The following is a 72,089-nucleotide window of genomic DNA, read 5'->3' as shown; positions in this document are numbered from 1 at the left end:
AAACTGATGAAAAATGCAAGATGTTAGAATTAGAAATTAAAGAAAGAGTGGCTATGTACGAAATTGAAAAAAAAAATGAAAATAAAAACAATTAAATATACTAAATTACATTTGTATTTATTTATGACTAGCTGACCCGGCAGCCGTTGTCCTGCCTGAAATTATGTGTTTTGAAATGAAAAGAAAGTTGAATTTATATTGTATTGAAAATCATTTATTTTCGATTTTTCCAAATTTTTTTAATGTAACGAAGCTTGGTAAAGTATATTTTTTGGTTTCTGTTTCGGTGCGTAAATGTACAGAGAAGATGGTTTTCCAACCCGTTAGCAAATTTAAGCCACACACTTCTAGCGACTATCCTTGTGTCCTATTGATTCTCATCTCAAATGCAATTTTCACTGGAAACGGAATGGGTTGGAACTGATATGGAAAATTGTAGAACTCTTTGAAAACTGAAAAGGTTTGAACTGAAATGGCAAATCGTTGGAGCTCAGAGGAATTCGTAGAGTCAAGCATTCTGCCTCATTCTATAAGATAGCTACGTTACAATCAGTCGGGTTGCATTACACAGTTTCGGTGCTTGAAGATTGCGAAACATAATAACGACAGATCCAACTTTGAGACGCATATAATGCGGTGTCATACCAAGCCTCTCCAAAGCACTTAGAAATTCCACTTGATAATTCGCGGCTTCGTCTCATTGTCAAAACGATCGATCGATTTGTATGAGCGCAAGTCTCCCGGAATTTGACTTTGAATCTTCCAGTTTAAGTCAACAACATCGGTATTTTTGGCAGCTAAAATTGTGCGTGCACTCAAGAAATCGTAGTTACGATAATTTGGCCAATGTCCGAATATTCTTTATGAGTTCATCTTTCATGAATTGATAAACAGCAGATGGAATTGATATTAAACCACCGGAAGTATCAACCAGAATTGACACATTTCCAATTCTTAGCGAATACGATGTAAAATGTCTTCGACAATGTAATTTTTGTTCGTATACCATAATTGAAGCGGATTTGAAAGTAGATATGTCGAAATGATCTTCCCGAAAAGTGTGCGAACTTCATTTGCACCGCATCGTACATATTTTGCTGGCTTGCTTCTAAAAAAATTGTACAAACCGTGCAATGACTCAAATGAAGTTAAAATGCGTACATTATCCAATAGGAGCCGAGGGTCGTTTTTCCGGTGGATTGTGTAAATTCATCAAAATGCATTACTTGAGAACACACCTGGATGTCAATCTACAGGTTGGCCTTCCTTTCTGCGTAATTTGATGCTGGCGGTGTTTCCACTGGCTGCACTATATTCTCTGGGTTGAAGTACACTCTTTGGCCATTCTCCAAATTAAGTGCGAGACGCACAACAGTCGGAAAACGTTCATGAATTGCAAAAGTAAATATCCTACAAAGCGCTTTATTGCAGTTCGACCGTATCGTTCAAGACCAATAACCGCCATGTTGCATCCTTTGGTGACTTACTTGCAAACATATTTGATCGATTTCACCAAACTACAATATCAAACATTGATATGAGATTTGAATGTAAATTAGACAACAGTGGCGAATATAGTACGATCCATATGTTGTCAACTTCGATATTCACTACTCTAAGTTGTATGGTCGTCTGATGAGCTACGACGGTAGAGTGGATATCCATCATTTCCAGTTTGCGATTCCGAAAGTAAAGCAAAACAACGTGATGATCGCTTGCTGATTGACCCCGATCTATAATTCCACACGTATGTAATCGCATCCTGGGAGTACTCGTTCATGTGCCTTGGCGTTGATGGCAAAAAGAACACGGACCGATATTAGCGGGACCTCTTCGCGGCTTCGTAACAAATTTCAATCTGTAATTGATCACTTCGTTTGAAACACACATAAAGTTTTCACTGAATAATTTTCAAATTTTTTTTTAAATAGCCGGAATAAAAGAGCAAGCGACCGAAATTGAACGATTCAAATAATTTACAATCAAAATATTGAAAAACAAAAGAAAAAACAATTGTATGAAAAAAGTAAATTCTTGGAAATTTCCAATTTTTCGACTTTTTCTTATGAAAAGTTTTTTTTTTATTTCTGAACCTTTCCAGATCCACAGCGAACAACTTCTGAAAATTTCATGAAGATTGGTTTCGGCGTTCTCGAGCCTTACTAAAAAACAAACATTCATTTTTACTTACATATGTATATTAATACAAAATAAAACGTTTGTATGGGAAAAAGAAAAGGACTGTTTTTAGGCGTTTTCCGGCAACTTTCGTAATCTTTTTTTACATAAGAACCTTCTCCTAATAATTACAACTACAACAAAAAAAGAATTAGTGAAATCGGTCCAGCAATTCACGTGTGATGATGTGACAACGGAAAACGGGTTTCATTTTTACATATATAGATTATTTATGGCAGTTTTACTTTTTCTTTAGGTTTCGTAAGTATGAACTTATATAAATAGTTATATCAAAAATAGAGTTGGTATACCCAATACCACTATGTATAACATACATATATTACTAATTAACGTTTTATTGATCACCAAACATTATTGTGTACAAAGATTTGCGCTTGGCTTCTGCCTCAGTTATTCGCCGGAATTTTTCATGTGAAGGAAATTCATCTGATTCTTCGTCGCTATCGACAACTATATTGTCTACGTATTCAATATCGATAGAAGTAGCTCGGAAGATGTTCTGCAATATACAGCAAACAATAAATCAGTTGGAACATAGAATATGGGTTTTTTTCGTACTGAATACGTATTCTTAATTTTTTGAGGCTGCCAAGGCGTTCTTTTGAAATCCCAAAGCAATGTTCAATCCTCACGTAATATCTGCTATGACGCAAGTTGAAAGCTTCACGCTTTGAATAGTCCATTTGTTGTGAATTTGATCGAAATGGCGTGATAAGAGTGGTCAGCAATGGATAAGCAGAATCTCCTGCTAACCATTGAGAAGAAGAAAAAAGTGAGCCATCTTGAGTGGAGGGAGCACTAGTATGAAACATGCGAGCATCGTGTACACTACCAAAGGGTCCCGCTACTACATGCCGAATCCTTAACTGTTAATCGCATACAAGTTGTGCCTTTATGGAATAGATTCGGCTTTTTGAAAAATAAGCTGAATGGTTAACAACTGGTGCTTCTGCAAGTTTCAATTCAGTACCATCAATATACCCCATGCAATGTGGCAGCACATTTTATGTTGTTTTAACGATATCTTGTCTTTCATTGGTATCAGGCCAAGTGTAAGTGTAAGTGTAGTGTCTTTGTAATCTTGTACAGCGTTTCACCATCTCTTACACCAAACAGTGTAGCTACTTTTCGAATCGCCGCTCTTTCACCCGATGAACCCAAACGATCTAAGGTTCTAGATAACTGTAGTTCTCAAAATTGCCTAATGGATGTGCACTGTCTTTGATCAAGGACAATAGCAACGTAAATTTACCCGAAGCATTTGTTGGTAACGTCCTTCGTCTAAATAGTCAAGAACATTAGTCCTCCATTCCAAACACTTAGGCACATTTTGATAATTTCCGCAATGCTTCGATAAGATAATTGTAAGACTTCCATCCAATTCATCCATAGTTGTCCAACAGCTATCATCGTCTAAAAATTTAAAATTTTTGATTTTTTAAAGCTTAAGGGGGTATTCTCATGTAATCACTTCGAAAAATCGATTTTTTTTATATTTTGACAGCAAAACCTATTGAAAACATGCTGTGAAAAATTCAGACCGAAATTCATAGTATTTGATAAGTTACAGCTCATAGTCGCCGACGTGTCGTAAGCGACTGTCTACTAGGCGCCATGACAAGTCTGCAGCTGCTCCGTTTCAAAACACATTTTTCTCGAATCATCATTTTCTGAAACTGTCATAGTCCTAAAAAAAAAAGTATTCAACCGATTGCTTTAAAATATACATACATATGTTCTTCTATTCATTTATAGTTATCGTCCCTACCAGAATTATTTATTTTCGAAAATATTTTCATATTTATTTTTGTTTAAATGAGTTAAGCATCCACCCACTTTACCCGAAAAAACTGACGCACACTAATAAGACAGCTTAATTCACCACAGCTGATGACTCTATATCACACCACAATTGTGAACATCACCCAGCAGGCGGCCACCACACTAATAATACATACCACTCAACACAGCTCACCACACTTCTACATCAATCAACCCACTCAACAAAACGGATGGGAAAAAGGATAGCGGACACAATTCGTCATCTACTATTCGTGCTATACAAGTCGCCCATCCACAAACGCTTCATATTTTCCACTCCACACTGCGCCGCGGAGTTCCAACTTTGGCTTCGATCGTCATTGTTCCACTCGCGCCGATAACACATCCTACTTCGATTCGACGCGGTATATTATTAAGCCAAACATTGTACCGGAAACAAAGTATAATTTTAAATAAATTGTAATAAATTGTATTTCAAATACACAACTATTTTTTGATTTTAAACACTCGCGCGAGTGTAAGTGCATAACATCAGTGGTTTGTATTCCCCAATAAATTGGGTCGTTATTTGTTCATGGTCCTTCGAGCCATTCCGAATGGCACTATTGGTCTCAGCCAAAGAAAAAAAAAAAAATTTTAAAATCGTGATAACAAACTTTTAAAGAGACGATACAAACCACAAACTAAAATAAAACAAGAACTAGTGCAGTGGCGAACAAAAAAAAAAACAAAACAAAGTGTAAACCAGTGCAGTGTTTTCATGTAAATATACATATACATATATACCTCAGGTGGATAAAAGAGAAGGTGAAGTGACAAAAACAAAAACAAATTACATCGAAAAACAAAATTTTTTTTTTTTTAACAAAAAAAACAAGATTTTCGTGACTTTTTTATGAAGTTCGAAATTTTTTTTACTTGGTAGGGACGGTAGCCGCAGAACTACTGAATAATAATCCATTCGATTTTTTCATTTCAGACAACATGAACAGCCGTTATCACCATGACCAGTGAACTCATTTTTTTTGTTGGGGACTACTTTGATTAAAAAAAAAATATACTAAAAGTGTAAAAAATGAAAAAAAAAAATTTTTGTACATTTCAAAATACAAATAATATTAAAAAATTAAAATGATTGAATTTTATTGTCGCATACAAAAATGTTTCCTAAAAAGTGGTAAAATATATGCGTTCACATGAGAGTACCCCCTTAAAAATGTGAAATAAACAATTACCATCCAGATGTAGTAATATGTATATTAAAAGCAGCTTCTTCAATTATAAAATTAACAAGTTTTTGTTTCTCAGAAGTTTGTGGCATGTTTAAAAAATAAATTCGTTAATCTTTCGCAATTTATTTTGTTTTTTTATTTGTTCAATCACAATACTCTTTAAAAGCGTCATTCACAAAAGTTTTGCATTATAGTCATTCACAATAAATTGACCGAATCAGTCGTTCATATATCACTAGATTCAGCAATGGGTGCTTTCGTGCCCTTGTATATTTCGGTAAAGGATTTTTGCAATCTGCAAAAAATCATGTTTTTCACACGGGCAATTGTACGTAGCATGCTCTCGAGTCCAGTTTGTTTGTGCTCGCTAAAGATGGGTTAACAAAAAATATTGTTCACGCTATAGCATTAAAAGATTGATGTTGTTTGTTAGTGGTACTGTCATAATTAATATGTGATATGCAAATTTAAGAAATAAACTATAAAACTTAAAAATAATATTGTTTGGCGTTTGTTATTTTATATTCCCTTATCGTTTATAGCGATCCATGCCTATGTCACGCATAGGTATACCACACACTTACCCACTTATAATAAGTAAGTTAATTTTTGTCTACACTAGAATTTATCTAGAAACTATAAATAATTTATAAGTCAAAAAAACGTTTGCCGTGTCAGCTAGGGTATATATAAAATAGTTTTTCTACAAATGCCTCATAATTTATTATATGCATTGATAAACTATCCAGATTTGCGTTAATGCTATCGATTGACTCGTGGCAAATAGTTTATAAACTATAAAACCGGGCATTTTGCAGTTGGTCTTCACAGGGATCAAAACTATTTTTTGTGACAATGAAACATCATTTAAATTTAATTACAAAAATATCTTTTCACAGTTGAAAACAATAGGGGTATTTGCAAAAATTTTATTTAGACTTCTGGCCGTTTCAGCTTTGAAACGGGATTATTCCCACTCATATTATATACAATAGCTTAACTTTATTGAATACTTACATTTAAATCAGATATACTACGATTGTGACTCCCTATACTGAATTGAACCTTGACACCCGCTCTGCTAAGCCTATTCCCACGTAGCATGTTGAAATTGATAATATGCACTTATACCGTATTGATAAACGCCTTCAAAGAATAATTGTGGGTCGAAAAGACACTTACCAAACCAAAACATCTTGTAGCGGCCACATCGGCCTTTGACGGAATGACCAAAACATTATCAATTCTTATAGTACTGATCAGTGTCTGGCAACCAAAAAAAAAAACAGCTAGTGGATCTTGAGGCGTTGAAGACAACTCTTTCTTTAGTTGTGTTTTTTATCTGTCTTACTACTGCATGGTGTGGCAAGTAAAATGAATAGAATTTGCCGTTGATGCTTTTTTCGCATGGGCTTACTTCCTCCATGTGATCTAAATGGAGGTATTCTTCTAACACCCCATCATATTCCGGTATACTGATCTTCAGGGGTTGTGATTGAATTGAGGGCGAGTTCTTCTATCTCCCAAAATTTCCTCAACTTGAGTTGTCACCGCTGTAACTGGTTCTGTAACTAGTTCACTTAGGATCCAACCGAAAATAGTCTTTTGTGTCAGTAGTGTGTTTGAAATTTTCTCAATATCTTCGAATATTATCTGGGGTATGAGATCGCTGCCTAATAGAAGATCTATTTGAGCGGGGTGTCGCAGTTGGGATCTGCTAACTTATGGTGTGAAACCTTTTCCCAATGCTTGCTGTTTATATTGATTGCTTGGAAGCATATTTGTTAGTTGCGTTAAGACTATAGCTTCTGCTTGTATTCCTATATCACCATTTGGGGGGGAAATAGGGTAATGGGGCAGATTTTATTAGAGTTTTGAATTACTCTTCCGCCCATTCCCGTATTTTTAAAGTTGGCTTGTTTTGTTGGTAGTTTTAGCCTATTTTGTGCCCTAGACGCTATGACAGATCGTTGTGATCCTTGGTGAGTTTTGAAAATATTCGATGGAGACGACTGCTGTGGGTAGTAGTATCCTACTTTGAATCTCGCTGTGTAGCCTTTGAGTTTTTAATGCCTTTGAGCAGCATGGTGATTTTTGGCAATTTTGTGGATTTGACACTTTGGGATTTGTTATTGCAACTAAATCCGTGGATCTTTTGATATTTGCGTTGTTTATTTATATGAAGCATAGAATAGTGTCGTTTATGAAAATAGAATCAGTTAAATTTGCTTCCGCACTCTTTATGTATATGCGCATATGACAAACAGTCTTTTTGTTTTTACGAAATTGTTGCGGTCGATAATGTTCAATTTTTTGAATCTCTGGCAAGATTTGAGCTTATGCCCTCGAGACGAGAGCGATTGCGTTTTGAAAAAGTTTCCATACAAATTGTTGTTGCTTTAGCTTGGGGCCTTTGGAAGCTTCTATTGAGATTGTGCTGAATATCTTTTGGTTTAGTTATTTATTTATCTACCCTTTCTGCGATTTCGTACAGGGTAGTAAAAAATTCTTTCATTTGTTGCCACGTGGGAAATATTTTTCTTGATGAGAGCGATTGCTACCACAATAAAAACGACTTTTCTGGTAATGCTGCGGAGCTTATATTTACCAGAATTGGATTGAAGTTTTGGTTTCCTTTAGGCAAGTTCATTAAAATCAGTATTTGCTTATCGACCAATATTCGTTCATTTTTGTATCTTGATTTCAGAGCTTCCCAAGCCATATTGAAATTATCGTCATTTAATACTAACTGTTTTACTATGACGCCTGGTTGACCTTTTGTTTCGTATAGAAGGCGATACAATGGTTTGGGCATTTGATACATAATTTTGGGAGGTTTCGGTAAAAGGCTGTGAATATGTCCCGAAAGTACGGCCATTGTTCATGACCCCATGAAAAATTTCCGTGTCACATGCGGGCACTTTGAGGTGAATGCCTGAACTTGAATACAATTGCATTAATTAATTAATTGGAGGATGGAGTCATGTGTAGAAGTTCACGCAGGTGAGGAAAGTTCTCTGATCGCCATTCACTTGGGAGTGGCCAGATACGATTCTTTTACACATGGCTCAAGCAGCTCACAACTTCCGGTTTTTGACCAAGTATCTTCTGGGTAGCCTAGGAACATCCGTTCGAAGGCGAACTAAAGTGAGAAGGCGAAACATCAGCTCCGCAGGATTGTGCGCTGGGTTTGGGACCCGCCACGTAAATGATGGAATGAAAGGAAGCAACAAGCCTCGGATGAGAGACCCTCCTTTTGATGACGACCATGGAAAACGAAATAAGGACTACGATTTGAGGGCATGCACCTGGAAAGTCCGGACACTTAATTGGGAAGGTGCCGCTGCCCAGCTGGTTGATTTCCTCGTAAAAACAAAGGCTGACATCACCGCCGTCCTAGAAATGCGATGGACGGGTCAAGGACTGGGGCGAGTAGGTCCTTGTGGCATTTAAAACAGTGGCCAAATAAAAGACTAATTCTGTGTAGGATTCGTGGAGAGAGGCTCAGACGCCGAGTACTGTCATTCACCCCGGTATATGAACGTCAAGCTACAATCCACATCAAAGCGAAAGGAGAAAGGAAAGAGAAGGACGATATGACCAAAGATGCCTTATATGAGAGCTTGGAGCACACCTATGAGCGTTGCACCCGCCACGATGTCGTGCTTGGCGACTTTAATGCTAAGGTGGGCAAAGAAGGTATCTTTGGTCCAACAGTCGGAAAATTTAGCCTCCACGAGGAAACATCTCCAATCGGGTTGAGGCTGATCGACTTCGCCGGGGCTCGAAATATGGTTACTTGTAGTACTAGATTTCAGCATAAGAAAATACATCAAGCTAACAGGCTGTCTCCGGATCGAAAATCCTCCAACCTGATCGATCATGTTGTGATAGACGGAAGACACGTCTCCAGTGTTCTAGACGTGCGTGCGCTCCGAGGTCCTAACATCGATTTGGACCACTATCTTGTTGCAGCCAAGATTCGCACCCGCCTCTGTGCAGCAAACAACGCACGTCAACAAACACAAGGAAGGTTCGACGTCGAGAAGCTGCAATCACAACAGACAGCCGAACGATTTTCTACTTGGCTTGCACTCCTGCTCTCTGAGAGCACTCGTCAACAACTCGGTATAAGAGAACTGTTGGACGGCATTTCAAACTCCTTACGTACAGCTGCAACCGAAACCATTGGTTTTCGGAAACTGCAAAAGAACAGCTGGTATGACGAGGAGTGCCGTGTCGCAGCGGAGAGAAAACAGGCTGCCCACTTCGCAACGTTACGATCGACCACTACACGTGCGGTGTGATAGATACCAAGTTTTGAAGAGGGAAGCGAGACGCATTTGCAGACAGAAAAAGAAAGAGGCCGAAATGCGTGAGTACGAAGAGCTCGATAAGCTGGCCGACAGAGGTAATGCTCGAAAATTCTTCGAAAAACTGCGGCGGCTTACAGAAGGTTTCAAGACCGGAGCATACTCTTGTAGAACACCCAAAGGTGATCCAGTGACCGATGCCCAGAACATACTTAAATTATGGAGGGAACACTTCTCCAGCCTGCTGAATGACAGTGAACGCACAACGCCAGGAGAAGGCGAACCCGATTCCCCAATCGATGACGATGGAGCAGACGTTCCATTACCCGACCATGAAGAAGTTCGAATAGCAATTGCCCGCCTGAAGAACAACAAAGCGGCAGGGGCCGACGGATTGCCGGCCGAGCTATTCAAACATGGCGGCGATGAACTGATAAGGAGCCTGCATCAGCTTCTTTGCAAAATATGGTCGGACGAGAGCATGCCCAACGATTGGAAATTAAGTGTGCTCTGCCCAATCCATAAATAAGGATACCCCACAATCTGCGCCAACTACCGTCGGATTAGCCTCCTCAACATCGCATATAAGGTTCTATCGAGCGTATTGTGTGAAAGATTAAAGCCCACCGTCAACAAGCTGATTGGACCTTATCAGTGGGGCTTTAGACCTGGAAAATCAACAACCGACTAGATATTCACCATGCGCCAAATTGTGGAAAAGACCCGTGAAAGGAGAATCGACACACACCACCTCTTCGTCGATTTCAAAGCTGCTTTCGGCAGCACGAAAAGGAGCTGGCTTTATGCCGCGATGTCTGAATTTGGTATCCCCGCAAAACTAATACGGCTGTGTAAACTGATGATGAGCAACACGAAAAGCTGCGTCAGAATAGGGAAGAACCTCTCCGAGCCGTTCGATACCAAACGAAGTTTCAGACAAGGCGATTCCCTATCGTGCGACTTTTTCAACCTGCTTCTGGAGAAAATAGTTCGAGCTGCAGAACTAAATAGAGAAGGTACCATCTTCTATAAGAGTGTACAACTCCTGGCGTATGCCGATGATATTGATATCATCGGCCTCAACGCCCGCCCCGTTAGTTCTGCTTTCTCCAGGCTGGACAAGGAGACAAAAGAAATGGGTCTGGCAGTGAACGAGGGCAAGACGAAATATCTCCTGTCATCAAACAAACAGTCGTCGCACTCGCGACTTGGCACTCACGTCACTGTTGACAGTTATAACTTTGAAGTTGTAGGTAATTTCGTCCATTTAGGAACCAGTATTAACACCACCGACAATGTCAGCCTGAACATCCAACGCAGGATTGCTCTTTCCAATGGGTGCAACTTCGGACTGAGTAGGCAATTGAAAAGTAAAGTCCTCTCTCGACAAACAAAAACTAAACTCTATAAGTCGCTCATAATTCCCGTCCTGCTATAAGGTGCAGAGGCTTTGACGATGACAGCAACCGATGAGTCGACGTTACGAGTTTTCGAGAGAAAAATTCTGCGAAAGATTTATGGTCCTTTGTGCACGGCGGCCACGGCGAACATCGCATTCGATGGAACGATGAGCTCTATGAGATATACGACGACATTGACATAGTTCAGCGAATTAAAAGACAGCGGCTCCGCTGACTAGGCCATGTTGTCCGGATGGACGAAAACACTCCAGCTCTGAAGGTATTCGACGCAGCACCCGCCGCGGGAAGCAGAGGAAGGGGAAGACCTCCACTCCGTTGGAAGGACCAAGTGGAGAAGGACCTGGCTACGCTTGGAATATCCAATTGGCGCCTCGTAGCAAAAAGAAGAAACGACTGGCGCGCTGTTGTTAACTCGGCTATAATCGCGTAAGCGGTGTCTACGCCAATTAAGAAGAAGAAGAATTTATTTCATTGATCAGTAATCATTGCTTGTGTTTCTTCAAACTGGTCTAAGCAGTTTTCATATTTTGAACAAATTCTACTATTGCGTCATAAGAAGCTTGGAGACGTATCCAAAAATTGTCAAGATTTAATTTTTTGATTTTTAATGCCGATTAAATTTACTGTATATAATCTCTTGTTATTGTTTTTTAACACTTGCTTTGAGCGTGTTGCTTCTGCAGGTGTACATGGACTTTTTTCGTCCGAAATCATTTTTGAAACTTCTAGTAGTTGTGATGATTTATATTCTTTAGAATATGCCTTCATTTAGAAAAGATAAATTAATGAAATAATTTCTCTTAGAGTAAATGGATTCACTTTAAACGAAATTCCTGATTGCAAAGCGAAGTCTCTCGTAAATAAGAAAATTGTAAAACGTTGTTTTGTTTTATTTTGTTTATCGGATGAAATTAAATAGCGCGTTTCGTTTTAATTAATCCCAAAAATAGTTTATTACCGGATTTATTTATTTAATTATAAAATATGCAATGTTTACTTTATTAATTTGTTTTGTGTTTGTATGTATATCTTATAGGGTATACGTATAGACCAGTGGTTCCCAAACTTATTTTTTTTATACTGCCCACATTGAGAATAAATATTTTTTAGCGCCCCCATTTTTTCAACTATTTACAAACCACTATAACTTCAAATTAAATTAATTAATTATTGTGACCTATATATGTATATTAACGGAGAATTCTAAACGAAACTATTACTATAACCCGCAACTTGAAACCTGAGTGCAGTAGGTAACATACAACGGCGCTTAAGTCTCAGGGTAACTCTTACGGGCTCCACCTGCCATTAAGAATTTGATGATTTGAAGATGATTGAAACTCAACTTTATAGTATTAAAACAAAGAATCTTTTATTAACAATAAAACTAAAATAATCGATCCTTATGTAAAAACTAACGTGAAGGATGAATCTGATGGTGTTTAATAAGTTTGTTAATATCAGGATCTAATTTACTCAAGAACAGCCGCACGTCGCCGCGTTCGGTAACAAGCAAACGATTTGTCTTTTTAGTAAGCAGTGTTGTCACAGCACTAAATCCACGTGCCCACAAATATGACGATGGGAATGCTATCAAGAATCCTTGAACGATTGACCACAAGCCGGAGTACAATTGCGGGATCGGTTTTTGTAGCCAAAATTCTTGGTAACCATTTTTATACTCTCGCAACAATGTTGCTAAGGAGAGTATTATAGTTTTGTTCACATAACGGTTGTTTGTAAGTCCTAAAACTAAAAGAGTCAGATATAGGGTTATATATACCAAAGTGATCAGGGTGACGAGTAGAGTCGAAATCCGGATGTCTGTCTGTCCGTCCGTCCGTCTGCCCGTCCGTGCAAGCTGTAACTTGAGTAAAAATTGAGATATCATGATGAAACTTGGTACACGTATTCCTTGGCTCCATAAGAAGGTTAAGTTCGAAGATGGGCAAAATCGGCCCACTGCCACGCCCACAAAATGGCGGAAACCGAAAACTTATAAAGTGTCATAACTAAGCCATAAATAAAGATATTAAAGTGAAATTTGGCACAAAGGATCGCGTTAGGGAGGGGCATATTTGGACGCAGTTTTTTTGGAAAAGTGGGCGTGGCCCCGCCCCCTACTAAGTTTTTGGTACATATCTCAGAAACTACTATAGCTATGTCAACCAAACTCTACAGAGTCGTTTTCTTCAGGCATTTCTATATACAGTTCAAAAATGGAAGAAATCGGATAATAACCACGCCCACCTCCCATACAAAGGTTATGTTGAAAATCACTAAAAGTCCGTTAACCGACTAACAAAAAACGTCAGAAACACCAAATTTTACGGAAAAAATGGCTGAAGGAAGCTGCACCCAGGCTTTGTTTAAAAATTGAAAATGGGCGTAGCGTCGTCCACTTATGGACCAAAAACCATATCTCAGGAACTACTCTACCGATTTCAATGAAATTCAGTATATAATATTTTCTTAACACCCTGATGACATGTACGAAATATAGGTGAAATCGGTTCACAACCACGCCTTCTTCCAATATAACGCTATTTCGAATTCCATCTGATGCCTTCTCTGTATAATATATGTATACATTAGGAACCAATGATGATAGCGGAATAAAATTTTACAAAAATACGGTATTTTAAAAGTATATAAATAACGTATAATGAAATCTCGATTATCACTTTATCATGCGAGAGTATAAAATGTTCGGTGACACCCGAACTTAGCCCTTCCTTACTTGTTGAACTTGATTTTTATTTCCTCGTTTGCTGTCAATTCCATAAGTTCTTCTTCCAGCTGAGGTGACATTGCTGTGTTGACATTTGAAAACAGATGCAACACCCAGTCTGATATTTCCAAGTTCAAAATGTCCTGGTATCGTTCGCTGAAGTCAATGCGGAGGTTTCCCAAATGTTGGCACTAGGCAAACAATTCGTCGTTACTGCATGATACTGATAAATTCGAAAAATTGTGAAACTCAAATAAATCTGCCCAGATTATTTTTGTGTAGAAGCAGTTTGGCTGCGAAAGCAGCAACGACGTTTTTTGTTTTAATTAAATTTAGTTTATCGCCTTGCAGTTGGAGATTCATGTCGTTGAACAATTTATACAGGTCTGTCATGTAAGCTATATCATTCTTTGATGTTATGAGCTTGTCTTGAAATTCTGTATCTTTAGTTTCCAAGAACTCTATAACAGAGTCAAACAGGTTGTAGAATCGAGTCAGACAATTGCCTCTTGATAGCCAACGAACTTCAGTATGAAACAACAAACGATTGAAATCCTCGTCATTAGTAACACAAATCTGATGAAATAATCTATCATTCAAAGAGCTGTTGCGGATTTTATTGACTGCTTTGATGACATATTGCAGTGATTGAAATAGTTTCTCACTTAAGTTTCTAGCAACTTAATGTTGTGTATGAATAACGCAATGTACACCAAGGACATCTGGAATTTTATTTTTTAACTACGCTATGTAGCCTTTATGGCACCCTGTCATAGCCGGAGCGGCATTCGTAGCAACTGAAATAATATTTTTCAAAGGAATTTTTTTCTCATCGCAAAACTTTTCCAATATATTGAATATGGTTTCGACTTTTGTATCGGTCTCTAAATTTCTATCAAATAATAGTTCTTCACATATTTTCTCATCTTTAATAAAACTAACGTAAGACAACAACAATGCTTCATTATTTGGTAAAGTAGACTCATCCAGCTGATCGTACAATGATTCTTCAATGTTTTCAGCCATTTCATCAATTCGTCTTTGCAGAGAATTATTACTCAAAGGAATTTTTCGGATAATATCTGCGGCCGGTTTATGAAGCACGGTAGTTATTACTTCATTTATTGCTGGCAATATTAACCCTTCTTCGATGTTATGTGGTTTGCCTTTTTGAGCAATTAACAAAGAGATATTGTACGAAGCTCGAAGTCCGTCGTCATCTTGCTTAGCAGCCGCCGAAAATAGTTTTGCTACACTTGGCTGAGTATGCTTTTTCTCTAGGTCTTGAAAATATGCTACATTCTTGTCTCTCTTTTCTGGATGCATTTTATTCAAATGATCTTGCAGTCTTGAAGGCTTCATTGCTTCATTCGAAAATGTTTTTAGACATAGAAGACACAAAGGCGACGATGGGTTTGTGGGATTTTCAATGAATCCGAATTTAATATATTCCGCACTGTATTGCCGTCTCTTCTGTTTTACTTCCGACATTGTTTTGCTTTGAGAAATACGTTCAACTTCGCGAGTAGTGTTAAGGAGGCGTAAGTAATGCTTATCTATTGCGCGCAAAACCACAAAGGAATATAAAATAAATATTACATTGTTTATATAGGAATGCTTGAGCACAATTATTATATAGTAGTCCAAACATATGAATTCTTATTTTTCCTAGAAATACATTTGTAAAAAAGGATCTTTCTCCTTTTCTTATTATCTTATTTTTCCCAGAAATACATTTGTAAAAAAAAGGATTTTTATCCTTTTTTATTTTCCCCAGAAATACATTTTAAAGAAAGGATAAAGATCCTTTTTTTATTTTCCACATAAGATATTTAAGGAGTTCAAAAGCTCAAAACGTGCGTTACATCAGCTACCTACCCGACGTCATTTCGCAAGTGATAAAATAAATTATTCAAGAGCTCAAAGCATTCGCTACATCAGCTCGAACCTTCCTACCCTACACCTTTGCGCAAATGATTATATTATGATAGCAAATGCCCACATACAGATTTGGCAATGGCAATAGCAAGACGTTTGACAGTTAGTATTCTATAAATTCTATCCTGTCGAGATGCCCCGTTATGAAACGGAGCGACCGATTGACATGACTTTCATTTTTTCTATATTCAATAAAATAGGACAGATACATATATGAACTACGCGGAGAGAAATATAGAACCCAGTTTGAGCAATCTTTTAATTCATATTAGTTGATGTTCACAAGTTGTTATTGAAAGTCGAGAGTTCATGTAGTCGTTGTCTAAGAGGCCTTCTAGCTAAATAAAATTACAAATCACCCCCCAGGCCTCTACACAACGCCCCCATTTTCTTTCTGGGTCTCTTACCGCCTCCCTTGACACCTGCAGCGCCCACAAAGGGGCGTTATCGCCCACTTTGGGAAAGGCTGCTATAGACGAATCCATTTGTATGTACTTGTACTTATTGCAAATGAGTGCTCGCATAATACATATGTATCTACCTTCAGCATCTACTGTGCTGCAAATACAAACATACGTGGATATCATCAGATAGCAACATCATCTCATTAGCGTGCGAATCACTATTTCAAGTGATCAAAGCACTAAATTCGTAGAGGTTGCCCCTAAAGAAACTTAAATCAAATTATAAAAACAGAAAAAAGAAAGACTTATTAGGCACAGATTTCCACTAATTTGAAAAGGTCAGTATAACAAAAACCCCACCGATTCAATGGAATGCGATAACAGATCAATTCTCATATACAATTGAGTCAATATCTGCAATGTCCGCCATAACTAAACCCCAAATACTTTTCTCGGCTGAAATGAGCAAGTAAACCCTGTGCGTTTAACAAAATGGTTTCAATTTGCTAACAACTTACATACTATTTTGGAAATTAGAATTCTTCGATGGGTAAATTTCGCCCCTAATCAAAATGTAGAAAAACATGGCTTCTGTGATACTTCTGAAATAGCCTATTCAGCAACAATTTACGTACAGAGTGCGATTACACAATTACCTTACATCTTTTAGTAGCAAAATCCAAAGAGGCTGCAAACCACGTGACCTCATCAACACTACACTTTGGGGGAATGGTACGTGGCTCACAAAAACTTCAGATGAGTACGATATACTACTCCGATTTTCATCATTCCCGAGAGCACTAAGAGTAATTGCTTACATGTTTAACACGTTCCACCCGCCGCATTTTATCTATGTTTCTATACATTGTGTGCACAAGTTTGTCAAGTTGTTCGTATAACGGCACTTTTCTAATTATTTTGTTTTAGAAAGAGCTATAGAAAATACATTTTATTTCTAAATGTTGAAAACGCCTACAACAAATATAAATTTATAATTCCCCAATCCATTTTTTTTCCACGGTCCACGCCGCCAGATAAGCGCAGTGCCAGTGGACCACCGCCGGGTAGAAGGTGTTAAATTTACCTAAAGGCTTAAAGAAAAAACGAAAAGAATATCATATGATCCTTACGCACAACCAACGCATTCCGACTTGCCACATGCCAAAGTCAGTTTTATCATATGCCTAAACTTGCTATTTCAAACAAGAGAAATCAGAGTAGCTCGAGGGATGAGACCTCTCGAAGCTCTCTTCTCGTCTTAAATCCCGTTTCACTTATTTATTTCTAATATATCTCCATCAGTTTACACTGCATGGTGAGCATCGGTTGATGCAAAAAATATTCCGACAAGAATTGTATATACCGCGACTAAAGTCACAAATCAAAAAGACAATTCTTATGTGTAAACTATGTACTAAGTACAAACACAAAATACGTACGCAGATCATAGCAGTTTACCACCTGAATGCTGCAATTATGTTCTACCCTTTACCATTAGTGGGGTTGATTTTGCTGGACCTTCCCAGATGCACCACTATACGAATAAGGAGCAGTGCTTCTGCTAAGGACAGTGTAAATTAAAAGTACCCTGTACAAGGAGTAGCAAGATTACAGAAACTGAAGAATATTACCATACCTTCGAATTTGAGGTTCTTGCTATTATCGCTGCCTTATATCAATGACTAGTGTACCTACTAAATTTCCATTTTTCTTTTCAAACCTATTGTATGGATAATAGTGTTTTTCTTCTTCGTATAACAACAGGGGTTTCACGAGGCAATGCTCAAGTTGTTAGCGAAGCTTTGTTCAGATAAGCTGAGCAGCTAGTATAAGTTTGTAATGGAAGTTCAAGTTACACTCAATAATACATCTTTTAGGAGTACTAAAGTATCGCCTTTAAAACTATTGACTAATCGATAAGCGGATCAGTGAAATACTTGAGCTAAGCTAACTCGTAGACAATGAGGCTATTGAGGAGTTCAAAATGACAGACACTCATTTAAGAAAGCGCATGAGGTATCATGACATTCCATGAAGAAATATACGTAGCTTTAACTCGCAACCATTGACTATTTCGGACGTACCATGACACATGTCATATTCAAATTTAAGGGATCGTTTTAATGTGAAATTTTCGAGAAATCGATCTTTTTTTTGCATTATTGGATAGTATACCATTCACTGTAATAAACATTTTCTCAAATTTTGAAATCGAAATTCAAGTTATTACGGTCGCTACAGCGTTTCTTGTGGAAAGAGAATAGAGTGGGAAACGTAGCGACTCCAACCTCAACGTCAAACGCATCTTTTTCAGAATGGTGTTTTTCAAAACGGTTTCCACTCTCAAAAGAAGAGTTTTGAAGATATCTAGTCATTCGTTATTGCGCTATGGAAGCTTTTATTTTTTTTTGAAAACTTCCTATCTTTTTCTATGAAAACGTACGGGTCATAAAAATCGGTCGATAGATTCTTTGTTTGGTTATTCATAGGTCACAGAAAACTGGTGCAATGGTCATCACTTGCTTTACATTACAAACAGAATTTTCTTTCTCATAATTTTTTTGCAACATTTATGTATGTAATGTAATATATTCACATTATCTTTTTGGTAAAAAGCTTATATATGGTTTATATATATTTTATATTGTTATACTTTGTATAATTCACAATACAAAATACATCAATTTACTAATTTCTGATATTCACACAATTTATACATACATATGTAATCTTATTTAACAATATTTTTTAAAGTAATTAATTTAGAACTATTAGTATTGAGTAATTTAAATATTGCATACAAATTCGGCTTTGGCTGATTGGTCAAGTTTCATCCATTTATCGAGTAAAGCCGCCCAGAACGTTCTCGGTCTATTAAGTCAAAATCACAACTTTTAAATCGTGCACACCACTCTTAGCTTGCAAGCTCAGGCATGTTCACCATAAACTTCCACCAAAATAGATGATTTTCGACCATATATTATCCAACTTTTGAAACATTCAAAATAACGGTGAAAAGCTGATATGAGAAAATTAACTTGTTGAACATACATATGTATAGTTCTATTTAAGATGCTCCCTGCCAACCATGAGCGGGTAAAACACCAGATAATTACCGGGTAACATGGTGGTAAACGTGGTGGTAAACATATAGAATGTTTCTTAAGCCTGGCAGATATTTTACCTACTCACGTACGTATACAAATGATCAGACATCTTTGTTGCGCTCATTCAGCAGTGTCATATAAAAAAGTATATCTGTCCTGCTCTAATATCCCCAATCGAAGGCTGATTCAGGGTTGCGTTTTCTCTTTTTAAATAGCTGATGCAGGGTTGCATTTTTTAATTCCTACTTTTAAAATTTAAAAGAAAACTTTTTAATTTTTAAAATTTTTATTTTATTTTATTTTTTACATTTTTACATAAAATTTATTATAATTTGTATATAAATAAAAATGTGTTTAATTTAAAAAAATAATTAATATCTGAAAATATATTAATTAAAGAAAGGAATTATTACAACCTGAAAATAAAAGAGTGTAAAAATATTATAAAACACAAATACCTGAAAATAAAATAAAGATTATTAACACCTGAAAATAAATAATAATTACATTGAATTTGTAATATCTAAAAGAAAAAGAAAGATTAATTGTATAAAATGATAATAATATCTGTAAAAAAGATTAATATTATTTGAAAGAATAAAACATATTAAATACAAATAGGATTTACTCTGAAAGCAAAGATTAATTTAATAAAAATAGTGATAAAATCTGAAAAGAAAGAATAATTAAATAAAAATCATAATAATATCTGAAATAAAAGAATAATATTATCTGATTATTTAAAATATAAAGCAAACATTTCTTTTCATATATTATTTTGGATTGTGCAGGCCGCCTTAAACGCATAAAATACATATGTACATATACGTATGTATGTAGGTATTTATTTTTGCGTATTATATTGGACTGCGCAGTCCAATTTCAAAGTACACACACTTTTTTCACATACTTACTTAACAATTGATATTTGCCGCTTCTGATGATATAGCTGCTGCTGCTAATTTCAACTTCCAATGCTACAAAAATAAATGAAGTAATTAGTTTCAAAATATTGTTAAAAAATTATATAAAATTCATTTACTTACCTTCTTGTCGTACGAGCCTCCTTTACGATGGTACGATCACGAACGACATGCGGCTTTTAATCGTGTTTTTATTACCCTTTTTGGGATTTTCTATTGTCACTATTGACAATAATGTTTTCTCCTTCTCACTCATTCAAATAAATCAAGAGATGAAAGAAACTTTTTTTCATCGCATTTAGGTAAACAAAAAATAACCCGAAAATGTGCGTTGGTGTTAGTGTATAGAGAAAAAATGTGTAGTTGTATTGGAATATTTGTCTCAAGCGGGTAGCCGTGGTTGGCAGGGCTTTTATGCGATTATTAACTAATCGTAAATAGTTATGTATATTCAATTATATTAAACATTAATATACACATACATTTTCAATACGCATACCCACAAAAGTCTCTAGGACATGATAATATTACCACAAAAATGCTAACTGAATTACCAAATATTGATGTAGAAGTGTTCTCTTTGCTCTTCAATGCCATTCTGGCTCTCGGATACTCAGTGGCGTAGCTGCAACGGCCAAGGATGTTCTGCCGCCTCCCTTTATCTACCTACCTACAAGTTTCAAAATTCTCACAATACGGTTTACGAGGTAAATTTACAAGACATCTTATTAAAAGCCATAGAAAAAACCCATTTTCGCCCTAAATCTTGTACACTTTTGACACAATTTGCAGGAATTTTTGCCCGAATTGGAGTTTTTAAATACCATTTTTGAAAATTCGGAGAAATAAAAGTAATTGTTACATTCAAAGCATAGAGTAACTGTGAGAGTGACACGTCGCTAGACAAAGCTAGAAAAGTGCATCTTTAAGTTCTATCACTATTTTTAAGAAAGATATAAGCCAAAAGATATAAGACAAATTCAAAGACTGAAGAGTATTCGAGTAAAAAATAATATTTTTCATTGTTATTCAGATTATTACATTGTGAGTGTACAACTCTTTATCTTTTATAATAAATTTTGTAAAAAAAATTGTTGAAGTAATTTTATGAATATTAAAAAACAGGGAAGGTCGTTTTGCCGCTCCAAGACGTTGCGCCCGGGCCGACAGCAGATATTCAAACGGCTAATAATGTATTGACTTCTACTTTGGTAGATGACACAGCTTTAGTGAGACGTAACAAATGCCACATTATAGCATCAAAAATATTAGCGGAGCACTTGAGTTCTGTCGAAGAAAACTCCAAACTTAGCATAGATAACAAAGTGCTTTTATATAATACGGTCATAAAGCCGATTTGGATGTATGGCATTCAACTGTGGCGTACGACCTGTGCAACTAGTACGCAAATTTCTTCACCAACTTGCCACCGCTTTCAATACAACTATGTCGTTTGATTAAGGAAATGTCTAATGATCGTTTGGCACACAACTGTGGTTAATTTTGATTTGAAGTATATAAAGTCTAGCACCCTCAGTGTTGAGAAATTCTCCCGCGACTTTAATGAATATGAATAATTTTTTAACAAATAGATACATACATATGTATCTCTATTTGTATTTTGGTGATCATTAAAATAACTAAATAAATGAGTTAAGCATCCCCTCACTCTATCTGGGAAAAACCAGCACACCCTAATATATTACACTTAAGAATAACATCACACGCAACAACTGAGAAGAACATGCATCAAGACACCACTTATACGGACAGCAGCAACTAACAAAAGGACTGGATCATGGCACTCAACTTTCACTTTTTTTTCGCATATTCATATCTATCGACAACAATCCTGCCCGCTACGCCCAGCCTTTTTAATAAAAAATCCTCTGGATACTGTTTCGTCCGCTCGCCGTGGATTTTAATCGTACATTCGCACGTAGCGAGTACCTTTACGTGAAGACACAAAAAAAAATAACACCAACTCATCATAAGAGAAATAAATACAATTTACAATAGCAAATGTGTAAGTACAGTGCAGTGCAGTACCACAAGAAAAAAATTGATGTATATATACATATGTACATTAGGGTGTGTCATTCTGAGACAACATTTTTTTTCAACTGAAAACCAGGCTAAAAACTTTCGAAAATGTGAAAAAGAAAGTCACTCAAAGGATGAGCTCTTAATATTAATATTAAGAGGTGCCTATTTCAAATTTTCTGTTTTGCAAATATTTAACGAACTAAAAGTAACATGCGCGAAATCTAAACACAGAACAAAAATAAATAAAATAAAATAAAACAAAGAAAAGAAAGTGGAGTGCAGTACTCTACAAATAAATATGTATATGTACATACATTCGTATACATACATATGTAAATACTGAAAACGTGAACTGACAAACAAAAACAAATTACAAGGAAAATCAAAATATAAATAACAGTTCCAACAAAAAAAAACAACAGAAAGAATATCAGGCGCGAAACCTAAAAACAAAACATAAATCGAGCGCGAAATCTAAAAATGCCTAAAACAATAAAACACAACAAAAATAAAATAAAACAACAAAATTCAACAAAAATACACAAAAACGGAACAAACGGGCGCGAACAATTATAACAAATATACAAATACCTGCCAAAAAAGTATCGAGAATTCTTCATTTCCCCCCTCGCCCGAATGGAATGTACATACAAACAAAACAACAGCGCAAGGTGGTAGCTGGAGCACAGAAAGCATAAATGCATACAAAAAAAGCCCCTGAAGGAACAAAGTGAGCATATTCAATCCAATGTTCCAATTTGTTATATGCATATATGTATAAAAAAAAACAAATTGCTGATTTATATACTATTATAAAATCGGTAATCAAAATCCGTTTTAACATCACTATAAAACGGTTGTCAAACTTTTAAGGTCCAAGTTTAATTTACGTGAAAAACCGATACAAATTTGGTATAATATATATTATCTAAATAAACATAAATAAACCTTATTGCATTCAAACGCAACCACTTAAAAAACAATAAGCAGGATTGCAAACACTAAATAAGCAAAGGAATTAACAAAACAAAAAAAAAACAAAGCTAGAGAGAAAAATAAAACATACATGCATATATGCATATTGTCATACTTTTCTATGCATAATTTTACATATATACATACTTCCTACATATACATATGTTGATCCCAACAACATTAAAAAAGTGCATAATAAATAATTGACAAACATACATAAAGTGCACATGGGAGCACTTCGCTTTTGCGCTCTCTTCCCATACATATGTATGTATATACTTTTAATCATACGGCATAAAATCTGCCTGTAATTTAATATCCTACACCAGTGCCCGGCATTTCTTAGCACAATTGTGCAAACTAACTTCACACGTACGCTTACGTTCATCGTTCAGTCCAAGAATGATAGAATATACCCTGCAAGACGGAGGTAACAGATTGCACAAACACATTGAAACATTTTCAGCTGTTCACTAACACTGTTACATTTTCGGGAATTTTCAATTGAATGGGAAAATACGTAAGTAAGATAGAGAAAAACTATCGACATTCTAAACATATTGTAATATTAACTTGCTAGAATAGGAGAGACGAATGCCCAATTTTTCAAGAAGAAGAAAACGAAAAGCGCAGTTTATTTTGGTTTTTAAAGAGGTAAGTTCGTTATTTCATTATTTGATATTTTATAATTAATTTCTTATATACATTTATACTATATATGTTATTAATTTCTTTTATATAGAGTAAACAGTAAAAAGATTAACAACGAGAAAAAGGTAAGCATTGTGAATTAAATGTCGTGTGTGTAATTAAAATTTTTAATATTACAGAAATCATTTGGAGCGTTTGGATGCGTATAACAAAGATGCACCATTCAATTAGCCGCATCACCGGTGACTTGGAGGACGAGCATTACGTGGAGCTCGCTATTAGTTTAAGTAAATATTTCATTATTTTGATGTTATTATTAAATAAAGCGAAATAATAAAAAAACTGAATTTTATTTAAAAGAATTGAATTTGCTAGAAGTAGCAAATGGGTAACAGATAATCTTGTTACTGCTTGTTCTTGCTAACATGCTTATATGTTATAGGTAACAAACTGATAACGAAAATAATAACACTAACAGATATTCGGGTAACAAATACTTTTTGTTAACCATAACACATAGGTAAGCAATGCGCTAACAAAAGAATTTGTTACCCGTAACATACTGTGAAGAGATTTGCTAACAAATGCATGTATTCTGTTAGAACAAGGCAGCATGCGATATTTGCCATTGGTTAGAGCGAGATAACCATTGAACATCAAATAGCTATGTGTTACTTTTTTCCCACTCTCTGAACAAAAGTAACAAATATTTTAACGAATGCAAAAGTGAACAATAACAAGCCGCTTACACGTTTGCTAACAGCTACCCGTCTTGCAGGGTAAGATTTAGACACTAGTTTACCGTTAGTTTTTTTCGGTTTAGCTCGTTACAATTCTTACAAAAACAAATCCATTGTGCAACAATTTCGTGACGTAACAGTTTTGCGTTGAGAAGAACAAGCATAGAAATGCATACAAATTGTAAACAGAAAAGTAAACACTTTCGGAAATTCCCAAAATAATATTAATTCATTCGTCTATACAGGAAAAATTTCAGTGGAATGTTTAGAATATTGTTGCGAGAAAAGATATAAGTAGTTTTAGGCACATCCACAATAAATAGAGTAGCATGTGTGGAAATTGTTCAAATGAAGAAAACCAGTGAAAGTGTACTGTTGTATTTATTTAAATTTCTAAGCATAAATATATTAATTTTTTAAAATGAAATGTGCAGTGGCTTGTTGTAATAATTATTATGCAATTAAAGGATCGAAAACGAGTTTTTTCAGTTTTCCGTTCGATTTAAAAGTTGCCAAAAATGGGTGTTATTTTGCAAAAAAATGATATATATATATATATACTAAATCCTCTTTAACAATTCACAATTTTCACAATTCTTTTATCATAATTTCATACATCTGATACATCTGAACTTATAATATATGTATATATTTATATACAACACAAGAAACGTCTTCTCCATTTGAATCACAACTTAATAGACAATTTTATTATCAATAGGCCGATATATTTCTTTAGAAATTATTCAAATCTTTTCACTCAACAATATTCAATCGCTTCACTAAAACTTTTCATTTGAATCGAAAGAATTAATAATATTTTGCGAATTTACAAAAGTGTTTACTTTTCTGTTTACAATTTGCAAGCCATTTGACAGTTTTTCACTCTTGTTCTTCTCAACACGGAACTATGACGTTTCGTAATGGCGGTCGTCGTAATCTTATATTCTATCATTCTTGGTTCAGTCGTTGTCGAGCCAGCAACGAATTAACATCACGCAAGACTATAGCGCAAAACCAAATATGCCCTGCGAGAAATATTTTATGATTCTAAATGCCTTTGGTGCCATGCAATGTCTTTTATGTTCCAAGTCTTTTAAAGATAATAGGGAATACGAGTATATCCTTAAAAGGCATTTTGTTAATTTTCATTATACTATTAATTATTTAGATTAGATGCTTAATTTTAATTCCAATTTGTCACTGGGCTACTTTTTTTCGTGCTCACCAACACAGTGACAGATCCTCTTATGCCGACCACTGTCCTCCACCGAGTACTACATGCTACTTTATTAAAATTCCTTAAATAATACGGTAAAATAACACTGTTTATTTTGGTAATAGGAAATAATTATTTAAACTAAAACCAATAAAAATCATTTGAACAAAATAAAGAAATCAAATAGATATTGGTACATATAAAATTGTGTGTAACTATATACATATTTATCCAAAGTCCACATTTGCAAATATTCAGCAATACCCTTGTCCTTTGTCAAACAAAAACAAGAAGGACTGCACAAAACGTTACGGCAAATACTTTGCACACATAGTACGTTAGCACAAACAATTCGTGCATATTTATCTAAATAGCGCATTGATCTCTTCAACGAGCTCTCAACTGCACAAAACATAAGCACATACCAGTCCAAGTATTAGGGTGTACCTAAATACAAATCATTCGGACATCAAACATTTTAATTAATAAAAATCACGGTTTTTAATAGCAATTAAAAATTCGAATATATTTTCGAACTAAAATATATATATATATATATATATGTAAATAATATTATTTTGCAAAAATGGTTAAAAACAACAATAATCAAAATACACCTGCAGGAGCTACACGCCCAAAACAGGTTGCTAAGTTTTATTTCAGGAAGTGACAGTTTAACACGATACTGCACTAGATTTGCCTCTTCACCGATTCAAGACATCTGAATCGGTATAAGAAATCAAAATTATAAATCTCAACAATTTTTGGACATGAGTCCATGACGCCAAAGTAGAATCTGACGATTCAGATCTACCACAAAATTTTAAATCATCGGCTTACGATATTTACGAAAACTGCTTAGACCAATATGAAGAAACGAAAGCTATGATCTCCGATCAATTAAAGCTAATTAAAGCAATTGCACCTACTCCAGAGGCAAGTTCGGACATCCACCTCGAGGTGCCCGCATGTGACCCAGAAACGTTTTATGGAGGTTATGAAGAATGGCCGTCCTTCCGGGACATGTTTACAGCCGTATACATCAACCATCCGCAACTATCAAAAGCACAAAAATTGTATCACCTCAGACACAAAACTAAAGGTCAAGCAGGCATAATAGTAAAACAGTTCGCTCTTAATGACGATAATTTCAATTTGGCTTAGGAAGCTCCAAAAGCAAGGTACGAAAATGAAAGAATACTGGTCGATAAACAGGTAACGACACTAATGAACTTGCCAAAAGTTAAGAAAGGAACAAGTGTAGAATTCATCAAACTAGAATCCACTGTTTCAAATTGCTTGTCGATTCTATCGTTACAAAAAATTCCACAGACAGCTGGGAGCCTATTCTGGTAAATATATGTACCGCCGCATTACCAGAAAAATCGTTACTTTTATAGGAGCAATCGCTCTCATCACGATAAAAGTGCCCAACGTGGCAACAAATCAAAGATTTTCTCACCACCCAATATGAAATTGCGGAAAGGTTAGAAGAAAAAATAATCAAAACTAAGAACATTAAACACGAGCAAAATGGAAGCTTAAATAGACCCCACGTTAGTAACAAAAAAAATTTAAACAAAAACTTTCACAAAACGCAATCGTTCACATCTGAACAACGAAAACCTACGCCATGCGAACTATTATGCCGAAAGAGGGCATAATTAAATCTTGCGAGAGGTTTAAAAGCTTAAAAATTAACGAACGTAATAACTTTGTCAGGTCAAAAAGACTTTGCACAAATTGTCTATCACATGCGCATACATATTCAAATTGCAAAAGCAAATTTAAGTGCTTATATTGTCATAAAAGACACCATGCAATGCTTCATTATAGCACATATCCCCTCTCACACCAAAAAAGGGCGCATACAAAAAAAAACCACGGGTTTAATTGCAAAAGCAAATCCCGAATCCCAAAATTGTAAAAATTGCCAAGAGACACCATGTTGCTCAAAGGCGCAAAAAGCTCAAACGCTGCACAGCGAAACACAAGGTGGACTAGTTACAGAACTAGTTATCATACCAACTAAAGTTGAGATAAAATCAAATCAATACCTTAATCCACAATTAAGGAAATTTCAAGAGATAGGGAAACTTCCCCAAATATTAAATAAAACTCTAGAAGAACAGTATTGTAAGGGCTACTCGAAAGCCACAACCACTCGATCAAATACTGGCCGATACGTCGTACGACTACCACTGGAGACACAAGTTCCCAATAGCCCACATGTTGGTAGAAAAAAAAGTCGGAATTCAATCTAACAATATTAAAAACTCAAATATATGCAACTTTTTGATCCCGCAAGATGGCTTTCACCAAAAATGAAACAAAATCCTGATTCAAAAATCATGAGCTATATGGCGCGCTACTACTTGACAAATTAATGCATTCGCACTTAAACACAATATATAACAAAATTGTTGAAAAGGTCGAAAAATAGACACAGACACAGACTAGTGCCTAATAACTTTGAAATAATAAAAAATAATTTTATTTACACTCAAAATTAAGGTAAAGGGTACACCATATGCCCAATGCGATACTGTGATGCACCTAGACTTACTAAAAGCAAAGGTAGCTCTTATCGCACCTACATAAGCGCTCCTCCTAAGGGTAGTTGGTGGGAATCTGTTGTACATCTTCAACATCCCAGTTAAAAAAATTATAATTCTAAATGAAGCCGTTCGCAATTACCGTCCACTCTCTCGCAAAATCTCGCAATTCCTCAGCTCAAACCTGAGAAGCACGCACTCTGGCCATATTTGAGCCAGACGTGGCGTCGCTATATTTCATAATAATAAATAAAATCACCAACAGTAAGCCGAAATACACGTTACGGCTTATACGTATAACACTAGGCAAATATTCGCCTAGGGGGCCCAGTATGTTTAAATGTGTTAAACATCCCCTCACTCTATCTGGGAAAAACCAGCACACCAAAATATATTACACTTAAGAATAACATCACACGCAACAACAGAGAAGAACATGCATGAAGACACCACTTATACGGACAGCAGCAACTAACAAACGGACTGGATCATGGCACTCAACTTTCACTTTTTTTCGCATATTCGCATCTATCGACAACAATCTTGCGCGCTACGCTCAGCCTTTTTAATAAAAAATCATCTGGATACTGTTTCGTCCGCTCGCCGTGGATTTTAATTGTACATTCGCACGTAGCAAGTACCTTTAAATTTTTTACATATTTTGTAATTAAGTGTAAAACAACAAAATTACCCTTGCTAATTAAATGATCAAAATTATTATTATTTAACATAAAATATGGCATTTTTTCTTGCCTCCGTTTAATCAGTTATCACGCACATTTGAAATAAAAATATCGTATCACTTAAATGTTTAGTATACAAGATAATTTATTAAGGAAGTATTTAACTTTATACTAGTGTTTCCTTTCTTAAAATTGTTTCGGTAAATTCGAATGTAGAGGAGGTAGATTGCGCACCAGATCGCTGCTATCGAAATTCAAAATGTAGCGTGCAAGACGGGTGTTGCAAACGGGAAGTGTATCAAACAAAAAAAAGGTCAAACAGCGATGATCCAATCCTTTTGATAGTTGACATCTGCTGTAGTGAAAGCCAATGTGTCCCCTCGTGTGGTGTATTAGTGAAGATGTGGTGGGCAGTATTAGGGTGTGCCATTAGTTTTTCCTTGTAGAGTGGGTGGATGCTAAACTCATTTAAACATCCTGGGCCCCTATGCGAATATTTTGCCTAGTTTAATATATATAATGTGAGACATTTATTTCGGCTTACTGCTGATATAGTGGCAGCGGGCGCAGAATATTACCTGTAAGAAGCGATTTTTGTTGTAATACAAATGTTTATTTTATGTAAATATTGGTGCTTAAGATAGGAATTTGCTTTTGCGTGTTCTGACGACTTTATTATTATACTAAAGTTGTTTGCATTTATTAATTTTATTAGCGGTCATTTACATTTTCTTATTTTATCGGTTTGGCGTACCTGTTGTTTATTATTTGCCTTTTCTGTATTATCGGCAATTGTTTGCATTTTATTTATTCTCGGCTTATGAAGGATAGTAACTCCACTCTTGGTTCAGATATGGAGAGAATGGTTACTCCTTTGCCCTGGAGTTAGGGCTGTGACAATAGAGGGATATTGCGAGAGAGTGGCCCTGAAGTGAGGACGGCTTCGATTCGTAAAGTAGAGAATTGTTCATAATTAAGTTGAAGCTTTATACAGCTGAGTAGATGCGATAAGAGCGACTTTTGCTTTTTGTAAGTCCAGGTGCGTCACAGTATCGCATTGGGAATATAGTGATCCCTTAACTTGCTTTTGAGATTTTATTTATTTGAAAATCTAAGCCTCTGTGGGGCAATATAGTATGAAAAATGTCGATTTTTTTACCTTTTGAGACACTTTTGTTATATTTTATGTTTAAGTGCGTATGCACTATTTGACGTTTAGTATCTCGCCACATAGCTTGAGATTTTTTAAGCAGGATTTTAGTATCATTATTGGCGAAAGCCTTCCTGCGGGGTAGAAAAGTTACGAACAAATATTTGAATTTTTGTATGAGGTTGTCAGAGGGAATCTAACCTTGTTTTTTCTATCTTTATGTGGGGTATTGAAAAATTGTGGCTCTAGCGGTTGCCGATTACGTACCGGCCATTATTTGATCGTGTAGTCGTGGCTTTAGAAAAGTCCTCACAATACTGATCTTATTTCTTTTTATTAATTGGCATAGACACCGCTTATGCGATTATTGCTGAGTTAACAACAACATCGCGCCCCTCGTTTCTTCTTTTCGCTACGTGGTGCCAATTGGATATTCCAAGCGTAGCCAGGTCCTTTTCCACTTGGTCCATCCAATGGAGTGCAGGTCTTCCTCTTCCTCTGCTTCCCCGGCGGGTACAGCGTCGAATACTTTCAAAGCTGGAATGTTTTCGTCCATTCGGACAACATGACCTAGCCAGCGTAGCCGCTGTCTTTTAATTCGCTGAACTATGTCAATGTCGTCGTATATCTCATAGAGGTCATCGTTCCATCGAATGCGATATTCACCTTGGCCAACGCGGAAAGGACCATAAATCTTTCGCAGAACTTTTCTCTCGAAAACTCGCAACGTTGACTCATCAGTTGTTCACATCGTCCAAGCCTCTGCACCATATAGCAGGACGGGAATTATGAGTGACTTATAGAGTTTGGTTTTTGTTTGTCGAGAGAGGACCTTGCTTCTCAATTGCCTACTCAGTCCGAAGTTGCACCTGTTGGCAAGAGTTACCCTTCGTTGGATTTCGAGGCTGACATTGTTGGTGGTGTTTACGCTGGTTCCAAGATAGACGAAATTATCTACGACTTCAAAGTTATGACTGTCAACAGTGACGAGGCTAATCCCACGGTAGTTGGCGCAGATTGTGGGGTCACCTCTTTTATGGATTGGGCATAGCACACTTAAATTGCGATCGTTAAGCATGCTTTCGTCCAACCATATTTTACACAGAAGCTAATGCATGCTCCTTATCAGTTCTTCGCCGCCGTGTTTGAATAGCTCAGCCGGCAATCCATCGGCCTCTGCCGCTTTGTTGTTCTTCAGGCGGGTAATTGCTATTTGAACTTCTTCATGGTCGGGCAATGGAACGTCTGCTCCATCGTCCCTCTTCAACTCTCGGTATCTATCCCATCTCGCACGTGTTGTGGTCGATCTTAATGTTGCGAGGTAGGAAGCCTGTTTTCTCTCCGCTGCGACACGGCACTCCTCGTCGTACCAGCTGTTCTTTTGCACTTTTCGAAAACCAGTGGTTTCGGTTGCAGCTTTACGTAAGAAATTTGAAATGCTGTCCCACAGTTTCCTTATACCGTGTTGTTGACGGCCATATGTGCGCTCCAAGCACTCATAAAAGGCATTTTGGTCACATCGTCCTTCTCTTCCGTCGCGGCGTGGGCGCAAATCAGCGATATGTTGAAGAACCTCGCTTTGGTGCGGATTGTGGCTAGACGTTCATTCACCGGTGTTTATTCACTTATTTGGCTTCCACGACACTTGCTTGATTTGTTTCAATTCAAACTTCAGTTTTCTCTTAGCTAAACACTTTAGATTACTTCAGTAAAACCCACTTGAATTTATTTTGTAAAAAACTTTGAACTTAGTTTGTTAAAGCGCCACTTTGAACGTATTTTAGTCAGAACTGACTTTGCATGTATTTTAGCAACAATCACTTTGCATGTATTTTATCGAAAAATCATTGAATCTATTTTTATTTTGTTTTAGTATAAAATCACTTGAATATATTTTTTGCGAAAAGGAAACCCACGTTGTTGTCAGCACTGCTTGCTACGGACCGCCGAAGAAATGTTATCGCTACGAACGGGAATCGAAAAAAGGCCGTTGCTCGTTACTGCTGATCCTTTTAAGGGCTGCTGAGTGGTGAATACGCTGTATAACTGCATAACTGTATGATGTTGTCTTGTGTGTTGTCTTCATGTGTGATGTATTCGTGTTTGGTGTCTTCATGTGTGGATCGAGTTGGTGTGGTGTATTATCGTCCAAGGACGTGTGTTGAGGGGGGCAGCGCTAACTCATCTAGCCATCCCGGCCCCCCTAGGCGAATATTAGCCTAGAAGTCGCTGCAGTTGCTGCAGCGTGGCAACAACACTGCTGAGGCCAGTCCGAGGCTGTCGACGCCGTGATGATGCCTCATTTCGCCTCGATATGGTTGGAGGAGGGGCTATTAGCCTTCTTTGCCGACCCGGACGGCTGGTCTGCTGCGATCTGCCCTCGGAGCGTTGGCGCATGGCGGCCCGTTTTGGGGTGCGGTGCAGCATAGTGTAGTGTGGCCGGTTGCACAGTTGGCAGAGGGTGACTGACGTACACTCCTGCGTGTTGTATGCCGTCGCCAAACAATTCAGACAGTGTCCGTGCGCCTGAGCAACCTTCTGGCGTTGTAAGGGCTGCATGCCACGGAAAATGCTGCAATGCTGTAGCCGATGAGAGCGCCGACACAAGGGACATCGGCCTCGCGGAGGCTCCGCGGCTGGTGCTGAGGAGGGTAGTAGTGGTCGCGTACCACTACGAGGAGCGGTTGCAGGAGGCCTTTCCGCTGGGCTTCGTGGCGCTGGAGCTGCCCCGGGGCGCGGCACAGTAATGGTGGACCTCACTGTTGGCGTTGGCACGCTGGGCATATCCACATCCATATTGATCTGTACGAAGAAGTTATTATAATTACAGGTTTGTTGCATGCAAATTTATATGGCGATTGTGCCACGGTATGTGGCAAGAATGGGTCGTCATGTAGATCGAGAATTGCGGTTAGATTCTTTAGTAGTTTCGATTAGTTTGTTTGCGGGATTATCGATTAAATATTTGATTTTTAAATTTTGTTTACGGGATTATCGGCGGTTTTTTCCTTAATCGGAATTATCGATTATTTATTTGATTTTTAAATTTTGTGTGCGGGATTATCGGCGGTTTTTTCATTACATCATGGATGATGACACAATCTCCAAGCTTTGGCGCCTTTTCTTGAATCTTCCACCTGTACCTTTTATGAAGGTTCTTTATATATTCTTCCTTCCATCGGCGGCTGAAATCGTGATGGAGATTTTTTATTCTCTCCCGATGATTTAATGGCTCAGGTGTGGCCAGAATGGGTGCTCCTTTGAGGAAATGCCCTGGAGTAAGGGCTGTGAAGTCAGAGGGATCTTGCGAGAGGGTTGTGAGTGGCCGTGAATTGAGAACGGCTTCAATTAGCACTAACAGTGTGGTGAACTGTTCATAATTAAATTTTTAGTTTCCAGCTACTTTTTTGAAGTGGGACTTAAAGCTTTTTACTGCTGATTCCCATAAACTACCCATATGAGGAGCGCTTGGGGGAATAAATTGCCAGTTGATACCTTGGGGAGCATACCTTTGTACAATCTCTGGTGAGACTTGTTTGATAAAATCCACAAACTCCTTTTCAGTGGCTCTTTGGGCTCCAATGAAGGTTTTACCATTAGCGCTCATCAGTTTTGATGGGAAGCCGCGTCGTCCGACGAAGCGAGCGAATGCCGCGAGAAAAGCCTCCTTTGTCAGATTCGTACACAGCTCGAGGTGCACTGCTTTTGTCGTAAAACAGACAAAGACAGCCACATAGACTTTCATTAAAGTGGGGGACCTTAGCATGGACGCCTTTATCTGAAAAGGCCCAGCAAAGTCCACACCTGTAACTGTGAAAGGCAGAGCGAAGTTGCAGCGTTCCGGTGGAAGTGCTGCCATAATCTGTGTTCGCAACTTCTGCTTGTGCATAGTGCAGATCTTGCACATGAAAATGCATTTCTTTATTTGGGGCTTAAGACGGGGAATATAGAACTCTTGACGGACTATATGCTGCATTAGGCGATATTCAGCGTGATGGTAAGATTCTGGGTGAATTCCCTTAATTCTATTTTTGAGTCGCTCTATGAACTTAAGCATGTAGGCGATAACTCGAAGGGCACGAGGGAACGATGAAAATCGCTCAAGGATGTCATTATCATCCAATGTTGCGTGAAAGCAGTCGATTTTTCGAATTTCTGGGGCAATTATATTGCGCATTGGCGATTTTGGACAAGAATAGGGAGATTCTGTTAACCATCGGGGGCCATTCCACCAGAGGGTGGTGGTGGCAAGGTGCAGCGGCTTGCACCCTCTTGTACCTAAATCGGCAGGATTGTCAGCACTGGCTACGTGTCGCAAAGTGGCTGACCCCACTAGGTCAAGTATTTGTGACGTACGATTAGAAATGTACGTTTTCCTTGCGTGAGGTGGTTTTTCCAACCAGGCTAGAACTATTTCAGAATCGGACCAGATATGCAGTCTGTATTTCTTCATGTTTAAGTGGGTCTGCACCATGGAAACAAATTTTGCGAGTAGTAGGGCGCCACAGAGCTCAAGTCGAGGTAGACTTAGTGTTTTTAGAGGAGCCACTTTAGCTTTAGCTACTATCTAGTAGTTGTGGCTTTGTAAAAGTCTTCACAATACTGATCTTCAGGGGTTGTGACTGATATGGGGGGAAGTACTTCTAATTCCCAAAGTTTTTTCAACTGTGAATTGAGATACTCGTTTGAGACTTCCTCAACTTGAGTTGTCATTGTTGTGACTGGTTCCGTAAGTAGTCCACTTAGGACCCATCCGAAAATGGTATTTTGCGCCAGAAGTGTATTTGTGATTTTCTCAATACCTTCGAGTATTTTCTGTGGTATGAGATCGCTGCCTAATAGAAGATCTATTTGAGCGGGTGTGTTGCAGTTTGGGTCTGCTAGCTTTAGGTGTGAAACCTTTTGCCAATGCTTGCTATTTATATGATAGCTTGGTAGCATATTGGTTAATTGCGGTAAGAAACTAGCTTCTGTTTGTATGCGCTTATCCGCTTTGGGGGAAAAGAGGGTAATGGGGCAGAGTTTATTAGAGTTTTGAACAACTCTTCCAGCCATTCCCGTGATTTCAAAATTGGCCAGTTTTGATGGCCTAGACCTACTACTGTGGTTTTCGCTATGTAGCGTTTGGGGTTTTTAACGCCTTTGAACAGCATGGTGCTTCTTGGCAGTTTTCAGAATTTGTTGTTGCTCTTTTTACGTTTGCGCTGTTTGGGGGTGAGCTGGAATAATTTGTTATATGTAACATTGAATGATGTCTTTTATGGCAGTAAACGCTATTAAATTTGCTTTCGCATTCTATAAGCGTATGCGCATGTGACAAACAGTTGGTACATAGTTTTTTCGTTCTAACGAAATTGTTTCGATCGCTAATATTCATTTTTTGGAATTTTTCGCACGATTTGAGCTTGTGACCTCCTCTACAAAGTTCGTATGACGTTTGTTTATATTATTCGGATGCGCACGATTGATTCTTAAAAAAGCTTCTATTGAAATTATTGTGGCACTTGCTTGGGGTCTATTGAAGCTTCTATTGAGGTCGTTTTGAACGTTTTTCGTTCTGACTACTTTCTTCGCTATGAAAGCGATTGCTCCCACAAAAGTAACGATTTTTCTGGTAATGCAGCTGTGCATATATTTACCAGAATTGGGTCCCAATTATCTGTGGAAATATTCTATGTCGATAAAACCGACAAACAATTTGAAACAGTGGATTGAAGCTTTATGAATTCTTCACTGGTTTCTTTCTGAATTTTTGGTAAATTCATTATTATCGTCATTTGGTTTGTATCTGAGGTGATACAATTTCTTCGCTTGTGATAATTTTGGATGGTTTATGTACACAGCTGTAAACATATCCCAGAAGGACGGCCACTGTTCATAACCACCATGAAATATATCTGTGTCGCATATTGGCACTTTAAGGTGAATGCCTGAGCTCGCCTCTTGGGCTTGTCTTTGTGGCAGCTCTACTCTCGGTTGTGGACTAGGTGCAATTGATTTTATTTGTTTTAGTTGATCAGAGATCATGGCTTTTATCTCTTCGAATTGGTCTAAGCAATTTTCGTATTTTGAGCAAGCGGAGGATTTAAAATTTTCTGGTAGATCTGAGTCATCAGATTCTACGGTTGCGTCATATGCCACTTGGAGACGTGTCCAGAAGTTGTCAAGATTTTTGTTGTTAATTTCTAATACCGATTCAGAATTATCTTGAATCGGTGAAGATGAGAATCGAGTGCAGTATCGAATTAGACTGTCACTCTCAGAAATAAATTTGGTGTATGAAATATCTTTCACCCTTTTTTGTTTTGTAGCACCTTCCTTTGAGCGTGTAGCATCTGCAGGTGTACACGGACTTTTTTCGTCTGAAATCATCTTTGGAACTTTTAGCAACTGAGTTGTTTTAGATTCCTTTGAGTCTGAGCTCATTTAAAAAATGTATAGAATAAATCAAAACGTCTTAGTGAAAACTAGACTTGTAGATGTATAAGATGTAGTTTCGAATATAAACAGTTGAATAGACTCTTTGTATATAAGAGTTTCAAAAAGAATCAATAAAACCAATGGCTAGACGAGAACTCTTTTAAGTAAATAAGAGTTTCGTACGAAATTGATATAACGATAACGTTCTACGTATTTGATAATATGTGTAATCGCGAACTCTTTTAATTTAATAAAAGTTTTGAAATCGCTTAAATTTGACTTAATTATTTATTAATGACCGGAAATATTTTATGTATTTTATTTTTCTATGTATATTTCTTTTATATATGTATATTTTATGTTCAAATGTCCTATAGGGTATACCTATAAGTAGATATTTTGTTTATTACGTGATAATGACTGCTCGTTTTAGAGATCACTGCACTTTGTACATATGCATGTATGTACATATGTATTACGGTTTGATTTGTTTTACACAATCCTGCTTGTTTTGTTGATCAAACCAAGGGGTATTGTGGGATATGTGCCAATATGGACTTGGAATATATTGTAAACGCAATCCTGCTTGGTTTTGTTTGCCAAAATCCAAGGGGTACTGCGGGATATATGCCAACGTGGACTTTGAAGCACAATGCGTATTTACATATATGACTATACACGAATGCACAAATTTTTAATAAATTTTCCGCCAGTATTAAATTTTGTATGCTTTAATTGGGAAAAAATTGTTATTTTATTTAATTGTACCCTATTTAAATAGGGTATATTCCTAACCAGTAAGGAGAAACCGCGAATAGAAAATTAGAAGAATATTTTCCGCAACTTCAATTGTTTGTGAATATGTATTTTTTTTTTTTTTTTTTTAGTAGGAGGAAGCATCGAAAGCCGGAGTGCGGGACTTTAATCCGCTAAACCTAACCTACTCCCACCTTATGTCTCTCCCACGGGAACACTGGACAAAGTATTACTTCATGGGAGAGAAGAAGACGTTTAAGTCTCCTCTATTGCACGGACTGACTGACGCCTAATCTGTTCTAAATGTCTCAATTTTGTCATAATTAGATTTGCCGCTCCGCTAACAGCTTTCCACTTTACAGAGGACTCGCACATAAGTGCAGTCAAATTTTCCACCGAGAAACTACCCCCAGGGTGGTTTTCAACTTTTCCCTTATACTTGAAAACCGAGGGCAATAAAAGAACACGTGTTCAGAGTCTTCTATACACTCTGTACACGTCGGACAGTATGGACTAACGTCATGACGATATTTGAATAGGTAGCTTCTGAAGCAACCATGCCCACTGAGTATTTGGGTAAGGTGGTAGTCAAGGTCCCCATATTGTCTACCTATCCACGAATGTATGTCCGAGATCAGTCGGTAGGTCCAACGTCCTTTGCATGAAGTTTGCCACCGCTGCTGCCACATTTCAATGCTTTTAATTTTCTCACCTCTTTTTGCTGTGGTAGACATCTCCGACAAGTTATATATTCGCGCGAATTCGTCTCCCTGGATGTCAATCGGTGCCATACTGGCTAGTACCTCAGCAGCGTCATTTGAAATGGTTCGGAAAGCACTTATCACGCGTATTGCTGAAAGTCTATGCACTGTGTTAATCGGTCTAGCATATGATTTTATTTCTAGCGCCTGTATCCATATTGGAGCCGCATACAGGATAACTGAACTTATTACCTTAGCTATTAAACATCGTCGGCTGGAACGCACACAGCCTTTATTTGCCATCATTCTAGATAACGCATTATTTATTTTATTTGCTTTACGCGTCGCATTTTCCAAGTGTTCCTTGAACTTGAGTCGCGAGTCCACTATTACCCCAAGGTACTTCAACTGCGGCTGTGAAGTAATCTCACATTCTCCTATGGTGAGCGATATTTTCTCCTCAATTTTCCTGGAGCTTATGAGCAGGACTTCTGTTTTCTGCTCAGCAAGCTCTAGACTCATGGTAGCGAACCATCTGCGCAAACCATTTATGCTGTCGTTGCATTTGATCCGAAGGTCATCCAGATGTTTAGCTACAGCTACCACTATGAGGTCATCCGCATATGCGATTGTTTTCACATTTTGTGGTTGCGGTATTCTTAGCACTCCGTCGTACATCAGGTTCCATAGCAGCGGGCCTAAAACCGAGCCTTGCGGAACTCCACTGGAGATAGTGTAGCTCTGAGTGCCTTCGTCCGTCTCGAATAGCAATCTCCTATTTTGAAAGTAAATCATAATAATATTTATTAGATAATGAGGAGCGTGTATATCGTGTAGAGCTTTTATTATATTTGCCCATTTTGCAGAGTTGAACGCGTTCTTTACATCCAGGGTTATTAGCGCGCAGTATTTTTTTGTACCACCTTTCCATCTTTTTCCACTTATTGCACATTTCGCAGTGTCGACTACTTCTCTTAGTGCGTCGATAGTGGACCTCTTTCTAATAAAGCCGTATTGTCTCTCTGATAATCCGCCGGCTTTTTGGATTGCTATCTCCAAGCGGTTTCTTACAATGCTTTCGTACCAATTGTGTCGAGCATGCAAAGAGGTCGATAAGATGAAGGTTCTTCTGGTGGCTTTTTCGGCTTTGGCAGTAGAACCAGACGTTGTATCTTCCACGGGTCGGGGAATACCTCTTCTAATATACACGCATTGTACATGTTAACAAATAAACCGGGCCTTAGAGTTATGGCTTCTTTAAGGGCTCTATTTGGTATACCATCTATTCCAGGCGCTTTGGAGTTTTTGATTTTTTTCACAATAGCCAATAGTTCGTCTTCTGTGACTAATAGAGGTGGCTCCGTAGCTTCGTTTCGTCTAATAAAGGAAATGGAGGCATGTGTCGGGAATAACGTTTCGACAACATTTTTCATAAATAATGCGTTCTTGGGCTGCTGCGACTTAGTTTTGAACTTCGACATACAAATTTTGTATGCCGTTCCCCAGGGGTCTATGTTGGCTTCTTCGCAGAGCTTTTCGAAACAGGATCTCTTACTACGGATAATGGCTGACTTCAGGAGCTTTTTTTGACATTTAAATGCTTCTCTAAGGCTGATTTCGTTATCACTTCCCTGATTACGCTGTAGGCGGCGTCTAGCTGAGTGACAGAGCTTCCTCAGCTTGGCAATTTCGTCGTTCCACCAGTATACCGGCTTTCGATTGTTATAGTATCTCGTCCTGCGCATAGTTGCATCGCAAGCTGCAACTAGTTCCTTCCGCACAGCGGATACTAATTGGGTTGCGTTTTCGCCTGATGCATTTGCCGTACTCCAGACACTCTCAAAAACGTCAGTATCAAATTCCTTTTGCCGCCAACTTCGTTTTCGGGAGGTATTTCTCGGACAGTGTTCCGTTTCTTGGGAGAACGAGACCTCAGCAATTATAGCCATATGGTCACTATTTGTGTACATATCTGACACCTTCCACTTAGTATGCCTGCTAAGCGAGTCGTTAACAAACATTAAATCTATTATTGAACCTTTATTTCCCTTTTGAAAGGTATTTTGTGTGCCACTGTTTAGAATCGTAAGGTTTGTTTGACTCAAAAATTCTAGAATGAGGCGACCACGATGATTAGTAATTCTGCTACCCCATGCAGTAGACCATGCGTTAAAATCTCCCGCTATAATTATTGGCGATTTGCTTCTGATTTCTAGGGATAGCTCCAGGAGAAAGTCTTCAAATTCGCTAATTGTTGCACTAGGACGAGCATAACAGCTTACAACACATATTCCTTGTATATTCGCCCATGTAAAGCCGTTATGGGTTTCGTTGGAACGTGATGTGAAGGCTTGACCTTTGCAGGCCCATATTGCCGCCTTGCCACTTATATCTTTATTCCAAGTGCTTTCCGAACGTTGAGAATATTGTTCGCTTAATAGAGCGACATCTATGTTTTCTTCTAGCACTGTCTGTTTCAGAAGGTCTTGTGCTGCAGCGCAATGGTTGAGATTTAGTTGCAATATTTTCATTATTTCGTTGCCTTCAACATATCTGCGTATTTATAACAAACCGTACTTAAAACGGAGTGCTCCCCTTTACAGAGCATACAACTTGGGGAATTTGTACATCACTTTGCTACGTGACCTGGGGTTCCGCAACGTGTACAAAGAGAAGACCTATCAATGGGGCTGCAACATTTGTGTGCTATATGTCCAAGTTGGAAACACCTAAAACAACGAGTAATAGGTGAAAATTCCCGGAGGCGACAGATAGACCACCCGATCTTAACTTTACCACACTTGAGTAAAGTTTTGGCATCCTCAGCTCGTAGGCATATAAGGGCTATTTGAGTGCCACTTCGAGTTTTCCGCAGATTTTTTATATTTTGCTTCCCCAGGTTTTGGATCCCACACTCCTTTTGTAATGCCTCACAGATTTCTTCAGGGGTGGTTATCTCGTCCAAGTCTTTGCACACAATGGTAATATTATGGGATTTTGGCTGTATTACGGCCATCTCACCAATAACTCCCTCTAGGGCGCTTTCGAACGTGTCGGCTCTCTTTTCTGCTTGATTTTTTAATTCAATCAGTAGGTCTCCTTTGAGGGTTTTTCTAATGTACCTCACATTTGAACCCAGTTCTTCAAGGCCTTTGTCACATTTTATTTTCTTCAGGATATCGGCATACGACGCTCCCTCCTTTTTTGTTAAGATAATAGCGTCTGGTTTCGATCTGATTCTCTTCTCGATCGGTTTCTTCTTTCTGACAACGTCTATCCATTTCTCGCCTGCGGTCTTGTCTCCCAAACCGTCTTTGTGCATGAGTTTAGTGACCTCACTATATGTCGCTTGCACTTTGTGGCTCATGTTTTTGGGCTTCTTCGTTGGTGGCAAATATCCCAATATCTCGCGTGGTCTCTTCGGTGCATTTTTTTTTCACTTTGAATAGGGGATACCTGCGACGCTTTCCCCACCATGACTCTTTTCGACGGATTCTCCTGCTTTTCATACAAGCTTGTGATGCAGCTTACTAGATCACGCATTGCTTGATTTATATGTCTCTGTCCGGACATCATGCTTTCGAGCTCTCTAATTTTTATACCCAATTTGCAGAAAATATTGGGATTTTCACTATTCTGAAGCTGCTCAGATTTATCGCCTTTGTCTGTTTGGTCGGCATTTTCACATCTTTTTGCTGATCCAGCAGCGGCGGATTCTTCAAGTTTGCCTTTTGGAGGCGTTCTCAAAATTTTCGAGTTCCTCCGAAAAAGATTCTCTGGTGTACATCCCAAACTATTCTCAGAGGCCATAACTTTGCCAGAAAATAGTTGGGAACACCTGTCAGTGGGTACGTTCAGTCCTTTGCCTTAACAAACCTTACTTGTATTTTGTGGGCTGGCAATGCCGTAACCCAAAACAAAACGAATAAGGAGAAGAACGAGAAACGAAACAAAAACAAAAAACAGCTGGTTGACCAAGTCAAAACGGCAAAAAATAATTGAGTGCACGTTTTGATTCGCTGTTACGTGGGGAAATTCCTATTTAATTTTTATTTAAATTTGCCAAAAAGGGGCAGGTAAGTGCCAAATAAATATATTCTAATGAACCAATTTATTGTACTTATCTAATTTTGTGATTAGCATCCAGTCAAATAAAAGTTCCAGTCTCCCGGTAAGTCTTAGACAGAAACAAGTTTTCTATCGCTTTAAAACACCACAAAATTCTTGCAAATATCCTAGATCATTAAAAAACACGTCTACTTTCACTGATATCCTAAAAAGTGTGCCAATATGATGAATGTATATGCAAATGTATATATATGTGTGTTATTTGTATAAATTATGTTATATATTAAGGAGCAAATTATATGTACTGTAGTACAATGTACATAATGGTGTGCCATTTTCAGGCAACCTTTTTTTTTCAACTGAAAAACAGGCTCAAAACTTTCGAAATGTGTAAAAAAAAAGTCACTCAAAAGATGAGCCCTTAATATTAATATTAAAAGGTGCCTCTTTCAAATTTTCGGTTTTCCATATAAATTACATGGAAAAAAAATCACTTTTTTTGTGGTGGTTATTGTGCGGAGGTTATTATATGTGCACGCGATGGCTGCCAGTAGGGATGGTAAACTCGATTCCGATTCAACTCGAAAATCGAGTTTTCTCGTAAAATGATCGATATTGAAGGTTGCCCCCGCCACGATATCAAAAATCGTGCTTGGCGACCTTAACGCCAGGGTGGGCAAAGAAGGTATCTTTGGCACTACGGTCGGTAAATTCAGCCTCCACGATGAAACATCGCCAAATGGGTTGAGGCTGATTGACTTCGCCGGGGCCCGAAATATGGTTATCTGTAGTACTAGATTCCAGCATAAGAAGATTCATCGAGCTACCTGGCTGTCTCCGGATCGAAAAACTACCAACCAGATCGATCATGTTGTGATAGACGGAAGACACGTCTCCAGTGGTTTAGATGTGCGTGTGCTCCGAGGTCCTAACATCGACTCGGACCACTATCTTGTTGCAGCTAAGATTCGCACTCGCCTCTGTGCAGCAAAAAACGCACGCCACAAAACACAAGGAAGGTTTGACGTCGAGAAGCTGCAGTCACAACAGACAGTTGAACGATTTTCTACTCGGCTTGCACTCCTGCTCTCTGAGAGCACTCGTCAATAACTCGGTATAAGAGAACTGTGGGACCGCATTTCAAACTCCTTACGTACAGCTGCAACCGAAACCATTGGTTTTCGGAAAGTGCAAAAGAACAGCTGGTACGACGAGGAGTGCCGTGTCGCAGCGGGCTGCCAACCTCGCAACGTTACGATCGACCACTACACGTGCGGGATGGGATAGATACCAAGTTTTTAAGAGGGAAGCGAGACGCATTTGCAGACAGAAGAAGAAAGAGGCCGAAATGCGTGAGTACGAAGAGCTTGATAAGCTGGCCGACAGGGGTAATGCTCGAAAAAATGCGGCGGCTTACAGAAGGTTTCAAGACCGGAGCATACTCTTGTAGAACCCCCAAAAGTGATCTATTCACTGATGCCCAGAGCATACTTAAATTATGGAGGGAACACTTCTCCAGCCTGCTGAATGGCAGTGAACGCACAACACCAGGAGAAGGAGAACCCGATTCCCCAATCGACGACAATGGGGCAGACGTTCCATTACCCGAACATGAAGAAGTTCGAATAGCAATTGCCCGCCTGAAGAACACCAAAGCGGCAGGGGCCGACGGATTACCGGCCGAGCTATTCAATCACGGCGGCGAAGAACTGATAAGGAGCATGCATCAGCTTCTTTGTAAAATATGGTTGAACGAAAGCATGCCCAACGATTGGTATTTAAGTGTGCTATGCCCAATCCATAAAAAAGGAGACCCCACAATCTGCGCCAACTACCGTGGGATTAGCCTCCTCAACATCGCATATAAGGTTCTATCGAGCGTATTGTGTGAAAGATTAAAGCCCACCGTCAACAAACTGATTGGACCTTATCAGTGTGGCTTCAGACCTGGAAAATCAACAACCGACCAGATATTCACCATGCGCCAAATCTTGGAAAAGACCCGTGAAAGGAGAATCGACACACACCACCTCTTCGTCGATTTCAAAGCTGCTTTCGACAGCACGAAAAGGAGCTGCCTTTATGCCGCGATGTCTTAATTTGGTATCACCGCAGAACTAATACGGCTGTGCAAACTGACGTTGAGCAACACGAAAAACTCCGTCAAGATCGGGAAGGACCTCTCCGAGCCATCCGATACCAAGCGAGGTTTCAGGCAAGGTGATTCACCCTGCTTTTGGAGAAAATAGTTTGAGCCGCAGAACTAAATAGAGAAGGTACCATCTTCTATAAGAGTATACAGCTGCTGGCGTATGCCGATGATATTAATATCATCGGCCTCAACACCCGCGTCGTTAGTTCTGCTTTCTCCAGGCTGGAAAAGGAAGCAAAAGAAATGGGTCTGGCAGTGAACGAGGGCAAGACGAAATATCTCCTGTCATCAAACAAACAGTCGTCGCGCTCGCGACTTGGCACTCACGTCACTGTTGACAGTCATAACTTTGAAGTTGTAGATAATTTCGTCTATCTTGGAACCAGCGTAAACACCACCAACAATGTCAGCCTAGAAATCCAACGCAGAATAACTCTTGCCAACAGGTGTTACTTCGGACTGAGCAGGCAATTGAGAAGCACAGTCCTCTCTCGATAAACAAAAATCAAACTCTATTAGTCACTCATAATTCCCGTCCTGCTATATGGTGCAGAGGCTTGGACGATGTCAACAACGGATGAGTCGACGTTGCGAGTTTTCGAGAGAAAAGTTCTGCGAAATATTTATGGTTCTTTGCGCGTTGGCCAAGGCGAATATCGCATTCGATGGAACGATGAGCTCTATGAGATATACGACGACATTGACATAGTTCAGTGCATTAAAAGACAGCGGCTACGCTGGCTAGGTCATGTTGTCCGGATGGGCGAAAACACTCCAGCTCTGAAAGTATTCGACGCAGTACCCGCCGGGGGAAGCAGAGGAAGAGGAAGACCTGCACTCCGTTGGAAGGACCAAGTGGAGAAGGACCTGGCTTCGCTTGGAATATCCAATTGGCGCCACGTAGCGAAAAGAAGAAACGACTGGTGCGCTGTTGTTAACTCGGCTATAGTCGCGTAAGCGCTGTCTACGCCAATTAAGAAGAAGAAGATATAACCAAACTGTTTTGTTTCTAGCGGTATTTCGGTTTTTACCGGGAAATAAACCGAATACTAAAAACAGTTTGGCAACAGATTTTTTTTTTCTTAACGGATCATTTATAAAAACCACAAAAATTAATTTATTAAATATATGTACATACATGCATAAATAGAAAAAGAACAATTGAAAGGAATCGATACGACTCTCTTTAATTTCCTCCAGGGGGTTTTTGGGGACAATGTTGCTAAATGCTCGCAACTTTTGCTTCGGCTCTTCTTCCCAATCCTTGCTATGGCGGTGCTGATTTTGTGTGGTTGTTGTTATTTTGTTTTTTGGTTAGTTCGCGCCCGCTCTTTTCAGTTACTTATGTATGTATATTTTGTTGTGATTCGCGTCCACTATATATTATTTAGCTTTGTATTTATTTCGCGTCCGTTCTCTTTTTTATAGTTGCTTCTGTTTTACACCGCTTTCTTTTTTTTATTTTTTTTCACCTTTTTTTTTTTTTTGTTTGTGATTATATTTAGCACTGCCTTATTTTATTGATTTTGTTTGTGTGCACATATGTATATTTTTATTTCACCACTTCTCAGCACTTTTTTAGGTACCACATACATATATGAACGTATATATTAATATATATATATGTATGTATATATATTTTTTGCTTGTGGTTATTTGACCGCACAATTTTCTTTTTTTTTTAAATCCATAGTGCCTGTCACTATGGCTCGAAGGACCGTATGTTTACTTACTTATTCGGCTTCCACGACACTTGTTTGATTTGTTTCAATTCAAAATTCATTTTTCTCTTACCTAAACACTTTAGATTACTTCAGTAAAACCCACTTGAATTTACTTTGTAAAAAACTTTGAACTTAGTTTGTAAAAGGGCCACTTTGAATGTATTTTAGTAAGAACTCACTTTGCATGTATTTTAGCAACAATCACTTTGCATGTATTTTTTCGAAAAATCATTGAATCTTTTTTTATTTTGTTTTAGTATAAAATCACTTGAATATATTTAGTTTTTGCGAAAAGAAAACCCACGTTGTTGTAAGCACTTGCTTGCTACGGACCGCCGTTGCTCGTTACTGCTGATCCTTTTAAGGGCTGCTGAATGGTGAATACGCTGTATAACTGCATAACTGTATGATGTTGTCTTGTGTGTTGTATTCGTGTGTGGTGTCTTCATGTGTGTGTGGATCGAGTTGGTGTGGTGTATTATCATCCAAGGACGTGTGTTGAGGGGGGAAGCGCTAACTCATCTAGCCAACCGGTGTGAATGATAGTACTCGGCGACGGAGTCTCTCTTCCACCACGAATCCCACACTAAACTTGCGCTCCTTTATATGGCCACTGTAGTAAACGCCACAAGGACCTACTCGTCTCTGTCCTTGTCCCGTCCATCGCATTTCTTGGATGGCGGCGATGTCAGCCTTTATTTTCACGAGGACATCAACCAGCTGGGCAGCGGCACCTTCATAATTAAGGGTCCCGACATTCCAGGTGCATGCCCTAATATCGAAGTCCTTATTTCGTTTGCCATGGTCGTCATCAAAAGGGGGGTCTCTTATCCGAGGCTGTTGTTGGTTTTTCGTTCGAGTGTTTTTTTACGTGGCGGGTCCCAAACCCAGCGCATAACCTTATGTAGGAGATGTTTCGCCTTCTCACTTTAGCTCGCCTTCAAACGGATGTCCTTAGGCTACCCAAAGGATACTTGGTCAAAGACCGGAAGTTGTGAGCTGCTTGAGTCATATGTAAAAGAATCGTTTCTGGCCACTCCCAAGTGAATGGCGATCAGAGACTTTCCTCACTTGCGTGAACTTCTACACATGACTCCATCCTTCGGGGAAGTTTCCCTATCTCTTGAAATTTCCTTAATTGTGAATTAAGGCATTGATTTGATATTTTCTCAACTTGAATTGGTATGGTGGTAACTAGTTCTGTAACTAGCCCACTTTGTGTTTGGCTGTGCAGCGTTTGAGCTTTTTGTGCCTTTGAGCAACATGGTGTCTCTCGGCAATTTTTCGAATTTTGGGTTTCGGGATTTGCTTTTGCGATTAAACCCGTGCTTCTTTGTGTATAAGCGCTTCTTTCGGGTGAGATGTGATGTCTGCTGTAATGAAGCATAGAATTATGTCTTTTGTGAAAATATAAGCAGTTAAATTTGCTATTACAATTATTATGATTGTGTGAGTGAGACAAGCAGTTTATACAGAGTCTTTTTGACCTGACGAAGTTGTTCCTTTTATTAATATTTCAGTTTTTAAACCTCTAGCAAGATATAAGTTTATTCCCTCTCTTACTTAGTTCGCATTACGTATGTATGTTTTTTCTGTTCGGATGTGAACGATTGTGTTTTGTAAAAAGTTTTGTTTAAAGTTTGATTGCTTCTAACTTGTCAGAAAATCTTTCATTTGTTGCCACGTTGGGCATCTTCTTCTTGATGAGAGCGATTGCTCCCATAAAAGTAATGAATGTTCTGGTAATGCTGAGGTACATATGTTTACCAGAATAAGGTCCCAATTGTCTGTTGGAATATTTGGTGTCGATAGAATAGACAAACAATTTGAAACAGTGGATTCTAGTTTGATGAATTCTACACTTGTTTCTTTCTTTATTTTTGGGAAGTTAGTTAGGAATTAGTGTCGTTACTCGTTTATCGACCAGTATTATCTCGTTTTCATATCTCGGTTTTAGAGCTTCCCAAGCCAAATTGAAATTGTCGTCATTAAGAGCGAACTGTTTTATCTGAGCCTGCTTGACCTTTAGTTTTGTATCGGAGGTAATACAATTTTTGCGCTTGTGATAATATAGGATGATTTATGTACACGGCCATGAACTTATCCCGGAAAGACGGCCATTCTTCATAGCCTCCGTAAAAGGTTTCTGTGTCACATGCGGGCACCTCGAGGTGGATGTCTGATCTTGCCTCTTGATATTGTTACATTTGTGGCAACTCTCCTCTCGGATGTGGAGTAGGTGCAATTACTTTTATTAGCTTTGGTTGATCGGAGATTATAGCTTTTGTTTCTTCGTACTATTCTAAGCACTTTCGTCAGATTCTACTACGGCGTCATGAGCCACTTGGAGTCGTGTCCAAAAATGTTGAGATTTATAAATTTGATTTCTAATACCAATTCAGAGTAGTCTTGAATCGATGAAGAAGAAAATCTAGTGCCGTATCTTATTAAACTGTCACTTTGTGAAATGAATTTAACAACCTGTTTTGAGCGTGTAGCTCTTGCAGGTGTATTTTAATTTGTATCGTTATTAACCATTTGTTTTTTGAATTTTTTTTTTTAATTAATGAAATAATATTATTTTTATTTACTATAATTTATTTTGAATATATATTGAAATTGTTAATTACTATTCAAATATTTGATGTCCGTTTGTTTTGTATTTAGGTACACCCTAATACGTGGATTTGTATGTACATGCGTATGTACGGACGTATATTTCAGTGGTCGGCATTTCTTAGCACAATTGTGCAAACTAACTTCACACGTACGCTTACGCTCTGTCGTTCAGTCGTTGTCGAGCCAGCAACGAATTAACATCACGTAAGACTATAGCGCAAAACCAAATATGCCCTGCGAGAAATATTTTATGACTCTAAATGCCTTTGGTGCCATGCAATGCCTTTTATGTTCCAAAGTCTTTTAAAGATAATAGGGAATAATATCCTTAAAAGACATTTTGATAATTTTCATTATACTAATAAATATTTATAAAATTTGCTTAAATTTAATTCCAATTTCTCACTGGGCTACTTTTTTTTCGTGCTCACCAACACAGTGACAGATCCTCTCATGCCGACCACTGGCCTATATACACGAATAGCTATTCTCACTCTCTCTGAGAACGAAAAGACGGAGAATGAGAGTCATTTGAGTGAGAGTATTGTCGCCCATTCTCACATGTAGTTACATGATGATGATAAAGCTCATGAGAATTCATATGGCAATGCTTATTGTAGAAGAGTGATATTGTCGAGCTCTGTGGTTTTGTGTGCCAAGTGAACATGTCGAAAAGACGTAAATTGCTTTTGGGTTTTTTAAGTTTCAATAAATATCTAAACGAAATAAAAGAGGAGGAAAATAGGAAAAAAACAAGAATTTGGAGTCGCGAAATTTATTTAGATCGTGACCGTGAAAATGTGTACGAAAATTTAATAAAGAAATTGGAAGCAGAAGGTGATGAATTTTACAAAAAATTTGTAAGAATCACTTTTGTTGAATTTGAAGAAATTCATCAAAAGATTGAACCTTTGATACGAAAAAAGTGCACAAATATGAGGAAAGCAATTAGTAGTCGTAATCGTCTAGCTGTCACTCTATTCTATTTGGCATCAGGTAATTATTTCTAGGAAATTAATCAACAATTTTACCTGAGTTGAATGTGTTTTTTTTAAATAGGCGATAGTTTCAACAACTTGTCTATTGTGTTTAAAATTGCGCCGTGTACGATTGGTAAAATAATCACTGACGTGTGTGAAGCTATTTACAACATACTAAAAAAAGATTATTTGAAGGTAAATATAAAAACATAAATTTATTTAATACATTTGCCTTTGGGTGAACACTTTGGTATTCTTAAAACTAAAATTAAATTGAATGAATGAAAAAACTAATACTCATTCTCTTTCTTGGGAGGCAAGTCTGGTAGACAAACATTATAAACTTTCAATACCTTCAGCGTGCCACTTCAATTCCAATTCTTCAGCATAAGCTTCGTCTTGTTTACCAATTCGCCTCAATATAGATGCCAATCCTTCACCATATTTATCTTTTTATTTAGCTCCTCCAAAAAACGTTGATATATTTGTTCTCTTTGAAGTGTTTCTGCTTTCTTTTATTTAAAAAAGATGTTGTTGGTTTTTCAGCTGATGAAACAGAAGTGGAAGAATAGTGTGTATCAGCGTCTGTAAATGTTTCACTTTCTGCAACTGTTTCAGTCTTATCATCACCCTGGAAATAATAAATAAAAATATGTGGAAGAATGGTATAAAATTGCTGATGGCTTTTGAGAGAAGTGGAATTTTATGAATTGTATGGTTGGTTTGGATGGAAAGCATATAAATATAATAAAACCTGACAGAAGCGGAAGTGAATATTATAATTACAAGGGTCATTGCAGTATTGTTTTGATGGCATTAGCTGATGCTAATTATTGTTTTCACCTATGTTAATATTGGCGCTAAAGGTTCTGGTTCAGATGGTGGTGTTTTTAATGAATGTAAATTTTACGAAAAGTTGCAAAACAATCAGTTGAATACTCCACCAAATCGCCCATTATTGAATAGAGAAAAAGAAATTCTGTTTGTTATTGTTGCTGATGATGCGTTTCCATTACAGAAGCACATTATGAAACCGTATTCAAAAAGAAATTTGACCATGCCAGAAAGAATATTTAACTATCGATTATCACGTGCTAGACGCATTATTGAAAATGCTTTTGGTATAGCGTCAGCTAGATTCAGATGTTTGAGAACAACAATGAACTTTTCACCACAAAAAATTACAACCATAGTATCGGCTGTATGTGTTTTACACAATTTTTGCATGAGACGGACACAAAATCTTTATTCACCAACATCTCTTCATATAAACGTGATTTTGCATTTATATCCGTATACTAAGCATCACGTTTTTTCCACAGCATAGGATTTTCTTCATGAAATTCGAACAATTTGATGTATTTTTCATCACTCCATTTCTATAAACAAAATATATACAAAAGCAATGATGAATACAAACTAGACAAAGAAAATAAAAAAATTTCTATAATAATATTCACACCAATATCACATAATTTTACTTTCTTTTTTGATGAATCCATTGCACACGCTATTATCACATCAATAATGAAGAAATACAAATGAAATATCAAAAAATATCAAACGCGGTGAGAAAAAATATTCTCACTTGCTGCAAATGAGAATAAAATCGAGTCGTGAGAGTGTTTGCATATTCTCACTCACTCTATTTACACGACCGACGTAATTGGTCTCATTGAGAATGAGAATGCGTCTATGTTTGCGATTACATGAAGCAACTTTAGTTGCTAATTCTCGGGCGATTCTCTTTTGCTGTCGCCCATTACCTTCACACGAGCAACTTGTGTTGCGCAACTCTGCTCGAGTTTTTTTCTCATTCCCTTTCACTTTACTTTAACCCATTGTCTACTCTTTACTTTAACCCATTGTCGTTTCTTTTTCCTTATAGGTATTTGGGCCACTCTATCACATATATTAATTAGCTCTGTCAATTAAGAAATACATTTTATTTATTAAAACAAAGATATATCACCCTTTTTACTATCGTCTGAATCAATAAGTATGGCTTCCTCCATACATTTCACAATATCTTTAATTAATTCTATTTTTTCCTCATACTCCATTTTCTAAAATATTTATATTATATTATGAATATTTGTATACATATTTGCAAATTACTTACCAAAAGATGAAATTAAATTTTTTAAATATATTCAAAATATTAATTTCAAAAAAATATACGCAAATGCAACTATGTACTACGAAAGAAAGAAGACGAATGCCGAAAAACGTCGCAGCGAACTGCTACGAATAAGAACACAAAGCGAGTTGCTGAACACTGGAAACTCGGCGCGATTCCCCTCTCCTCGTCGCCCCCTCGCCTATAAACCAAGAGTTGCCGCAACAAAAGTTGCTTCGTGTGATAAGGCTCTATGTTGAGAATGAGAATGCGTTCTCAACGCTGTGTACACGATGAGGATGAGGCAAATTATATATTCTCATAAGAATTACTCTCACCGTTTACAGCCACCTTTAAGCCCAAAAAAGTATTGTTCTAAAAATACCCAAACTTGCTTGCTGTTATGAGAATATTCAATTTGGATTACATAACTTAACTTAATAATACAGTCGACGCATTTCGTTAAAGTCCACTTAAGTCCGTCGCAAAATATAAAGAATGCTGATATACTTGTATAGTCCTCACCTACTGCAATGATGTGAGGCTGCAATTGCTGTTTTTTAATCGCGTATTGCTCAATTTTGGACGAAATCTTTGGTAATATATCATTTGGTGCTAGTCTTATAAACTCTGATTAAGCGTCACCAATCGTTGGTTTGTGGGTTTTACTCTAGCGCTGTGGTTGAAGAACCGCATGGAGCAGTAACAACACAATGCAATATTTAGAATCTGAAATTATAAATTAATTCAATATATTAATATTTTAATATTGTATGTATAGCTTGCATGTTTTCTTACCATTTGATAAATCTTTGTAAAGGAGTTTCGAAAGTAGTAACTCTCGGCTGGCTTGGTCTTTAACTTCCGCTTTTAAGATAGGAAGGATTACTGCTAGCAATCCGACAGAGATCCCTTACATTTATTTCTAAACGTGCATGTATCTTCCCAAAACTTTTTAACTTTTTCCCAAGGTGTGCAGTTATGTGCCAACCAACACGTTTTCCCAAAACGTTATCTGCAGTGCAAGAAGTTAAATTAAATATTGTTAAAACAACAAATTATTTTATAAAGTAGGAGTAAAAAGTATTGCATACCGTCAAAAACATCTTCATGAGCTTCCTGAGTAACAGAATTGGCTTTGTTTTCCAACTTTATGACATTAGCCCAACGCGAGAACAATTTACCACTCGGATTCTTTTTTCCCATTTTTCTTTTCAAAAAGTAAAATTCCCAATATTATATATAATACATAATATACATTATATAAGAGTCACAAAAAATTTTTGTAAGTTTTTAGTAGTTGTAATGGAATTCGTGCAATTACCTTTTTTTCTTTAGGGAATACCGCAACAATTTCATTCGCCCATTCCCTCATATCTGAGTATTGCATTTTGCGTCCTAAACCAATATAGTTGTCAACGAGCAATGTGTTAAATTTTTTTGGTTTCTACTGCCCAAGTAGCCATGCCTTTCTGGATAACTTAAAGCAAGTTGTCCCTTTACTGACGTTTTTAAAAGCTCGCGTAGATTGAAATTCTTCGTTTGAGGCGATTTGACGGAAGACAAATCACTGGATATTTTTTTCAGCCAATCTAAGACTTCGGTGTTTGCAGTCTGTGTCTCCTGGTCACAAATAAATGGAATACCCTTAAAAACAGAAATGAGTAGATTATCTTGCTTCTTACTTATACTACTATAAATCAGTGAGTTTGCGAGTGAATGACTGAGTGTGTAGTTCTTTAAATTTTAGTATAAAAGTAAGTACTAACTGATTTTTTTCCTAGCCGCTCTCTGCCTTTTTTCATGTTATAGATGATATAAAAAATTGGCAAAAATGAGGTAGTACTGAAATTTATAGAACTACAAAGTTACATACTCGGAAAAAATCCAAAAAATTTTGGCAAAAATTGAGAAAAATTTGATGAAAATTCGTCCAATTTTCCTGAATTTTCTACAAAGTTATTAAATTTAATTAACAAAATTTGCATTAAACTGTTGCGGTTGCTTTCATAAAAAATAGCGAAAAATTGCAATTTTAGAATGTACACTTTCTTTTGATATAGTGCGATCTTCCACTCAGCCCTTGATATACATATCGTCGCTCGCTTGCTAGAAAAACGAATGTGCCCTTTTTTCAGTTTTGAGCTAATCAAACCACTGAATTAGGCATTGATTGGTCTATATGTAATATTTTAGAATCTAAAGTGAAATGTAACAGAAAGCAAAAGTAAGCAAAAGTAACAGAAAGCTACTGCAATTTGCAAGCAAAAAACAATATGTAGAAAAATGTATTGAATTTCGAAAACAGTCAAATTTTAAACGTGCTTCCAGAAAACTATTATTTTGGCACATTCGTGCTATTGGCAAGCGAGCGACGATATGTCTGTAGGTATATGAGCGCAGATCGTAAGAAATCGCTCAAGAAAAAATTTTAGTTTTGCTCTAAAAGCCAAATTTGACCCCCTCAAGAAAAACTTCCTGGGGCAAACCTGCTCATGCAAGATGCAGTTTGAAGGGCATTTTATAAAGAAAATCCACACACTAACTTTCAAATTAAAATTACTTCAAATTTGGCTTTTAGAGCAAAATTAAAGTTTTTTCTTGAGCGATTACTTGTGTTGTGCATACCGCTCTATAAACTGAATTGACAATTTAAAAATTAAAGAATCATCTTACCTTTTTTTTTCGCCACTCCCTCAAACCGGCTTTAAATTTTATGCGTTCTCCGAAATATTTTGCGTCACATCTATCGAAAAAAGCGTAAACGTCGTCATTTGCATTTTCTCAAGAATGAGAAAGGAATTAACCCCCCGTTCAATCAGGGTATCAATTGCTTCGATTAGCAAGCCCCAAGACATTCAGCCCTATCACGCAATCCATCGTAGCGAAGCTACGAATACGAATGTCCGCTACGAATACGCATAATTTGCTATCATTGAATCCATGTGAATTCGAAACTTTTGTTGCCAGACTTAACTTTGAATTTTGACATTTCGAAATCAGCTGTGTAGAAGAAAAAATTTAAATTTTGATTAATAATTTGTATTCAAATTGATTTTACGAACAAAATATGTATTCGCTAACGTTTTTATTTATGTTGCTTGAGGAAGAACGTGAGAGAAGTCGGCGAGATCTAAAAATTCACCGAAAATCACTGAGGGACAAGAGCAACCCTTTCGATGTGGACGAAACAATGTACAGTTCAAAAGTCCACAAAAATTCATTGTTAAATTTTATTAAAATTATTTTTCTAAAACAGGTTTATTAAAAACTATCGGTTAAATAAGGCGGCCTTTACGTATGTCCTCGATGTTCTAGAGAGGAATGCAAGTTCTTCAAGATCGTCATCTATATCTTTACTTCATCGATTGTCTTCGGTTATACGGTTTTTAGCTGAAGGAGGCTATCGGCATGGAGTGGGTAAAGACTTTGATATTCCAATGGTTCAGTCAACATTTTGTTGCATCTTAAAAGAGGTATTGGGATTGCTTCAGTCCCATTTGTGCCCTCAGTGGATAAACCTCGAGTTAAGTAACGTTGAAAAAAGTGAAGCGAAAAAGGATTTTTATCAGAAATACGGATTTCCAGGCGCAATTTTATGTGTAGACGGGACACATATTAAAATCGTTGCTCCAACTAAAGATAAGTTTCTCTATTATAACCGCAAAGGATACTTTAGTATCAATGCCATGATTGTAAGTTTGGTGACAAATTCGCATTTCAAACGTCTTAATCAATGTTTTGCAGATATGTGACAATAAAATGAAAATACGCTATGTGAATGCTCAGTTTCCTGGCAGCAATCACGACTCCCACATATGGAATGTCAGCAATGCTCGTTATTTTCATGAGAAAAAGTACCTCGATGGTGAACGAAACAGTTGGCTTTTGGGTATTATACATACAAACATATATATTACAAAAATTCCCAAAATTGTATATTTGTACAGGAGATGCTGGATATGCCTTAGAACCATGGTTAATGACACCATTCCGTACCCCTCCCTCAGGAAGCCCAGAAGAGAAATATAATAAAATACATGCAAAAGCGAGAAATATCGTTGAAAGAACAATAGGAGTTTTTAAAAATCGATTTAGATGCCTTCTGGGTGCTCGTGAGCTTCACTACGAGCCATGGAAGGCACCTCAAATCGTTAATGTTGCGGCAGTGTTACACAACGTTTGCATTCACTATCGCGTGAATGATGAAAGTTTAGAAAATAATTCGGAACCAAATATTTTCACAGAAAGTAATGAAATTCTTTCATCAACTTATAATGATGCAGCTTCACAAATCAGAGAAGCTATATGTGCAACACTTACCCGAGTATAATATCCTAAATAAATATTAACACAAAATATTTATAGTTTCAACTAAGTAGGTATTTATTTAATTAATTTAATTATTTTTTGTCATGGCTTGCAATTTTTTCTCCTCTACCTCTAACATTTTCTGTTTAATGGAATTTTTAGCAGCTTTCAAATTCTCCATAGCTATGTTGTGCCCTCTAATTTCTTCCACTTCCGCTTTTTTTAAATCATTTTGCATTTCCAATGCTCTGCCTACTCGTCGCATACGTAAAGAGAGATCGTCCAACTTATCAATAATCTTTTCTTGAAATTCTTTTTGAATATTAAATTTCTCTTTAATTAAATCGGCTGTAGATGTTTCCGGTGGCCTAGTAGTACGTCTAGGCAGTGCTGGACTGCAGGTCACTGATGGCATTGATACGTCAGCCTCTGTCTCATAGCCCACGTCGGCTACAATAGGTAAGCCGATGCTCACTGTATTCTCAATACCACTTGTGCTTGTTTGCAATGCCGTTAGTGTGATCACCGCTTCCTCCAATTCATGGAAATGGTGCTGCCTATTTCTGCCGCCACCAGTAGCTGACTGCTCCTTTTTATTTTCAACTAATTTCCTTTTTATATAGGCCTTCCAGTCAAGCCATACCTAATACAAAATAAAAAAAAACAAGCTTTAAATTATCCTGTTACAACACTAAAATCTACAACTTTATTATATTACCTTCTTCCAGCTGGAAATATCCTTGATAGGCGGACCAACACTATTGAGTTCTTCCGCCATATTGTTCCAAAAAGCTGCCACTTCTTCTTTAGGGCACTTGGTAAAACCCTGCGCCATTTCAAGTTTTTGCTGTAACAGCTCAACCATTAGTGCATATTGTTGCTTGGTGGTAATTACTTTGGACCTGCAGAAATCGCATTAAAAATTATTTTACTGGTAACAAATATATTATAGTTTGAATTCAATTAAAAGTTTTAATTGATAATATTAAATATTAAAACTTTTAATTGAATTCAAACTATAACATATTTATTTTTAATTTAAAACTTACATTTTTCTTTTTTTTAATTTTTTTCTCCGAACAAAATGTGTAGGTAAGAGTTATCGAATAAGTTGATTTCCCAGTTACTACTATGTATGTTCATTTCAGCAATGGTGCTAATTGTGGTAAGATAATTACAAGACAGTGATTTTGAAACCGTACTAGATTAAAAGTTTTTAATAAAATTTTTTTTTTCAACCGTGGGTAATATTTCGATTTTTCCGGCGCCGCGATTTGATGGTACGGATGGATAGAGGAGGTCCTCAGCATTAAAAAATTTATACACATATACCGTCCTCAGACGCATAGTTTCCGAGATATTTCACTTTAAAGTTCAAAAATTTGTAAGAACAATGCTCGTTATTTCACTATGTTTAACCCACTTTTCACATATTTTTTAATTAATATATATTTAATTACACTGTACACATTCGTATTTATCAAAAATTTACACTAATTGTATATTTTTTAAGAAAATAAATATACTTTAAAAATTATTTTGCACATTCAAAGTTTCAAGTGATTTGCGTGTTTACATTTATGACAAATAGCAGTGTTGCCATACTTTGTGGATGAGGGTTATTTTTTTTGAAGCGCGGCCGAAGGCCGCCAGTGCAGAAAGTAGTTCGACACAAAGGAACTATGAATACCCCGGTGTTCGATCGATGAGGGTTATTTTTTTTGAAGCGCGGCCGAAGGCCGCCAGTGCAGAAAGTAGTTCGACACAAAAGAACTATGAATACCCCGGTGTTCGATCGATGAAGGTTATTTTTTTTGAAGCGCGGCCGTAGGCCGCCAGTGCAGAAAGTAGTTCGACACAAAGGAACTATGAATGCCCCGGTGTTCGATCGATGAGGGTTATTTTTTTTGAAGTGCGGCCGAAGGCCGCCAGTGCAGAAAGTAGTTCGACACAAAGGAATGTTATTTTTTATCTTTATTTATCAATTAACATAATATACAAAAACCGTTTGTATCATTTTCTTTATAAATGTTAAAAAGAAAAATTTTTCATAGTTTTTTTAAAACATAATATGTGGCAACACTGGTACTTGTAATGACATGTGAAGAAAAACAAAACAAAACAAAATAGGACTAAATTGCATGTAAAATTGTGGAACTTTAAAGTGAAATATCTCGGAAACTATGCGTCTGAGGACGGTATATGTGTAAACATTTTTTAATCCTGAGGACCCCCTCTATCCATCCGTACCATCAAATCGCGGCGCCGGAAAAACCGTAATCGTGCCCAACCGTGTAACTTCAAATCCGTGTAAAAATAATCCGTATAAAAAAAGAGTTGGGTGTACTTGAAAATACTTATGTTAAGCAATTTTCGGGAACACTACAATTGCAGCAGCTAATTGCGCGTCCGTAAATGCTTTGGAAAATCCTACAAAAAGTTGTTCCATTTGTTGTTCAAAGTGTTCACCCAAAGTTTTGTGATAAAGATTTTGTTCTTTATTCACTATTAGCGATTGGAAGGATTGAAGTGACTGGAGGAACTTTTCTTCGTTTAAACATGTTACCCATGTACATCAGTGGTCGGCAGCCCATAGACCCGAGTTAATATCGTTTACACGATATGAGTTCAAGAATTTAAACAATTTTATTTATACGCCAAAATGCGTGCCTTTATTGATATTCTTAAGAACTGATTTTTAATATAAGATCTTACAGCTATTTATACTAATGAAATGCGGCTGCTGTTATCTGCATGCGACTTCTTTGTCGTAATTCGATATCTGCTATCTTGCTATTACTTGAGATGCGGAGTTGGTTATCGCAGTGGATTATTCCATTGCCAGATGTTTGTTGTTTACATGTTGAGAATGCCTTTCTAGATAATGCATGTTCATTTCTATTGTTCGACTGATAGTGCATGTCAAAGCGAGTTCTATCGGTTTACATACATAGTTCGCCTTTGTTCGGAATGTATATTAGGAGATAAGGTGTATGTGAGTGTGTGTGACCCGGAGCGAGGCTATGTCGTTAACTCCCCTCCTTCTTAAAACGGAGCGTCCTCGCTATGCTGCTACAGATTGTTGTTGTTGAAGACGATTCAATTCGACTTCGTATATTTCGTCAATTTGCTTTTGTCTGTGAAGCATTCTTCTATTTACGCGATATCGGCAGAGGTGTACCATACCGTAAGTGGTGACTACTAAAGTAAGGAATCCTATTATGATGAAGAACGTAAAATGTACTGGATTTTCTACAATAGGTATCAAAAATGTTGAGAGTGTTTGGATATTGCTGAATTTGTATATTGAGTTTGAAGAAAGGATACGGAGTACTTCAAGTTTTTCGTTGTGTTGATTGTGTATTATTTCTCTGAGTTGTCTTTGATGATTGTAATATGTCATGTTATCGATGTTCGTGGATTCATTGAAGTGTATCAATTTAGGGCCTGATATATGCATGTTGTTCCAAGTATGCTGGTAATCTGTCAAAATGTATCCATTCTCTAGGATGCGAAGTGGAGCATTATTTTCGTGGGTTGTTTCGCATTGTGCTGTTTTGTCTTCTAATATTTTTATAGTACAATTGTCAGCGGGTTCTGATTTACAAATAAAGTTACCCATATAATTTCTACATTTAGATATTCTTTGATAATCGTTACACTTTGCGATCTTAGGGTCTAAATTAATTTTACCATGCTTATATGCTAAAGGATATACATTAAATAAGCTACATTTAGTTTCAAGGATAGGATATTTGTATATTGTTATAATTGCTTGTTGTAGGTAACATATATGAATGTCGGCATATTCTAATATATTAATTATTGGAAGATCTAACTTTTCATGGTTTATTAAATCGTACACGTCTTTCAAATTTAATGTGCCAGAATAGAAATTATTAGTTTTTGCAAAATTTATAGTGTTAGTTATTGATTTGAGTTCATTATAAACTTCTGATATAACAATGTTTTCGGTTATTGCTTTGGGATCAAGGCTTTCGAGTATTCTTTCGAACTGTGAATTAATTAATTTTTGCTTATTATTGTTCTCTATTAGCAAAGTGAAGTTTTTATTTCCACAAGGTCATCGTGGTCTGGTGTGCCCGTGATGAATTTTAACATGGAACCAAGAAAGTTAAGTGATCTTTTGGATCTATAAATATTGGGAATGAGTTGAGTTTTCAGAGTTTCGATTTTGTTTACTAAAATTTGAGTTTGGGGTTGGTCTTCTAGATTGAATGATGATTTCATTATACTTTCGTATGGCGCCAATATTTTTGAGAGATTGGATATGTGATACAAGAAAGCTGTATCCTGATAAATGTAAACAGGATCAGTTTCTACTAGTACATATTTCCTATGGCTTAAATCTATAATATTGTCGCAAAGTGCGATAGAGAAAAGTAAGGTAAATACTATTCCGTACATGCTTTTGCTCTGATATTGTCTTTATGGATAATTACTTTTTTATTGGTCGTTATTGTTTCTCCGTTGTCTTTTTTTACTATGTGTTTCACGTATTTTTTCCGTTTTTGTTTCGTCTATGCGTTTTTGAATATATTACCTCTCCTTCTTTGTATTTGAGCTGTTTCCGATTACGGTTATGGTATCGCAAAACTCTCTGTTGGTTTTGTTGAAGACGCTCTTTGATGCCAGGATATTCCCTTTGATTAAAAAACACGTCCTCGGGTTTGTGGTTGGTTACCGAATGGATTGTTTTGTTGTACTGTCGGACTGCTTCAAATATCTGATCGTCAGGAGCCGAACTGTGTTGATGCGCTAATACTTTTGTGAGTTCGATAATTGTGCTATGCGTTCTTTCAACTTGACCGTTTGTTGTCGAATGATAGGCTGGAGTTTTGGTATGCGTTATTTGTAATCGCTTGTATATTTGTTGTGCACATATGCCAGTAAATGTTGACTCGTTATCAGTCATTACAAACTTTGCGTTTGGGTATATTTGTGACAGTATCTCGTCAACATATTTGTATGTGTCTTTCTTTGATGGTATTTGTCTCAAATGGCAGAATTTGGAATATTTGTCGGTTGAACTAATGTACATATTGTTGCTCATAAAAAATAAGTCTAAGTGTATGTATTCGCCTACTTTGTTCGGTATCGGTGCTGATCCTATTGGTTGTTTATTTGGTCGGCGTTCATACTTGTTTGTGAGGCAGATTTCGCAGTTTTGTACTTCTTTTTTACAAGCGTCACGTATGTTTGGCCAGTAGTATCTGAGCGAGATTTCCTGTGCGTTGTTTTTGTAGTTTCTGTGAGCACGTCTGTGTGTGTCTTGTATGATCTGTTCTTGTTGTTCGGTTTCGGTAATATCGTCCACCAATTTTTGCGCTAGTACAATCGATACAGTTGGAAATGTGTTGATAATGTCATTTTCGACGTAAAATAACATTTGCTCGTCTATTTGTATAGCATTAGTTATCTTTGGTCTAATTACATTTTTTAGTCTATCTAGTAATACAGTTTTCGTATTAAAAAAGATCGTGTGTCGGCTGTTAGAAAATATGTTTTGTGAGAATATTTCGATGGGGTTCTGATCTGACCGTTTTACAATAATTTGGTTTCTAAAGGAGTTTACTGGTTTTTTTACTCGTTTGAGTCTTTGTGTTGGTGAGCTTTGTGCTGAATGTTGGGAGTCATCAGAATTTAAAGTGTTGTTTATTTGCTGACGAGAAAGGGCATCAGCGACCACGTTCTGATGTCCGGGTTTGTAAACGATTTTTGCACCATATTCTTCAATGAAATTTTTCCATCTTTTTAATTTTGTATTGGGGTTTTTTTCTGATATGGAGAATATTAGAGATTGATGGTCGGTGTATATTGTTAAATCTGCTATACCATACAAGTAGTTGCGTAGTTTCTGTAGTGACCATACAATTGCGAGTAACTCTTTCTCATTTGTGGAGTAATTCTGTTCTGTTTCACTGAGCGTTCGTGAAATAAATGATATGGGTTTTTGGTTTTGGGATAATACGGCTCCTATAGCGTAATTGCTAGCATCTGTGGTTAATTCGAAAGGTTTGTTAAAATTTGGTTGGAAGAGTTCGACCTGGGCTTGTAGTTCTTCTTTTATTATGTTCAGTGCTTTTAGTGCAGGTTCGTCTAAAGTGATTTTTATTTTTGCACTTTGATTCTTTGATATGCCACCGTTCTCTCCTCTGAGGAACGTAGTCAGTGGTTTGACGATGGCTGCAAAATTCTTTATAAATTTTCTATAGTAACTTGCGAGACCTAGGAAGGATCTGAGTTCCTTCAGTGTTGTAGGAATAGGGAAATTTTTAATAGTCTGTATTTTTGTTGGGTCGACTGTAATCTTGTTGTATTTAATTATATGCCCTAAGTATTCAACAGAGTCTTTGAAAAAGTGAGATTTTTCGTTAGAGATTTTCATATTGGCCTGGTGAAGGGCATTTATGATTATGCGGATGTGTTCGATATGTTCTTCAGGAGAGGAAGAATAAATGAGAACATCGTCTATATAGACGTACGCGAACTTCCCGATATATGGTCTAAGGATATCATCCACGCATCTTTGAAAAATAGATGGGGCGTTTTTCAGGCCGAATGGCATACGAAGAAATTCGTATTTAGCTCCATTTACACTAAAAGCCGTTTTTTCCCTGTCTGATTTATTAATAAGGATCTGATGGAAACCAGACTCTAAGTCTAGAGTTGAAAATACTTTTGCGTTTCCTAAATTTTGTATGGTCATAGCCACATCAGGTATGGGGTATCTATCTGTAACAGTTTGATTGTTAAGTTTCTGAAAGTCTACGACCATTCTGCGCTTAGGTTTCCCTTGTTCATCGGTACCTTTTTTTGCGACTGTCCAAATGGGAGAGTTATACGGACTTTTGCTGGGTTGAATTATTTCATTTTCTAAAAGTTTGTTAATTTCTTTGTTAATGAAATCGCTATCCGACATAGGGTACGGATATTGCTTGGTCCAAATAGGATCTTCGGATTTCGTTCTAATGGTAGCTTGTACCGTGGTAGTATATGGTAGCACTTCATTTGTGTCTTCATTTCTTTGCATAATTTCTTCGATTTCTGCTCTATATTTTTCACTATTAACCGTATAATTTATTTTTTGCACAGATTCACTTTCTTTCTTGGCCCTATATTTATAACTGAGCGTGTACTCGAAAAGGTTGATTTCTGCTTTAATTTTCCTAAGACCCTGTTCACCCAGAAGCATATCGAATTCTTTTAATGCATCAGTTTCAAAAAATGTGAGATTATGTTCTAACAATGTAATTATTTTTTTTGATTTGGTTATTGAGTAACCATGAAGAGTTTTCACTTTTACAGGTTTAATTTGAATAGACTTACCTAAGTTACATTTTGTACTTATATAGTTGTTTGTTGCTCCAGTATCAATCAGGATGTTAATAAGTTTGCCTGTATCCCTGCAGTGGCGTTGCAGACACGGCAAATCGTTCATGCGCCTAAAAAAGCGCTGCCTGTTTCGTAATCATCGTTCTCGTATTCTGGTGTAAGCGATTGTAGTTCTTCGTCGCGTGTCTGGTTTACACGTTGACATTTCTGTTGTACGTGGGAATTATGAGATGAAGGATTTCGTTCTCTTTTTTGAGGGTTACCGCGAAATTGATTATTTGGAGGTAGCCCTTGTAATTGGCGGTTATAGCTGTTTTGTTGTGGTTTGGAATGATCCCTATTGGGATTTGCGGATCTCGTGTATTGTTGTGATGAATCTACGTCCATTGGTTGATGCTGTTGCCGGGGTGCTGTCTGATTGTATTGCACCTGTACGTTAGGTTTGTACCTTTGTGGCTCCTCGTAATGTCTTCTGCTTGAGTTTTGGTACTGTGATGTATTATATTGTCTCTGCTGATTGTATTGCGGAACGTCGAATTGTGAGTTTATATTATCGTGGTATATCGTACTCGCGATAGCGTAAGCGGTTTCTAAGTCCTTCGGATTGTGACTGTAGAGGGTGCCGCTGGTATATTTGCTGTTCAGACCGAGAATGAATGTCCTCACAGCTTCCTGGTTTGCATATTCAATCATAGCTGATGGATTTCCTGGTCCATGATTATCCATCTCAACTTTAGTGAGTGCAAGATTAAGTGACTTGCTGACTTCGGAATGGAACTCTGCCAGAGTCCTTTTTCCTTGCTTTATTCTTTTCATTCCTTCGAGCAAAACATACAGAGGTCTCTGGTCCGCATAAGTATAATCGAGACGGTTTATTATGGAATAAAAGTTGAATTTGGTGTTGTGGTTTATTAAAATATCGGCCGCCTCTCCTTGAATTTTGGAATGTACAATCGAGAGTGCCGTGTAGTACATGGGTGTAGTAGCGTAATTCTTGATGTTTTCCATGTGCGTCCAGGCGCGTTTTCTCCATGACCTATAATGGTTCATATCGCCTGTGAAGACTGGTAAGGTTTTGAATATTTCTAAGTTTATTTGTGATTCATCTGTGATGTTTGGTGTACAGTCCTGGTATTGGTTTGTGACTGTGACGTTAGGTGTTGCGTGGGTTTCCAACGAATTCAATCTTTGTTGGGTTTCAGTGAACGTTGTGGTCAGAGCAGCGATTTGTGTTCTCAAGCTTGCGATTTCTTGTGTTGTCATCTTGACGTCGGTGTTCAATAGGGGACGACGCAAATTGAACGGCTTTTGTCTCCTTTTTTGAGATGCTAGCGTGTTGGGATATCCGTTGATATAACGTTGCTTGACTGTTTTAACTATATATCAAGACTTATCCGTTATTCTTTTCCAGATTTTGCAGGAATATTAATTTTATCTTTGTTCAATTTTAAGCACCTTTTTCAAAGATCTAGTGCTGGAAGTCCTACTTCCCGTGGAATTTTTTCTATCGTTTTATTCAATGGATAGAGATGGCTTACAGACTGGTTGAGCCCCAGTTAATATCGTTTACACGATATGAGTTCAAGAATTTAAACAATTTTATTTATACGCCGAAATGCGTGCCTTTATTGATATTCTTAAGAACTGAATTTTAATATAAGATCTTACAGCTATTTATACTAATGAAATGCGGCTGCTGTTATCTGCATGCGACTTCTTTGTCGTAATTCGATATCTGCTATCTTGCTATTACTTGAGATGCGGAGTTGGTTATCGCAGTGGATTATTCCATTGCCAGATGTTTGTTGTTTACATGTTGAGAATGCCTTTCTAGATAATGCATGTTCATTTCTATTGTTCGACTGATAGTGCATGTCAAAGCGAGTTCTATCGGTTTACATACATAGTTCGCCTTTGTTCGGAATGTATATTAGGAGATAAGGTGTATGTGAGTGTGTGTGACCCGGAGCGAGGCTATGTCGTTAACTCCCGCGGGCCCGACTGCAATCGTGTTTTTACACAGACACGATCGGCAATTCACATGTTCGCAAGAGATTTGTATACACAAAGCAGCTAGTCTCTGCTTGACTTTTGTTAAAGCAACATTATGCGCGCTTGTTTAATACAAATACACTGCAAAAATATGTTTGACAATTCTTGGGAATTGATGTTTTTTTTCTTTGAAAATTATTTAAAAAAGTCGCAATGCTACATTTGTTCGACACAATTCCAATATTATTCAAAATACGTTTAACATTTTTTCAGACTTCTACCCCTTACAAGAGAATGATTTTTCAAATTTTCGAAAAGCAGTTCTGATATTTTTTATTTTGTAATGTCTAATACTTCTCAGTTATTTTTAAAGTGTTCTGTGAAATTTTCAAAAAAATATATATTATTTGCGCGCAAAATTTTTTGGGTGTACAATTTGACATCGGCAATTAGTATTTTTGCCACATACACAAGCAAGAACATTTTTGTATGCGTGCACTCGGCACTTGCCGACCACTGATGTACATATATTAAACAAACAATTAATATTATTGTACTAGTTCCCGGCGGATAATGCATTTCTCTAAAAATATCGAAAATGTTGAAAAAATAATGTGCACGTTATTTGTTTACACCTACATACTTCCACATTTCATTCAATGCATTTATGGGCAATATATGTACAAGTATATATCTATCGGTTCTTATTCACTTTTAACTCTCTACATTTTTTCACATGGTTGATCACTAAAACATAGCACAAGGGAATGTATGTAAGTTAATAATATACACTAGTAATAACCCTCGATAATCGGGGGACTCCGTTATTTAAAAGGAAAAAAGTAAAAAAAAATTTTTTTATAAAAACTCAATTTATTCAAGTACTTCATGGAAAACTACATTCGTAGTGGTTTTATTTTGGTCGTAAGTCTTAACTTTGATATCTTGAGAAGATCGTACTCGACTCAATGCGACATACAGCTGGCCATGCGTAAAACAATCCTCCTTGAGGAAAACACCAACTCTTGCTAGAGTCTGCCCTTGAGATTTGTTTATTGTTATTGCGAATGCTACAATTATTGGAAATTGGCGACGCTTTAAATTTATACGGGGCAATAAAATTTGTTTCCCTTGTGATTCACCGGTTAAAATTTCGACCTCCAAACAATTACAATGTAGTGCTTTTACTATCAAGCGAGTCCCACTGACCAACCCTTCATATGTATTAAGATTGCGGATTAACATCACAACTGTTCCAACCTTAAGCCTTAACTTATGAGGCGCTACTTGACTGAAATTAAGGGAGTTTAGAAATTCTGTAGGGAATCCGACATGCTCTTGAGGATCTTCAGAAACGACAGTATCCACGCTATAATATACCCTTTCTTCACCGGGCAACATATTTACTATTTCGCTATTTATTATCGTACAGTGATCATTTTTTGGACACAAAATTGCCCGATCCTTCAAATGGTTTTGACTAATAACACCAGACTGAGGCTGAAATACCCTATCCACTAAATTTTCATTTAGCAAAATTATCTCTTCTGGTAAATTGATTTTCGACTTTGGAGAGAGCTCTCGACCTTCTCCAACACGCAAAAGAAAACTATTGTATAAGTATTCTTTAGAACGCATATTCGTTGAGAGTTTGAGACACCTAAAAAATTTCCAAAGTGAGCACCGTTTCAAACAATTACCAACTATAGCGGCAATAGCGTGAGCTATTGAGCACCACAGGAAGAACTTGCCTGAAATCACCACCTAATAAAATAACCTTTCCACCAAAAGGTATTTAATTTTGGTGAATATCACGTAATAATCGATCTAAGCAAAAGTAGCATGCTAATTCGGCGAGCATTGCGATTTTCTTCTCTGGCCCTCTGTTCCTCTTCCTCAAGGGGTTAATATTTGAAAGCATTTCGTGGATTTCTCTCAGCAAATACCTATCGCAGTTTGAATTATGTTGTGCCCTTATATCAGTTGCTTGATCCGTGTCAAGAATAAACAGCTGGGCGTAGGAGGATTCTGAAGGATGATCTGCATGCAATGGACCTACCCTATGATATATCGATCCATGTATTCGGAAGCAATATGGTCCGCGCCCTGTAGGCTCCGCAATTTTCGCTTCGAATGATGCAAAAGCAAACTAACTATTTAGCTGCCGAATATTCTCCAAATAGTGTCCCCGCCAAGAGCTCAAATCATTTTCTAACACAGCTTTCAAAAACTCAGGTACACGTAATTCTTGAAGTTTAACTTTTCCGCCATAACAACATGTCGTAAAGCCATTTCTTACCTAGTAACAATTTCAACCAAATATTAAGACAATAAGTATGTATATACATATATTACGAATATAAAACAATGAAAGTACAGGTACCCTTTCACTTCCGAAATGTTTTGCTTTACAGTGTAAACATATATTAGTCAAACCCCCAAGCGAACTATACTCCGGAAGAACTACGAAGTTTAGGGCAGCTTTGAAATAACTTGCCATAGATCCTGCATGACTACGGCTCTAATAAAACAGGTCAATTCATATACATACAAACATTAACATTTAAAAATTCCGTTTTATCTATAACATTCACCTCTTCTCTTCGACCTGTTAAACTCCATTTTCGTCTAATTCGCCTTTGGTTTGGCATTTTATTTTTAATAATTAATCTGAATCTGAACTGAAATTCGATGTAGTATGTATGTATTCGCTGGTAATAGCCGCCTTGACTTTTGGAAGAAAACTGAACTGACTCAAAGCTTACCTAACGCAATAACACTTCTAATCAAAATAACGCCGACAACAATATTTCTGTTAGATTTTGCACTTGCGTCTTCGCCCATACATATGTATATACATACATATGTGTGTAAGTATGTATGTTTGAATATAAAACAAAGTAGAGTGCGCATGTCAAAGCGCAGTGTTCCTTAGCTCGTACATACATATTCGTGCAACATAGAAGAGAGCGCATGTCAAATCGTAGATAGCGCCTTAGCGCATGCATATGTATGTATGTATGTACCAGTGCACATGCCAAAGCAAACATTTGTAATTTGTAATATTCGTCATTCTCTTATTGTCATAGATAACTTGATTAGAATCTCTTTTCTTGCTCTATCGCTTGCAGCTGATCTGTTTTCTGAGCTGGCAAAAAAACACAATCAGGGTGCCGTCAACCAGCAGTTAGTGAAAAAGGCGGGATGCCAGAAAAGCAGCGCTATAATTACTTGACGAAATTAGTGTGAAATGAAACTTTGCGAACATATTTTGGCAAAATGAATGTTTATGTAAATTAATTAATGATTTTGCATTTTAGCATTTACATATATATGTACTAGCTGTTACCCTGTGCGTTTCGCTACACCTAAATCGATTAAAGCTCTTAAGGGTTTTTACTTTGTGTTTTATATATTGTTGTAAAACTGTTACTCATTTATAAAACATTTATAAAACATATTGGTATACAACATTTTTGGTTTTTCCACCTGCCGCGTAAATGAATAAGTACCTTGGTGTTCCCACTCTCGAGCATGCGACGAACAATTGGCCGTGGGAGAAGCACGGTTCCTCCAAATTGACGCCGCACACTTGAAACGTTTGCCCTTGCGATTTGTTGATGGTCATCGCAAAGGCAAGACGTACTGGGAACTGCAAACGCTTAAACTCAAACGGCATGTCCGTTGGAATCATGGGAATGCGTGGTAAGAGTACAACTTCACCCGCTGCCTTGCCATTTAGTATTGTTGCTTCAATCAAATTTGGCCACAATTTTTTGACTGAAAGTCTTGTGCCATTACACAAAGTCGGTGGCTTCAGATTTCGTAGAAGTATAATGGGTGAACCGACTTTCAGGACCAAACGATGCGGTGGCAGACCGGGGGGATCCAAAGAATTCAAGAATTCAGTTGGTTAATTGACTACTTCATCTTGATTTAAAACACTATCAATCGATATGTTGTAGCTTCTCCTGGCAGTTTTTCTTGAATGGCAAAATTGATTTCGTTGACGTGTACATTTTTCGGTGCCAATATTGCGCATTCACTAAATAATCGTGGCGTTGATAGTGTTGAACAATATTCGGAAATACACTTTCAATCAATTCTTCTTTCGATTGTTAAAGTGTACAAAAGATGTTCGGCAATGTGATCAAACTGGTATCAATAACTGCTTCGAAAACGCCGCTGCGGATCGATCATTTTGCAATTGGACTCGCATGTTGATGGTAAGAGTCAGCCTTTGAACATTTCTCCACAAAACTGACGATTTTAAACATACGTTTATTTCATCGGCAGGAGTTGATCGAGGAATGACTGACAAAGTTTGCCGAAAATCGCCGGATATTAAGACTAATGCTCCGCCAAAAAGTTTTTGTTTTTGGCGTAAATCTTGCATTGTTCTATTGAATGCTCCTAATGACTTTTTGTTAGCCATTGGGCACTCATCCCATAGAACTATTCTAGCTCCTCGCAAAACTTTTGCCATTGTTAAATTCCTCGATATGTTGCACGTTGGTGTTTCAACGACTTGGATGTTCAGCGGTAATTTCAACGCAGAATGTGCTGTTCGGCCGCCATCAAGTAGAGTAGCAGCGATGCCTGACGAAGCAATTGCCAGCGCAATTTATCAAGAAAGTAGAATCCACCGGCGTTATTGTCAACCGCTCGTATAATCTTATCATAAGCATTTTTCTGCTGAATATTCAATTTGGTAATGTTAGCTTGTATGAAAGCACGCAATTCATTGCAATCGTATTGTTGTTCACGTTGAAGCTCATGGTCAATGATTGGGCGCAGTAATGCCAAGTTGCGCTAATGCCTTATTCGCAATTGTAAGGCACAGATCTTCAACCAATATCAAAGCAGAATTATACATTTGTAATGTATATAGCAAGTCTGCGTCCGATGCTCGATTACGCGCCAAAATTAAAAAGTCCTCGGTCATGCAGTCTTTGTACTTATTCTACAGTTATTGTGGATTTGACAGAAGGCATGTAGATATTATTATGGCGAATAGCACGCGTATTTGTTTTGGATGAGATGTGAGTGATGCGGCATGAAATGCGGTGTCCTAATGCATATCATCTTCTAACAAATGCAATCGCTGACATGCTTCACGATACGTCGCACACAACTGACCGTCAACAGTTTTCAAATCAGCAAATGATTTTGGTCCGCGCACGTTGACTAATAGCAGACGCAAATAAAAACATTCGGCGTTGTTCGGATGGATGGTGTAAATACGTCTTAAGGCATCGGTTTTACGGACATTTGGATAACCGTCAACACGCTCCCCTTGCTTTCGTCGTTGAAATGTTTTCGAAGATGGATTCCAAGTGAAATATTGTGCTATTTCGGAATATAGCAATGTTCTTGCAAATTCATCGTTTTCACACAACTCGAAAAAGGTAGTTAGTGTTGTCCCCGGTGGTCGTGCTAGAGTATGCATATTTGAAGTACATAAATAAAAATGGAAAAATTAACCTAAAACTACATCTTAAACTATGTATTTTACCCACACACGCATATGCAATAAGACCCACCAACAGTGTATTTGCGAACCGCATGGAAGCACTTACGAAACAATAACAATACTCACTTGCTTTGTGTGTGTTGCACGGTCAGCAGAAAAACACAAAATCGTTTCCAATAAATGTAGCAAATCGATGGAATTCAATCTGGAAAAAACACACAGAAAAATACACAAAATGTTGAAACATTTTTTTTGATACACTCAGTGTATTCGGAAACTTAAGTTCTGTATGTCTTGTTAGCTTGACAGTCATCCATAGAAAGAACGAATGACAGGCAAAAACGATCAACATGCGATGTCAATGTTTTTTATTAATTGTAAACATCCGCCAGTTGTTTCGTTTTTTGTTTTTTTCTTTTTGCGCAACGTGCAATGATACACACATTAAATTTCTTATGTGCACCCTCCAAACAGACCCCAATCACCCCTGAAAATTTCATTGAAATCGGGCAAGCCGTCTAGGAGGAGTATGCGAACAGGAAGTTTTGCCACTTAATTTTTATATATAGATGTATGCATTTTCAAAGTGTTTAATTTAGTGTTTTGTATAATTTATTAAATACCAAAGTTAATATTTTTCAGCAGTGGCATCATTGGCAAATGTTATAAAAAATGCGAGTTTTGACAGCTCTCTCTCGAACCAAAGAGCCTCGTATCAAGTTATCTATGCTTATTGTCATTTTGCTACCGAGCAGACAACATTGTTGTTGTTAGATTTCGCACTTGCGCCTTCGCGTATGTGGGTATGTGTGTAACGAAAGCAAATGACAGAAACATTTGTAATTATTCATTCTCTTACATATATGCTCTTTTCTGTAGAAGCGCTGCTTATATTAGCTTAATGTAAAAATTGAAGAACTTTAAACGCGAATATATCAAAAGTGGTTCAATGAATTTAAAATCTGTAAAATTTGTGCAAAATTTCAGATCGCACACTTTAATTTGATGTATTATTTGTCTCTGTACGTTTTGTAGATCTCTGGAAATAAGCGCCTTATCTTAGAATAATATATAGATTACACAAATATTATTTATAAAATGTTCGCCTTTCACCAGTGTCCATGACATCCACCCTTCTTGGTCTCAACATTTTTCCAATCCTCACCACCTGCTGAGGTATAGACATTACCTGTATTGGGACATATTCATTAATAAATGCTCTGGCGCTTCTTCTGGTAACTTTGATAAAAGTTAGGTTAATAGCCACATCCGTGGATCTTAATTGCTCCAGCAAGAATTTCGCATTTACATCTATACAGTGCTGACGCTACTTCTCGACCTCTTTTTCA

At 37.3% G+C, this 72,089-nt stretch overlaps 1 protein-coding gene and 1 long non-coding RNA gene across 2 annotated transcripts; one reads left to right on the top strand and one right to left on the bottom strand.

The window, feature by feature from the left end:
* Positions 1-49,592: 49,592 nt before the first annotated feature.
* On the bottom strand, positions 49,593-52,798 carry LOC126765504 (uncharacterized). Its single transcript, XR_007668473.1, has 4 exons — positions 52,703-52,798; positions 52,407-52,623; positions 52,134-52,337; positions 49,593-50,120 (listed from the first exon to the last, which is right to left on the bottom strand). It is a non-coding gene; the product is annotated as an uncharacterized LOC126765504 (long non-coding RNA).
* Positions 52,799-55,019: 2,221 nt separating this feature from the next.
* Positions 55,020-56,014, top strand: LOC126765547 (putative nuclease HARBI1). The gene is made up of 4 exons (XM_050483160.1): positions 55,020-55,028; positions 55,121-55,303; positions 55,356-55,500; positions 55,559-56,014. The coding sequence occupies exons 1-4, from the start codon at positions 55,020-55,022 to the stop codon at positions 55,939-55,941; spliced, it is 720 nt and encodes a 239-aa protein (XP_050339117.1). The 3' UTR covers positions 55,942-56,014.
* Positions 56,015-72,089: the final 16,075 nt, after the last annotated feature.

The sequence above is a fragment of the Bactrocera neohumeralis genome, unplaced genomic scaffold (assembly GCF_024586455.1).
Source record: "Bactrocera neohumeralis isolate Rockhampton unplaced genomic scaffold, APGP_CSIRO_Bneo_wtdbg2-racon-allhic-juicebox.fasta_v2 cluster10, whole genome shotgun sequence".
NCBI classification, from domain to species: Eukaryota; Metazoa; Arthropoda; class Insecta; order Diptera; family Tephritidae; genus Bactrocera; species Bactrocera neohumeralis.
The sequence above is the reverse complement of the archived record's forward strand: the minus strand, read 5'-3'. Positions and strand labels throughout refer to the sequence as shown.

What these genes read in the sequence shown, in the direction of transcription:
- LOC126765547 (XM_050483160.1), top strand. An exon ending in TTAGTATCAATGCCATGATT is followed by an intron (nt 55,304 to 55,355) that starts GTAAGTTTGGTG and finishes AATGTTTTGCAG; the next exon opens with ATATGTGACAATAAAATGAA. An exon ending in ACGAAACAGTTGGCTTTTGG is followed by an intron (nt 55,501 to 55,558) that starts GTATTATACATA and finishes ATATTTGTACAG; the next exon opens with GAGATGCTGGATATGCCTTA.